The 72,089-nt window shown below is 42.5% G+C and overlaps 2 non-coding genes across 2 annotated transcripts; one reads left to right on the forward strand and one right to left on the reverse strand.

The window, feature by feature from the left end:
- The first annotated feature begins 34,482 nt into the window (after positions 1 to 34,482).
- On the forward strand, positions 34,483 to 34,589 carry LOC136765454 (U6 spliceosomal RNA). The gene has a single exon (XR_010821646.1). It is a non-coding gene; the product is annotated as a U6 spliceosomal RNA (small nuclear RNA).
- A 32,558-nt stretch (positions 34,590 to 67,147) lies between these two features.
- trnai-aau (transfer RNA isoleucine (anticodon AAU)) lies at positions 67,148 to 67,221 on the reverse strand. The gene has a single exon. It is a non-coding gene; the product is annotated as a tRNA-Ile (tRNA).
- Positions 67,222 to 72,089: the final 4,868 nt, after the last annotated feature.

Below are 72,089 nucleotides of genomic sequence, written 5' to 3' on the forward strand. Positions count from 1 at the left end.
TCATCACAGCTCTTCCAAACCTCTGGAGTAGCGCGCTGTCCCAGTCATGACTTTCAAATTTCATAGCCTTAGGCGGGATATCATGTCTCTTTTCCTGTATTTCAGTGCTTCTAGAGTCTTATCCATATAGCTGCTGTCTCTCCACTCAACCACATGCTGCCAATCCTCGTAAGGGTATTCAATTCTGGGTAAAAAAGGTGTAGACATATCATCATCATCTCCTAGTCCATAAAGCTCCACACCAATATATCCCTTGTCCCTTTTAAAGCGATAACCCCGTCTTGCACCACCAGTCAACTCCCAGATCTGTTCGAGCTTCAAATCGCAGAGCGAAGGACCCCTAGCCCGGGTTTTCTTCCCACAGGTTCTCTCGAAGATACCTTTGAACATGGTGGACAATCAGGATGGTTTGACTCGTTGAGAGAAAAAGCTGTGATACCTAACAAAGACCAGAGGTATAACTTAGAAGAGGGCGTGCCCGTACACGTCCACACGCTGCCAATGGCAAGAGCCTCCTTGGTCTTTGTTCATTAACTGAATTGTCCTGAATTCAAGGTAACCATTAAGATGCTACTTATTCTTACAGTTACTAATCTGTTAAATCTCAATCATTTAATTTTAAACCCCTCTTAGATGCAATCTTTACACTTTCAAGTTAGTGTATTTTTAATGACACTATTTGGAAAGTTTAATTTGTCTTTAGTGCGCTCACAGACAGGCGGTGGTGGGTGGTCAGTTTAGTTATTATTGAAGTTATTTGTAATACAAATCAATACAAATGTAAAGTGAAATTAATCTTTTAAAGCACAAAATTTCATTTTATTTTCCTTTAGTTTACTGATCCTGTCTGGAAATGATAATACCTTAGTAAGGAAAAATAAAAACATCAAGACCTTGCAGTTCTCATGCGTTTCTGTACAGCCTTAACAGTATCAATGCTGAGAATTCATACAACTATCTAACTAACTAGACAGACACCCTGCATTGGCGCCGCTGTAATGTGACATTGTGCTGTCCGGTCGGCTCTGGACGATCTGTGTCAGGGGGTTCAGATCAGAGAGGGGCTGTGAATGTACGGGCCAAATTCCTCGCAGCTTTTCAGGCTGCTCTCCACAGAGGCCGGAGCTTTTTTTTTTTTTTTTCTTAGCTGGACTCTCCTCCCCCACCACTTTCTCCCCAGTGCGGTCAGATCCGATCTATTTTATGAAATGCTTCTTTATTGTTAATAACATACACAAGGTGGGAAGGAAGGAAATGATGCTACATCAGCGCAATGTATAGAATATTAATCTGAATTGCGCTGGTCCTGTTTCTATTGGCCGGGTATATGAGAATCTGCAATGCTGTTTTAAACCCTAGATGCTTAAGCTATATGCTGTTAGGTCCTAGCTGTTGATTTGACAGATCTGTTCAGGGTGATGCTGTGTCTGTCTGTCACCATGTCACCATGTGTAAACATAAAAAACAGCTTTATGTTATCACCAGACTACATACAGTTAAAAGGAATGCCACATGGCTAAACTTGAAACAGAGCAGGACATTAAGGCTTCTGGATATGCGTGAGCTCAGACCCCCCACCCCAACCCATACAGCGCCGCTTAAACTCCTCTTGAGGAGCCCTATGTGTAATAAAAAATAATAAAATCGATATATGCAGTAAGCCCACAAAGTATTTTGAATATAAAGTATTGGCTATTTCTGTTTGCTATGTGTGATTTGTTACAACCGGAATTGACTATGATATAGAAAATACATTTTATATTGCACTGATGTTGAAAGTTGCCCTGGATAAGGGCGTCTGCCGAAAAAATAAAAAATAATAATAATAAAAAAAATAAATAATAATAATTATAATAAAGCATTTCCCAAATTTCAACGTTTGTAGCGAAATAGTAAATTCTATCACATCAGTATGTCATGTATTTCAGTACACTGTGCATGTTTCAACACAATTGTACATTACTTCGATACAGACAATGAGTCTCATAAAGCAGTTTGCAAAACTAGTGAAATACATCTGGTGTCTCATATATCTGTACAATATCACTTAATTGCAAAAATGGTTTAAAACCATAAAAAGGAAGACTTAAAATCAGACACCCAGATAAGAACTACATAAAATTAATACAGAATATAATTTAGAGATGTTACTGAATCACGTTACTCAGACAGGGTAGAAATGCCTGACCGCTGGATTTGTACAGGTTTTCTGGTGATAAATTCTCAGTCATTAGGGGGTCTGTTTTGTGTTGTTGCCGCTCCTGCAAACCCCCACCGCGGTGCTGAGAGCAGGACGTGCTGCTTGTGAAGCCCCTCCACTGCAGTGTGATCCTGTCAGGGCATCAGTGGGATGACTGTGTGAACTGTTTCGGTGAAGCAAGTTCTTAATAAAACGTTCAAATATTCAACTGTGTCAGTTTGGTCTTTATAACTCACCCTGTTATTATGGTTATTTATTTATGTATGTATGTATTTTCTATTTATTTTTCATCGGTTTTCTCTATTTCTAGCCAATTTCTTTTTCTGTGCCTGATTGTTTTGTGTTAACCCTATCTCACTACAGACCTGCTGGATTCACGCATGATCCGGTGTGACTCTAGTGTGACTGTGTCTCCCTGCGCTTGTCTTTCGCTGTCGTCTCTAAGGTTGCTGCTCCCTCTGGCCTCTGTCTTTATTCTGTTTATGTGCTGCTGGGTCGATCTCACTCCCTGAGATGCTGAGACTGGAGACTATTTTTCTAGAAAAAGTATAAATCTACTGTTTTAATAGACACATACTTAATGAATGATACATATTTAATATGTCTAAAGTTACTTTAGTATTTATTTATTTTTATTTTTTTTTCTTAACATCATGGGGTGCATTTTTTATTTCTGTAAGAAAGTTACTACTATAAGGCTTCTCTTTGACCGTGGAGAGTTATCTAACTAGCAAAGAGAGCTGTGCTCAGTTAAATGTCAGTTATATACTGTATTTCTTAAGTTAAATAAGTGTGGTTTAGTTTCATTTACTTACTATCGTTATTAAATTGTGTTTTCGTTCTTTATGTCTGTACATAAGTTACTAGTTAGTTGTACTGAAGTCTGTTCAAATGTCTTACTGTCAATACAACCAAGACCATTAAGGTCTTCAGACTGCACCCCCAAGCTATTATAATGTGTAAATTATATAAATATACATACACACATAGATTCATATTGTGTATTTACTTAATCTTATTGCATGAATGGATTACATTAGATATTTATTTAAAATAATTTGATGTTTTGTTACTAATATTATTACAAATGCTGCTTTTATTGAGTTTTATTGAAATTTCACAGTTTCTACATATATGTATTCTATGGTTCTTCTAAGGATTTCTTAAGTTAACTTAGTAACGTTACATTTCATTTACATCACCGGGTGTTGTGAATACACACACACACACACACACAAACATTTAAAACATTATATTTGTATTTATTCAAGCTTTACATTTACCTTTTCTTTAAATAACACCTTTGATATATTCTACAATACAGGAAAATATAGGTCTTGGGTAGGAGTGGTATTTGCTGATATTATGTTGATTACTGAAAGTTCCAATTACATTTTCTGTACTACATTTCTTTTACTTTTGTGCATATTCAGGATTTTCTAAAGTTTAGACCATTTACCTGACTTATCATTCTTTAGCTCTGTACGTAAAAGTTGCAATCTAGTACAAATCTGTGCAAAGTGGAGGAAGGGCTGAATCTTATTAGGATCTGAAAAAGAAAAAGAAAAGAAACCTGGGGCCGTGATCTCCAGCTTGCACTCGGTATATATGTAAACACACACACACACACGCACACACACACACACAGACACCCCTCTGTAAGAATGATACTACTTAAATGTACTGAAGGCTGTTCAAACTTGATATTGTCAAGCTATTCTAATGTGTAAATTATATAAATATACATACATACACACACACACACACACACACATAGGATGTGCTGAGATCGTATTGAGTGTATTTACTTAATCTTAATGCATGAATGGATTATATTACATATTTATTTAAAATAATTTGATGTTTAGTTACTAATATTATTACAAATGCTGATTTTATTGAGTTGTATTGAAATTTCCCAGTTTCTACATATATAGTCTATGCTTCTTACCATACCACTTAGGTATTCCAGCCACTGTATGGAGACAGTCGAAAAGTTCTTTTGTCTAGCACGATAGTTGTCAGAAGTGGTGACCGCTATAGTGTTTTTCTGCAAGAAATTGGACCGATACATTTTCATGCAGAGAGACGCTATGGTCACACTTTGCAAAGGGTCGAGACCCGAGGTGTTGATAACCTCAGCGCGTAAACGCACACAGGCTTCTTTAAGGATCACCACATCATTTTTACAATAAGCGGCCATCTCTTCTCGGAAATCAAAAACACCTCCCTTAACCGTATTGTACCATTTAAAGAATTCCTCCCTCTCATGAGACATCATAGTATCAACCCCATAATAAGAGGCGGCCGGGTAGGACCCTCGATAATTTTGAGTGTCCTTAGTATTAAAAAAATGGCAGAACCAACCTTTCTTCTGAGCCTCAAAACCCAGAGCTTTAGGCAAAGCGCTCAATTTCATGGGGAGGAAATTTAACGAGTCTATGTAACGTTGGTTGAAAGCTTCGGTGAAACACATGATCTTGCTACCCTGAGCTATTATTTTTGGGGTCACCCCATTTTCCACCAGATACTTCATCAAAATGTAAGAATCATAACCCTTAGCATTGTGGGCAATAAATGTGTAATTTAGGTATTTTGGACCTCGATACCGCGTAAAGAAATCCCTGACACAACTCTCACCGCTAGCTGACCACTCACGATCCAACATGTCAATACAGTGTATATAATTAGCAACGTGGACCCCGTTTTCTTGCCGACATTCAAAATCAAAAAAGACATACCGGTTGTGCGGCGGCTCCTTTTTAACCGGCTGAATAAAGCACTGGTGCTCGGACCCCGGGGTTAAATCAGCATTACAGATCCTGCATCTCGGCTCCAGACATTTGTGTGGTTTAACCTCATGAAAATGGTACTGGAGGAGGAGGAGATACTAAAGGGACTAGCAGAATTAAAATCAAACAAATCACCTGGGCCAGATGGGATATTTCCAACAGTACTTAAAGAAATGAGGGAAATTATGTATAGCCGCTAACTCGATTATTCCAAATGACACTTAGAACAGGGGATGTGCCAACTGACTGGAAGACAGCAAATGTCACACCAATCCACAAGAAAGGGGACAAAACTGAGCCAGGAAATTACAGACCAATCAGTCTCACCTGCATCACCTGTAAAATGTTGGAAAAAATGATTAGACATAAAATAGAGGAGCATCTCAATGAAAACCATATTCTTAGAGATAGTCAACATGGGTTTAGACGAGGCAGATCATGTCTTACTAACTTACTAAATTTTTTTGTACATGCAACTGCAGCTGTAGATCACGTGAAAGCATATGATTTGATATACTTAGATTTCCAAAAAGCTTTTGATAAGGTTCCACACCAAAGACTGATCCTCAAATTGGAAGCTGTAGGCATTCAGGGTAATGTAAGTAGATGGATTATGAACTGGTTGATGTATAGGAAACAGAGGGTGTCAATTAGAGGAGTCACTTCTAACTGGAGTGAGGTTGTTAGTGGAGTTCCACAGGGATCAGTACTAGGGCCTTTGCTTTTTCTAATCTATATTAATGATCTGGACTCTGGGATAGTTAGCAACCTTGTCAAATTTGCAGATAATACTAAAATAGGTGGCTCAGCAGATACAATCCTGGCAGCACATGCTATTCAGAGGGACTTAGATAATATTCAGTTGTGGGCTGACACCTGGCAAATGAAATTCAATGTGGACAAGTGCAAGGTAATACATGCAGGAAACAAAAATGTCCACTATAATTACATTATGGGAGGTACAGATCTAGATGAAGTAACGCATGAGAAAGACCTAGGAATCTATGTGGACTCTTCACTTTCTCCATCCAAACAATGTGGGGAAGCAATAAAAAAGGCAAACAGAATGCTAGGGTATATTGTCAAAAGTGTAGAATTTAAAACAAGGGAAGTAATGTTAAGACTGTACAATGCGCTAGTTAAACATCATCTGGAATACTGTTTACAGTTCTGGGCACCACACTTCAAGAAGGATATTGCTGCTCTAGAGGCAGTTCAGAGGAGAGCAACCAGACTTATGCCAGGTCTGAAGGGAAAGTCCTACTCGGAGAGACTGAGGGAACTGAACCTTTTCACCCTGGAACAGAGGAGACTACGTGGGGACTTGATCCAAGTCTTCAAAATCATGAGAGGCATCGACCACATCAAACCAGAGGAGCTTTTCCAGATCAGCAGGGACACGCACCCGGGGACACAAATGATAATTGGGCTTCAAGGCATTCAAAACGGAAAACAGGAGACACTTCTTTACACAGAGAGTAGTCACAATCTGGAATAAACTACCCAGCGATGTGGTTGAAGCTGTAAGTTTGGGAACATTTAAAAATAGTCTGGATAGGATCCTTGGATCACTTAGATATTAATGAACACCAAACGAGCACGATGGGTCGAATGGCCCCCTCTCTGACTGAGTGGTTGACAGACGGCAAGCAACGGAATGTACGTGCTGTGTGATGTCATAGCAGTAAGCTGAGAGAGGCTCGTGATGTCATCACTGAGCTGGCTGGCTGGCTGGCTGGCTGGCTCTGTGTGTGTGTGTGTGTCTGTCTCTCTGTCTGTCTGTCTCTCTCTCTCTCTCTCTCTCTCTCCCTCTCAATTCAATTCATTTGTATTGTCAAAGCAATTGGACATACATACATATATATATACACTCACCTAAAGGATTATTAGGAACACCTGTTCAATTTCTCATTAATGCAATTATCTAACCAACCAATCACATGCCAGTTGCTTCAATGCATTTAGGGGTGTGGTCCTGGTAAAGACAATCTCCTGATCTCCAAACTGAATGTCTGGATGGCAAAGAAAGGTAATTTAAGCAATTTTGAGTGTGGCATGGTTGTTGGTGCCAGACGGGCCGGTCTGAGTATTTCACAATCTGCTCAGTTACTGGGATTTTCAGCACAACCATTTCTAGGGTTTACAAAGAATGGTGTGAAAAGGGAAAAACATCCAGTATGCGGCAGTCCTGTGGGCGAAAATGCCTTGTTGATGCTAGAGGTCAGAGGAGAATGGGCCGACTGATTCAAGCTGATAGAAGAGCAACTTTGACTGAAATAACCACTCGTTACAACCGAGGTATGCAGCAAAGCATTTGTGAAGCCACAACACGTACAACCTTGAGGCGGATGGGCTACAACAGCAGAAGACCCCACCGGGTACCACTCATCTCCACTACAAATAGGAAAAAGAGGCTACAATTTGCACAAGCTCACCAAAATTGGACAGTTGAAGACTGGAAAAATGTTGCCTGGTCTGATGAGTCTCGATTTCTGTTGAGACATTCAGATGGTAGAGTCAGAATTTGGCGTAAACAGAATGAGAACATGGATCCATCATGCCTTGTTACCACTGTGCAGGCTGCTGGTGGTGGTGTAATGGTGTGGGGGATGTTTTCTTGGCGCACTTTAGGCCCCTTAGTGCCAATTGGGCATCGTTTAAATGCCACGGCCTACCTGAGCATTGTTTCTGACCATGTCCATCCCTTTATGACCACCATGTACCCATCCTCTGATGGCTACTTCCAGCAGGATAATGCACCATGTCACAAAGGTCGAATCATTTCAAATTGGTTTCTTGAACATGACAATGAGTTCACTGTACTAAACTGGCCCCCACAGTCACCAGATCTCAACCCAATAGAGCATCTTTGGGATGTGGTGGAACGGGAGCTTCGTGCCCTGGATGTGCATCCCACAAATCTCCATCAACTGCAAGATGCTATCCTATCAATATGGGTCAACATTTCTAAAGAATGCTTTCAGCACCTTGTTGAATCAATGCCATGTAGAATTAAGGCAGTTCTGAAGGCGAAAGAGGGTCAAACACAGTATTAGTATGGTGTTCCTAATAATCCTTTAGGTGAGTGTACATATACATATACATATACATACATACATACATACATACATGCTAGAAAGTCATTACTATGTTATCTTAAAGGCTAACTAAGCAGAACATAAATCATTATAGAACAGAGTTCATAGGTCTACACATGGTTTTAGGGAACAGGCCGTTTGACATTGTCAGTAGTCTAGATGGCGGCATCACTTACTATTTTGACAGCCGGAAGTCCCGCCCTCCCTACGTACCATAGACCGGAAGGCCCACCTCACCTTCCGGTTACCCCCACCTTTGAACCGGAACTTCTCTCTCCTTCCCATCACCCCCAGGGTTACCCTTTGACCCTCCCTTGTCAGCCATCTTGGATGATATCGGCCATATTGGATGTCAGCCATTTGTAAGGTCATAGGTCATCTGGTAAGATGGTAGCCATTTTGCTAGGGTGACATCCATCATGGTTAGGGTCCGAGGGTACCTCACCCTGCTGGTGTGGAGGTGTAATGTTTAATAGCATAAACTGTGTTTTTTTAAGGTTATATTGTTTTATGATACTGTTTTAGTAAAACATTTTAAATACACACATATATATTAGGTTATAATGTTTTATGAAACTGTTTGTTAAAAGTTTGTTACGCTGTTATATGATAAGCCTCACTATGTCCCCCTGAGCATGGATCAATTCGACACCATCAGCATTGAAATAAAGACTGACCAGAACGAAAATGTCACATTCGCATACGGCAAGGTGATAGTGAAGTTTCATTTCCGACCTGTTAGATACAACCACTTTTAAATCATGGTGATTGTTAAAAACTATGGAGACCCGCACATGTATAGGAACTACTACAAGTATCAGGCGGGTAACGGCCTACCTGGTTTCGCCGGGATGCCGGTACAATACGGTGCAGGGGTAGCGGGTATATTTAGAGCATTATTCAGAAAAGCTATGCCTTTTCTGAGACGCGGATTAGAAATTGTCAAACCACATGTTAGATCGGCTGCCACAAACATAGCTAAAGATGTGGTCAGGCAGGTTACAAGTGCGGTGGCTAGTAGAATAAATGCTCCGAAACAGGAAGGCTCGGGACTAATGTATATCAGGAGAGGCATTAAAAGGAAAAGAACGACACCGTTGGGGCTCACAGGACCCCCGGCCCCTGTTAAAAGAAGGGCTGTACGGAAGAAACACAATCATAAGAGAAACGGGGCCGGTAAGAAGAGGAGCTCCAGGCAACAACATCGCGGGGATATATTTTAAACATGGCTTTCGTTCACTGCAGTTCTGGGGAGTGCACCAAATCTGAACTGGACCTTTTTCAGCTGGCCCCCACACAGACTAGCATCGAAAAGAGCTTCTATGTGGAGGTGCCCCCCCTCACAGCGCTCTCTGACAACGCCCCCCTGGAATTCTACATCACAGGAAACGGTGAAGACTATCTAGACCTGAACAACACAGTGATCTATCTGACTTGTAAAATAACTAGGCACGATGGCACCGATCTGGCCCTGGATGATCGGGTGGGCCTGGTCAATTACCCCGTGGCCTCCCTTTTCAGCCAGGTCGACATCACAATCGGGGACAGACTTATTAGCCAGAGCAACAACTGTTATCCGTACAGGGCTATAATAGAATCCATTCTCAACTACAGTGAATGCACTCTGGACACACAATACTCTGCAGGCCTTTTTGTCAAGGACACAGCCGGCCAGCATGAAGTAACCGCGCTGAACGGGGCAAACCTGGGGTTCAAAAATAGAGCTGCCTATACAGCAGGAAGCCGAAAACTAGAATTGTTGGGTTGTATTCATGCAGACATGTTTTTTCAAGACAAATTAATGCTGAACGGCGTTGATATAAAAATTAAACTCACCCGTAACAGAGAAGCGTTCTGTCTCATGAGCACCCCTGGAGATTTAAACTCTCGGTTCTCTCAGCAGCTCTCAGCCGATGCGCTGCAGGTGGCTAATGTAAAATACCCTGTAGATCGGGTTCAGATGAAAGTGTTCAGTCTGGCCAGAGGAAGCCGGGTCTGCAACCAAGAACATTTGCTTCTGGGCCAATTGCCTAAAATAATAGTAATTGTCTTCGTGGATAACGCAGCATTCAGCGGTGACATTACACAAAACCCCTTCAACTTTAAACATTGTGATATTAATTTCCTGGCCCTGTATGCTGATGGGGAGCAGATCCCTACTAAACTGCTACAACCGGATTTCGCAAATGATAACTGTGTCTGGGAGTACTTTAACCTGGTGGAAACAGCGGGAATGCTCCTCAAAGACAAGCCTCTGGTAGTGGACCGTAAGGAGTTTGCCAGAGGTTACACACTGTTTGCATTCAACCTGAGCCCGGATCAAAAATGCACCGGGCACTATTCACTCATAAAAACAGGGAACCTGAGAGCAGAAATTCGTTTTGCCCAGCCATTACCAACCACCGTGAACATGATAGTGTATGCTGTTTTTGACAACATTGTTGAAATTAACATGAGTCGCCAAGTGCTTTATGACTACAGCTGAAAAGGAAAAAAATTATTGCTTTGTGCCTTTCACTAAACTGGCCATGGATACCAAACGACTTTTTGCCATCATGACTAAGGACATTTACCCAAGAGACTATTTTCTGGGTGTGTTTCCATCTGATAAGCTCCCCAAACGATCACGAGTCCCGAATAGGAGGCCAGTCTGTCTCATCATTAACACCCACCCCCACGACCAACCCGGGGAGCACTGGCTTGCTATCTATCTAGGAGGAGATGGGAAGGCTGAATTCTTTGATTCTTATGGATTCCCTCCCAATGCTCCCTTTTTCCCTAAATCAATCATGCGTTTTTTAAACACAAATGCCTTGTTAACCATGTATAACAGTAACCAGTTGCAAGATGCTTTGTCCACAACATGTGGAAACCATTGTGTGTATTTTTACAACAGCGTTGTAAAGGTTTAGCTTATAATCAGATATTGGATTTGTATTCTGAAGATTTAATTAGTAATGACAACATGGTAATGCAGTTTGTTAAAAGTTATAACAGGAGAACGAGACCTATGTATTTGTTTAAGCTTCATGTAAATGAGAATTGTCAGATGTGTAACCGAATGCATGATTTTAGGATCTGTCATAATTGCTAAACCAGTCATGAACATAAATTAGCAATGTTAGAGCCATGTATGAATAACGATAGATTAGTGCCTGTTAATTAAATTTGTAATTCTCATATATGTAATGCCTGTTAACCAGATAATAAAATATTATATGCACAATAAGTATGGTTTTACCTAGTTAATAAATTCACACATACAAACACCATTGTTTATCATACCTTACTTTTTAATTCATCTCTGTTAAAAATATAAAAAACAACAATTAAACACCACTGACAATTGTTATTTGGTATACAAACACAACAACAACAATAATAATAATAATAATAATAATAATAATAATAATAATAATAATAATAATAATAATAATAATAATAATAATAATAAAAAAACATTTTTTTTATTATCAGAATCACACAAGAATTAAACATTTTATGGATAACAACAACTTATGTATTTCTATAACCTATATATAAGCAAACACCCCACCAAAATAAGAATTAAAAAACGTATTATTTTTTACAGAGATAACCATGGTACTTTCCTAAATAGTCTGCGTCTTTTTACAGGGTGGTCTCTCTGTGGAGTTTCGGGTGGGGCAACAGCCCCCTCCAGTGAGATAAACTCTGGATCAGGAGAAATAGGGTCTCTCTGTATAGACACTGTACTATCCCTAGTAGGGGCCATTTTTAGTTTCTCCAATAACTCCCGGTTAACTCCGTTGGACAAAACAGAACCGGGGATATTAATCTTGGCCATAGCTGTCATAAAACTCCCCCAACCTTTCGGTGTCCTGCCTGAGGCCAGTGTATGCTGCTGTGTGACAGCCCTGACCAGATCTATCACATGAGACCCGCGGATAGGAGCTCCCTTGTACACAAATTCCCCATTCTCGTTCCATGAAGTTACAGCATTGTTGGATACCATTCTCTTAAGTAATATTTCAGCATTTTTCTTTTGCTTCTGTGGTATAGCCTCTAAAATATCATCAAAAACAGGCTCTGTAGGTGTTATTTCACCTGGGGTGTCCGTATCAGGCATCTGCAAAGTTAACATGGCCTTTTCTGATTCCGCCTGATGCATCAGGGTCAAGTACCTCTGCAACACTTGTGCATAGCGTTAAGCTTTTTCATATTCTCCCAAATGAGAGCTTTGCAGAATATCTTTCATTTCCCCATCCAATTTATACGTGGCTATTTTTCGGATGTCGTGCTCAACTGGAAAGTCCTCTTTAATTCTGTCCATCTGTTTCTGCAGAACTAAATACATTTTTTCTGTGAACTGCATTTTTTTTTTTACTTGGCCAGTAAGCTGGTGATGAGGGGGAGGGCGATACTTAGCAAATTACCGATAAACCCCCCAGACTGGTTCAATAGATTTCTCTTTCTCAGACATGGTCTTTTTACTAAGAGTTTTTATAATGTCCCCACTTTTCTTGAGTTTCCGAAATTGTTTAGCGCTCAAGCGGATGTTTCCTTTCAGTGTATTTAGCGCGATTTCTGACGCGGCGGCACCAGGTCGCTCCCCGCGGCGCACAGAATGGCCTTCCTGTGTTGCAGGGTGACTTTAAGCAGCAGCTGCAGGACAACCAGGTTTCTCTTCATGCGCGGTGACAGACTGACAGCCAGAGTCACAGACCGCAAATGCGCTCAAAGCTGGAAAACCAGAGTCTTTTACTTTCTTTGTTTTTTATACACATAAACCACCGGGGTGTCAGGGGGAAAAAGACCCGTCCTTAAACGGTATTCATCAGGGGTCTTTGACATGAGATCGACAAATAAGTATCTGAAAGACTTCTTGGTGGCATCTTCAAAAGCTTCCAAAAAACATTGAGATTTGCCTGGATAAATCCGTCGCGCTAATGTGGTGATCTGTAATTTATCTCTCGGTTTTTTTAAATGAACCATATATTTGGTGTTTAAAGTAATAGTTCTACTTTTACGTCCCTGACAAAACACATTTTGTACAATATATAAAATACTGAGGTTTCTGTGGTGCACGTATTTAGTGAAGACTTTTTCAAGCTCATCGCTTTCACATGCCCTTTCGATAAGATCATCAATGATCAACATGTTTACTTTATCACAGGGCAGTAATTCATCGTCATTAAATGTTTCAGGCAACCCCTCTATAAATTTAATAAAAGAGTATTTTAACTTCAGTTCTTTATATAGTGGCTGCATGCAACTAACTAATAATATATGGCTAGCATTGTCTAATAACTGTCTTATAAAAAACTCTTGCCACAGTTTGAGGGCCATGACAGAATACATGAAAACGGGTGCTGCAGTCTAAAATCCATTGTTCAATACCCGTAGGGCAAGGATGTAAGGTCTGGTCCCAGGACACGTTTATCATACACAACTTTCAGTTTCTTTTGCAGTGTTCTCATTTCTATTTGCCAGTCTCGCTTAATACGTACTATCCCCGGTTGCCGCAGTGTAATGTCTTTTATTTCACCATTTGCACCAGCCTCCTTATCCGTATAGTCGAGTATCAAATCTTTTAGGCTATCGAAATTAATTTTCTCACTATTAGCCGCGTTTAATGTGATACCCTTTACCTTGATACAGGCTTTCCCTCCTGAGAGCTTATATCCATAGGATTTAGGTCCTGTAGCAACAAACTCTGTAATGTGCTGGTCTGGAGGCAGCTCATTTGTCAATTGACCCAGATAATCTCCTAACTCGGGATTCCACTGTCCTGGCCTGCTTACATAAATGATTGAATCAGTGTCATAATACAAACAGCGATCTTGTAATGCATCCAGAAGAGAGTACAGTTCTAACCTAACATAAGCGGTGGTGAAATTGGCGATAAAAATATTTACATTTGAAAGCTGTGTGTAGTGCTCTATTGCCTGTTTCCAGGTGACACAGGCGCAGTCATCGTCAATAAAATCACAAGACGAGACCTCGGGGTATGGGGAAATCACGTATTGAAATAATTCGTTGGGGTCTCGCACAATACTGGTGTTTTGTAAATCAGTTCGTTGTCCAAATTTTCCCCATAAAGAATTCAAAAGCAGTTTTGAAATCTGTTTTTTGGCCGGATTCTTAGTGATGTTGAAATAATGTAAGTGTACCCCCTTTCTGTCATAATACTCTCTGATGTAGCGTTCACGTTCTGTGTCATTTTTGCACCACTCTGGATAGCCTGAGGCCTCTTGTTTGCCTTTTAAATGCGTTTTAATATAGTCACTAAATAACGTGTTGGCCGAGTGCTTAAAGTGCCAGATGTCGTATATTTCTGCTATTCTGTAGCCCTTATGTACAGCAGCCAGCAGCTCGGGCGCGCACCAGACACCGGTAAGCGCTCTCTCCTCCTCGCTGTGTGTGCAGGGGGAGCCCTGCTGGGTGTCCGCACACGTCCCACAGAGTGTAAAGAACCGTTTTTTACCAACTCGGGTCGGTAACACCGGGAAAAACAACCTTCTAGGATGGTAAACTTTGACTTTTGCGAGCCCAAAGTAATTTTGTAAATCTTCAAAGCTCTCGCATATTATATCTGGGTGACCAACAGGGTACAATTTGGTTTTATTCACGAAAGGGTAGAGACTGGTAAAATCATAGTATCGGACCTCCTCACCAGGCTTTGGTTGATAATACAGGGTTACGGCATTAGTCCTACCACCTCTCTCTGGGGTCTAAAGGTGCCGGTAACCGGACTTCAGAAATAAAAGCGCTAACATCCAGATTTTCATTCTGCATTGCCAACCAATCGTGTTCCCATATCACTTTGACATCAAACCCGTGTAATTTTAAGAATTCGGTTTTACACATTGTCTTTTGATATAACCAACCAAATGTTGTGTGTGTGATGCTGTTAAAGTCATTTTCACTATAACATCTATCACAGCCATGAAAAAAACAACTGTGGTACTCAACTGCCGTGTTCACTCCATTTATTACTGCGAAACCGTCTAGATAGTACGGGCCATATTTACAGTCACCAGCCGGCTTTAGTGCGTGTTGTATACTGATGTTGTCCTTGTGCTCTGAATACATGAGCCACTGAATAGCGGGGGTCGAGAAGCGCTTTTTTTGGCGGTGATAATTCTTGTGCGGGACTAATGCTATGGTCTGCGGTCTGAGAAACATGTACCGGTACATCGTCATACACACTGAAGCTATGGTGATGTACTGAAACGGGTCAAGGTTGACTTTAATCAGGTCTGAATCGGGGTCTGCTGGACACATCGGACGTATCTGTTCAGTCATACTTAAGATCTCATCCCTAAATATCGTGCAAGCTTGTCTCAGTATGGCCACATCCTGTCTACAGTAGCGTTTCAATTCATCTTGGAAATTAAATTCAGAGTGTTTGTGCCCGTCATACCATTCCTGAAACTCTGCTTTATCAGCACCCATCATGTAGTCTACCCCGTAAAATTGTTCAGCAGGTAAGGGGCCTACATAATTTTGGTTTGTAACAGTATTAAAAAAGTGTGGGAAATGTCCTTTCGCACCCTCAAATCCCATTGCTTTTGGCATATTGCTCAGTTTCATAGGCAGGAAATGTAATGAATCAATTAACCTAATGTTCAGAGCGGTCACTGTCATACACATAATTTTACCACCTTGTGTGATTAAGTTTATATCTATCTTTTCATGTATGAGCTCTCTAACGACCAAGTAGTTATCATAGCCTTTACCATTGTGTGAAATAAAAGTGTAGTTTTTAAAACGCATGTCGATGAAACATTTCACAAAGTCAGATAAGCAAGAATCCCCATAAAACTCCCATGTGCGTTCGTTGTTTATGTGTGAGGCATAAACATAATTTGGGATGTGTGTCCCTGTTTCTTGCATGCATTCAAAATCAAAGAAAATGTATTTTTTTGATTGTTTGGGGATGTTTATTACATTCATATAGCATAAATGAATGTCCGGTGTCTGGATAACAGTTTTACAGCGCGGACACAGCTTTTCTTCACAAGTATGTGTTATTGGGAGAAAAGTCCAGCACTCTGTACAGTAAAAGTGTTGAACACAAGTGATCTCTTTGGTCGCTGCTTTAGCCTTGTGTCTCCTGAGGCACGTACTGCCCCTGCAGAATATTTTACATACACTGCATCTGGTGATGGTCTCTTTAACCTCAAAACAGTGGGGGTCTAAGCACGCTCTGCACCGGCTCCGGCAGCTGTGACTATTTTTATGCCCATATACCGCATGGCAATAATCACAGAAATAGCTAGCACCTATAAATGTTCTGATGTTTAAAATCCCATAGTAATGCTGCTCGTGAAGTAACACAAACAGGACTTTAGAATTTATAGGTGTAGGCCCTGTAGTAAAATATTCCCACCCGTTTTCATTGTACAATACTTTGATAATGACCCCCAATAGTCTTTCAAATGCCTGAATATCTGAAAAACATTTTTTTTTCTGAATTGACAGCCCTAGTTGACTATGCATTCGTTTGGCACCATCTAACATTTCGGAATCTGTGCATTCTTTACCCTTCCACAGACGGTACACACTGGCAGCAAAACATAAATTGTTACCTTGGTTTTTGTCTATTATTTCACTAAATAAAATACCTTTTATGCGCCTCCGCGCACCACCACCACCTTGCATATTTCTAATCACAGTGACCGTTATTCGCAAACTCCCATGTGTTAGAATTTCGGTGTGACTTTGTAGTAAATTAGCTATGCTCTCTAAGAAATCTGCAGCGTCCAGCTCCTCCAAATTTCACCTCCTCGAATAGAAAGGATTATTTAATGACCCCGAGCTCAGTCTAAGCTGTACAAAATCATTAGGACCCACATTGTGTGATATTTCATTTAGCAATCCTTGCACAGCTCCATGCACAATACGGACAGCATCCGTATAAGATTCTACCAGATCCAGGTTCACAAACCTGAATTCTTCATAAAACTCCATACCCCGAAACCTATTAAATTCTCGGTCATAGCGACGAATAATCTCCAAAAATACCCGAGGAGGGTCCCCGCCAACGCCACCCTCAGCCATTTGTTCATCATTTTCATTATTCATCTCTAACATTGCAGCATCACCACCCCCCATTTGATTATCATTGTTATTAGCTACCGATGCTAGTTCGTTAGATACATCCTGATCTATATATTCCTGAATTTCCAAGTTTACTGGATGGCCTCCCATCTGGAGAGTGTGCAACAGTGTCTGTGACCGTGCTAATTGTGACACATTTGTTCTAAATTTAAGCCTACGCAGCATTCTTTTCGCAGCATTAATTTTATTTCTCATTACCCCCCCTAATTACACAAGCAGACTGACAGTTTTTGTGCTTCTCCTTTTTCATTGTTTGTCAATTGTTGTTTTCAGAATTGGTTGTTTTTTGTAACAACCCTTCTAGATCTTGCAGAGAGACTGATTGATTCACAGTGTGAATTACAGATTCATCAAACTCTCATCAGAAACGGGGCAATACCCTATTTGTTTTAACAAATTTGTCAAAACATGTATTTTGCACTGAGCGGTGTTTAACGCCTCCACAAGCTGACTGCATATCTTGCTAAACACCAGGGCCCTAGAATCACCAGGGGTCTGTATGTCAACACAGGGTGATAGATCACATTTAATCTCTGTATCCCCACTAGTGGTGGCTTTAACTGTGTTTTTACCCCGTTTACCTCTTTTTACAGTAGCGGAGCTCGGTCGGTCCACTTTCACACATTGCACCCCCACATCGGTGGTGTCGTGTGCCACCCGGTTTGTCTTACTCAGGGCTTTTCTGGGCGCTGTGTTCCCTTTGTGTGACTGGTGGCTGTCTCCCCCGCTGTAGAACGGACCTCCCTTTATCAGCACGATCGGATCTCTTCAGCTGTTTACCACTTGACACGCCTCTCAAGCAGGGCAATGCAGGGTGTGCAGCATTTTTAGCTATAATAAAACAAACATGTCAATTACACTTTATACAGTGACTATTCACTACAATTCGAACAAATACAAAATATAATAATAATAATAATAATAATAATAATAATAATAACATTGGTAAAAACGGTGAATGTTACACACCTCCATTCAAAGTTTGCTCTGTGACTTGGGGTGGGTGGGGGAGTGCGTAGTTATGTGGGTTAAACAACTGTCAAATCAAAAAACAAACATTGGTCCCGTAAATTTACACATTATTATGTTTTAGAAGATGTAATTAATTCATAATATGTAACAACTTGTTCTATGGCATACCATGAAATCTGAATAAAACTGGCCATTAAACACATTGCTTTGGCCCACCTTCAGAACACGTGTCTCCTGCGGTTTGGAAGGTGCTGTTCGGGACGTAGGCGTTGGGGGTTGTGAGTTCCACTCTCCGTGGTGCCCCGCGGGGTGCTCGGCCCACAGTCTCGGGTCTGTTATTCTGTGCTGTAGTATCTCGGTTCTCTCTCACCTTAAATTATACAAACCATGAACTATGCATGATATACTAACACTTTTAAACCCAACTCTATTACTATAAAAAAACATTCTTACATCAATACATGATAACGCATTTACTAGCTCTTCCTCATCAAATGTACCTCAGTCAGATGCCATTATGAAGAGTGTGTCCCTTCATATATTATATCGGATGTGTAAAATTAACTGCTTGGAGTGGCTTATTTATGGGGGAGCAAAATGGTATTTCATATTTATTCTAAGAATCAAAAAAAGGAAACTGCCAAAAATGTTGTTCTCATTACAGAATTCAGTTGGGGCGGTATGTTGGGGTGTCTATTTCACTCCGATAAAGTTTATCTCCCACAGACATCTGTATCTATGCGTGCTATGGTCATGGTCTCACGTTCAAAACAACGTGTACACACTGGGTGAGGTGACCATTTTGAGAGATAAATTGTTATCACATATTTGTTATGGACACGAGCCTAATGGGTACAAATGCTGACTGTACCCACGTGGCACCCATACACGCACCCAACTCCGCCCACACTCCTCCTCCTCTGTAGAGCCACTGCCCCCCATTTACCCATGTGTCCCCAGTACACGCCCCCCAACCCCGCCCACACCCCGCCCACCATTTACAGTATAAAGAGCACGCTGGTAAACACAGAAAACATGTCACCCGTTCGGTGGAAACCCCCATAGCGCACTATGGCTACACCAGCTAAGAAGACACCCCCTAGCGACCACGCTGCTGATGAAGATGTATGTTCTTTGTATGTTTATCAAAAGAGTGGTGTCAGCGCTCCTCCTCCGAGCCCCAGGGATGCTCTCCCAATGTCTGATGAAGACAAAGGTGTCAACACCGGTGATGAGTCTGAAGATGATGACAAGGACCATGAACATGGCAGTGAGGATAAAACATCAGAGACTGATGGCGGAGTTGGACCATCAGCGGAAAGATAGGTAAATATAGAGGTCCTACAACTGTGTATAGTCGTGTACTTCTTTACTTACCAACACTCATTACAGTTTTAAGTGTTATTTTCTTTTCTCTTCATTAGAATAATGGAGTACCTGACACCAGTGATATTGATTCCTCTGTCAGTTCTTTAAGACCCCGAACAAGAAAGAATTGAAATCTTTTTTGCATAGCTTAGAAACATGCACTCTACCTTCAAGATGGTTTAGTGACTTGTTGGAAAGTGTAGATGAGCAAGTGATACAATTAGTTGAGAAGGTTATAAATATCAAACCTTATAAGATGTTTTACAAACATGAATAAAATACTGTTTGTGTATGCTGTATATTTTTTGTGCAATAAGACATTATATATTTTTTTTTAAGCGAAAGAAAACTTCTGCTGCCGTGGGTTTACGTATATGTATGTTTGAGGAATCTCTGCTTGAAGATGTCATCCTCACTCTAATCGCTCACAAGTTTGGTGATTTGTATGATACTGGTAATCCTAATGTGACATCGCTAGTTGAGGATATTGTGAAAACAGTGGATGCCTTTCCCAGTATGCTCAAGAGAATGCTATATAAAGATTCACGGCCTGGTGTACCTGCTTTTACAGCTGTTCAAAGAGTTCTCCAGAGTTCTTTTGGAAACACTATCCCTATAATGACCAAGTCCAATTTCTACACTGTGCTAGACAAAATAGCAATGATCTGTGTCGCTGCTCTAAACAGGTTGAGGGCGTTGCTTGTGCAGTGCAGTTCAGCTGTTTCTTCCTGTCTGCTGTAGGAGTTGGGCATGGGAGATCATTGTCTACTTCTGACCTGATACCATGTTGTCATGTTTAGATTGGTCACAATAAAAGACTGACATTGACACATATTTTACTGAGTCTTGTTTTTATTGTTTTATTTACTTAAACAGTATCATAAAACATTATAACCTTAAAAAACACAGTTTATGCTATTAAACATTACACCTCCACACCAGCAGGGTGAGGTGCCCTTGGACCCTCACCATGATGGATGTCACCCTAAAATGGCTACCATCTTACCAGATGACCTATGACCTTACAAATGGCCACTATCATCCAAGATGGCCAATATCACCCAAGATGGCTGACATCCAAAATGGCTGACAAGGGAGGGTCAAAGGGTAACTCAGGAGGTACTGGGAAGGAGAGAGAAGTTCCGGTTCAAAGGAACAGTATGTCCTTTTAGTATGTCACAAAGGTTCCCTAATTCGTTTTACAAATGTTCCCTGTATGTTTTACGAATGTTCCCTTAGCATGTTACGAATGTTCCCTAATTTATGTTACAAATATGCCCTAGCACCCCTCTCTCTCTCTCTCTCTCTCTCTCTCTCAATTCAGTGCATTTGTATTGTCAGAGCAATTGGACATGCATACATACATACACTTTCACACACACAAACACACACACACACTTTCACAGACAGACAGACAGACAGACACACACACACACACACTTTCACAGACAGATAGACACACACAGACACAGACTCACTTTCACAGACAAACATACACACACACACTTTCACACACAGACAGACAGACAGACACACAGACACACACAGACACACACACACATACTTTGACAGACAGACAGACAGACAGACACACGCATATTATGGGTCTTTGTTGGGTAGTGAAATGGGTAGCATCAGTCGCAGTGTGGGTAATGTCAGGGAGCCAATCATAGTCCCTGTTATTTGCATATCATTCTGGGAAAAGCAACTAAACACGTTTAGTCATGTATTTATCCATAGTTTACACATGAGATGAAAGAGACAGTATGACGTATTGAGCACCTAGGATTCCATGTGTGAATGTGAGGGGCAGAGGACAGACAGCGGCAGCAACAGCAAATAGTGTCCAGTGAAATCCGAGCAATAGTTGTAGAGCATGTTGTAAATCATGGCATGACAATGACTGAGGCAGCTACAATGATTCAATCAAACCTCAGAATCAACTCAGGATCAACTGTGGCCTCAATCATCAGAACTTTCCGTACTGAGAAGCGTCAAGTCTTCAGCATGCACTAAACATTAGGCTACTCTCAATTGTCAAATGACTGTATACTGCATACCAATGTGTAGCACAGAGTATAGTGTGCCTTTTGAAAGAAATGCAGACAGAGTGAAGCAGCTGATGACTGAGTATGTTCAGGTATGTTCAGTTTCAAGATGCCTCTTCAGAAAAATGGTTGTGAGAACCTGAACCTGAAGACAGGGCTGATGGAAATTTAGAAGTACAGTAATCAATCCTTTGTTTTGCTTTTTACACTAAGCCAGGTGAGGAACACTGCAGTTGACATTTTACTTTTTGTAGCGAATTATTTTTGCTTTGATTCAAATAAACCTATGGTGTGATTTGATTGTATTGCATCATTACATTTCAGATTTTGTTCAATGATTCCACTGTGTCTGTAGTATTCTCTCTACTAGTCCTTTTACAGTGATGTATTTACGTGTAGTACCATAATGAAACATGTATCACATATTTTGTACTACAATATTTAATGATTGTATGAACAACTACACAGTGAAACTATCGGTATCTTTTGTGTGGGTGATCTAAATAAATGTTACTATGCTATTTCATGATAAATGAGTTATTTAAACCAACAAGTCTGCAAGTGCAAGGTTTCTTTAAAGATATGAATGCACAATGCAATGTTTTGAACATTGGACAGCCTGTGTTACAAGTGATGACCGTTTTGAGTTTTGTGTCTAGAGTTTTGAAAAATGACATCAAGGTTCTGAAATTAGTGACAAAGTGATTGTAAAAAAATATATATTCATCCTATTTAATGTGCTCTTTTAAAATGTACTTTTCTTTTTTATGTTGCCATTTCTGTTCTACCAATGTTTCAGTTGTTAGCCAAAGATTGACAGAGTACATCTCATACACACAGGCCAGACAGCAAGGATTTCTTTTTGAAATTCAATTACAAATGCTGCATGAATTCATCAATACGATTAGAGCTCCTGAATGCAATATAACTAACTCAATCTACAGCATCTCATTAGCAGTGAGGAAATCAAATGTTTCTAGTTGATCACTGTTTTCACGAAATACTGTTCGGTTGACCTTTGTTTTCATTGAATCGGTTTCGACACAAGAATGGTAGGGAAAGCCTTCTGATATTTTATAGGTACATATTATACAACCCCAATTCCCAAAAAGTTGGGACAGTTTTTAAAATGCAAAAAACCACACAAAAAGAGCCTTACCTAACCTACCCCAGCTTTACTACTGTGCCCACCAGTTCTTTTACTGCCACTATTTACCCCAACACCGTCCGTGCTCCGCTTTTTCGCAGCTACCCCTCCCAGCACCTTCTTAGTGCATTTTTTCCTCTGAGTTTTAAATTCCACCTCAGGATTATCCACTTCCACTTCCATCTCCACGGCCCCCAACACTCTCTCCGCTTTTATTTTGCCAGCAGCCTGAGATCATTCGGCCTCTGCGCCATGGATAACACCAGGCCGCACTCGTGGGATCCCCCGCCGTTCTACAGGGCGCTCCGAGCCTTTGCGCTCGAAGTAGGCCTCCATAAAGTCGTGCTGGCCTCCTGGGATTATAAGACCATCTGTAGTCAGATGAGATCTACCCAGGAGACCAGCCGGATAGAAGATTTCCCTCCCGAAACCTGCCGGTTTATCTGGGCTAACGCTACGCACGTTTGCCTCACGAACACGCAGAAAGATGTCTCCTGGATGGCTGTGAGTCGGTGTCTCCCCACCCGAGTGTTCATGCACAGAAGGGGCATAGCTCCTTATGACACCTGCCCCTATAAGGGTTGCCTGGGGAAGGAGACGGAGGCTCACATCTTTAGAGAGTGCCCCTCCGCCTACAGGGTCTGGCTCCTGTTTTCTCCGTTCCTCCACAGGTTTGCCGTTCCTGCGCGGGCGACCGCCCAGCAGATCTTATACGGTCTTGCCAGGGGATTAACATCTTCCACCCTGAGGTGCTGGTGGCGTGTCGTCTGCGCAGTGAAGCAGGCCCTGTGGGAGGGACGGAATATCTGTCTATTCAATAAGCAGGAGCTGGACCCGATTGTCATCACGCGGAGGGGCATGGTGCTCGTGAGGGACTACGTCAATCTGGAGGTCCATCAGAGGGGCAATGAGGAAGCCTATAAGAACTGGCATATACAAGATCTGGGGGAGCTCAGGATCCCATGATGGGACCCACCTCCGGGGACGGTCAGTTCCCCCTGCTGGAGCCCGAGTCCAAGATCTTTTAACCATTTTATGAATGATTGCTTTTAAAATTATTTTTAAGAATGAATTTTTAACTGTTTTTAAAGATTTAGTTGGTTTTAAAACACAAATTGTTTAGGGTTTTTTTGGTTTAGTTTTGTTATATTTTTTTGTCAAATACATTGTCCGTTTTGGATTTAATTTTAAATGCATTGGACCTTTTTTGTTTGTTTTTTATTTTTACCTTTTTAATTGTTTTTTTATTTTTTCCAATGCATTTTCAGTTATTTTCAATGTATTTGACTTTTATGTTGCTTTAATCACGTTTGTTTTGTTGTTTTGTGCACGTTTATTTAAAGTTACGTTTTTTTTTCGGTTTTGTTCAATCACAAAGATTTTAAAAATTTTAAGTGATTTTAAGAATTGATTTTAAAAAAAAGTTTTTAATCATAAGTATTAAAAATCTGAATTGTTTTTATATGTAATGTAAAATACTACAAACAATAAAACAGTATTTACCCCAACACCGTCCGTGCTCCGCTTTTTCGCAGCTACCCCTCCCAGCACCTTCTTAGTGCATTTTTTCCTCTGAGTTTTAAATTCCACCTCAGGATTATCCACTTCCACTTCCATCTCCACGGCCCCCCACACTCTCTCCACTACCTCCCCTGGAGCCGGAGCGCCACCCGGTGCCTCGGCTTGTACCGCCGAGCCTGGCCCTGCCTCCTCCTCGGCTATACCCTGTGTGTCTGTCCGCCCATCTGCTGGCTGCTGAGGTTGTTCCTCGTCACTATCCCCCGCTGCCTCATCCCCGTCCCCCAGCTGTGCGTCATCGCCTCCGGGCAGCTCTTCCCCTGTCACGGCATCAGTGGTACCATCAGTCCGATCGGCGACTGTCTCCTCCGCCGGGGCTTGATCTCTGTCTGCCCGCTGCCGCTGTGGCTGCGGCCCGGTGTCTCTATTCCTCCCCGCGTCGCCCCGCTCCTCCTCCCGCTCCCTGTCCTGCTCGGGACAGTTCCTCACGACATGCCCCTCGCTCCCACACCTGAAACACTTCATGGACTCCGAAGTAGCGAACACGACGTAGTCGGTATTGTCGATCTTAAATTTAAAAATGACATTAAGATCCTCATTGATGTTATTGAGGATCATATACAGCTGCCTTCGGAAGGACACGACGTGTTTCAGTTGCGGGGCTTTGCAGCCCAGCGGGACCCTCTTAATGCCGGACATCAGCTGCCCGTTCCCGCCCCAGCTCTCTCTCCAGCTGCTCGGTGCGGATGAACGGAGGGACGTTAGACAGCGTTACCTTCCGGGCAGGAGCAGCGAGCGGCAACACCGGGGTGAAAGTGTCGTCTAACACTATGCCATTAGCCACTAGCTGATTGACCAGATCAGTGGTTTTTAAGAAAATAACAATGGCACCACTCATCCGGGAGGCAGACTTGATATTTTCACACCCTGCTACCTCCCCAACCGCTAACACACACTGCTCTAGGGGGCAGAACTGCACCGGAGCGATCTTGACTCCATGGCGTCGGGTCAGTTTTTCAAAAGACGCATTCAGGAAGTCCGACCCCCCCGACCCGGGAAGAACTACCGGTACTCCCCCATTCAGTAGCGTTCATGTTACAGATGTGCCCTATGCAGTGGTAGGGTCAATAAAATGTCAGTAAAACTTTATTTTAGCAATTATGGAGGGGAAGAACTGCAAATAGAGGGTCCCCACTAATTATCTAACTTACCAAACAACGTTTAAAATTAGGTCTTGCGAAGCTGCCAAATAATGCCATATAATCATGTGTCTTCATACACCGGCTGCTAAAGTCTGATTATATATTTTCTTGTGAACCACAAATGCTATTTGATTGATTTTTACAGAGTATGTTATAAATACCATTCTTATGAAGCCTGCCAAATTGTATGATGTAATATTGAATATTTTCAAAGTTACATCATTTGTTTGTTTTTCTTAACATGTCACAAATGTTCCCTATGTGAAAGATGCATTATATCTTAATAACGTCTAAACAATTAAAGATATACGGATTATTATTTTCGGTAAAGTTATAACACATTGCTATTAACTATGTGTGTCAGTAAAAGTTTAAAAAATCCTAACAGTTTTTGATTGATCCTGCAAAATAAGTGTGCAAAAAGAGGGCCGGTTCACAAAAAGATCAGCTGGATCCCAGGCCGAGCAGCAGCTCTGGCTCCAGCACCGGCACCATGTCGGTGGAAAAGCGCTAAGTGAGCTCACAGTGAGCTCAGTGTAACGTCTGCTCTGGTGAGCTCACAGTGTGACCTAGTCGTGAGTTCACGTCTTCACTGGGTAATCCTTGACAACTTAATATACTCAATTCTTGGGCATAATTGGTCAAAATTACCATTGGTTGAAGGTACTCAGGGACTGATGTGTAGAGAGACTTATTAAACCTGCAGGATTGTGGTTTTCCCAGAACAGAATTAACCAGTGTAGCGTTATGTTGGGTGTATTATGATAAGAGCATTTTAGCTCTGAGCTGAAGCACTGATCTAAAGAAGACCTCTCCCCCCAAAGTTATCAGATTTCCTTAACTCATCAGCATGTGAACTGGTTTACATCAAAGTGACAGTCTTGGGAAGATGGCACCGAGAATGGGCCAAATAGCTTGGAATCCCTGCTGTGAGATGTCTGGGGAAGGGGGCCTGTAGGAAATAAAAGCTCTTTGAAATGGACGAGAGCCGAAATCCCCACACAGAGCTACGAACCCGTGCCAACCGGCATTTCCAAAAGATGGCATGGATTGACATCAGTCATCAATCAAGCCCCCCTCCAATAGGACACTGTGGGCTGAAACCGAAATCCAATCTCACAAACTCAAGAACCAATCATCTATTGATCTGACAGGCGTATAAAGGGTAGTGCACGGCATCTCTCTCTCTCTCTCACCTGAACCAGTAACTCGCTGCCACAGCTCAACTTGTATCTCTGTTTCCAGAACCGGAACCAGAAACCAACTAAGTCTTTACCGGCAACAGAAGAGTTAAACTGGGAGAAGGAGATTGAGCCGTACGAAGAATTCTTTAAAGAACTTTATTAAATAAAGAACTTTAGAAACCGCGCCTGCCCACCTGTGCCCAGCCATCCAGCTGGACAATTGACTAAGTCGACTGAATACGAAAGTCATTTAAATAGCTATTGAGTCTTAAGAAACTTGACCCTTGGAAATGAACAGGGCCCTGCTTTCCTCAAAGACTTTGTCTTCAAGTAACTACGGTGGAAAAACCCTGCTTGCAAAGATTTTGTGCACAACCTTGGAACCTTCAAACCAGTGGAAAATCTGTTTGGAAAAGACTCTACTTTCGCGAAACCCCAACTTCCAAGTGCATCGACTGAGTGGAAGTTCTTGGACAAAGCCGAACCGGACTGCCTTTGTTTCAAACCACACGGACCTCGTGCCGTGTGCTGTTATCTGAGCCCGAAGCCAGAGAGGCCTATCATTAATTAATCATTCATGACACTTGAGAAATCAATTAGAAATGTTAATCTGCGATTCATAACTCTAGAATGTGTAATATCATTTAGTTTTGCTTAAATATAAATGAGTGTTGCATTAAACAGTTTTGTTGATAATTTTAGAAATAAAATCTGTCAACGCCGAGAAATATCTTCTCATTCCTGTTTAACTGTTTAGTCTGAAATTGACACACGTTAATAGACATTAGATTATTGGTGGCCCTGTCTATCCTTAATCATTGAATAATAATCAGTTAAGGGAAATTGTGGTAACAAGTAATGACAGGATCTTTCTCGGCACCTAAACGTAAATGAGACTGATATATATATATAACGAGAAGTTACCTGACATAAATACTAACCTGCGTAGTTATTTGATGTACAACTAACAATACTAATGAGAGACTCACCTTTGTCTTACTAACTGGTATTGTAGTCAATGTGTTTATAACCTTTTTTTGTTTAACGATTTGTGTGTTATCATATGCAATCCCATGGTCTTTTATTTGGTCACGGAAGTGATTTGTCTTTGATTTGTTGATCTAGAGTTGAATATTAATTAGTTTTTGCCTTTTGTATAATTAGTGTAGTGCTACATTTAGTCTTTGTTTTTAATAAATGTGACAATTTATATCTTTGGAATTGGTGTCTGCGTCAAATTATTACGGAAATTGAGTTCTACAAGATTCCAGGATTCATGATAAGGTGATACTATAAATTCATTTCTTTAATTGAAATGTATAAGTGTACCTTACGCTACACCAGCTCACCACAAAGGAACATGGTAGGTGCTATTGCAACATGGATTACACAAATACATTGAAATCCAAGTTTGCAGTGGTCCTTGGGCCATTGTGTGGTGATCCAGATCACTTCAGCATGAATTTTGCAGTGGTCTGGACTACAACTCCAGGGACTACTGTGCAGTGGTCCGGACCTTAGAAACTGTATGCATATGAACACTGAAGTAGGCAACATAACTGTAGCCAATACTTTGTGGTTAAAATACTTAATTTAATCCCTGTATTTTATGGAATAATAATAATAACTGTAAAACATAAGAGAAGGATCTAATAATAAATACAATACACAATAGACTAGAACCCTTAGAATATAATAATACGAACATCTTCATGATTAGTATGATTGTACTTTGGATAATATATTAATGCAAGTTGATAACATATTTTACAGAAAATGGGTTTTAGGAATTGTGACCAAAAAACTAAAATAATTGCTTCAGGGACCACTACTCCTTTTATCCAGACCAATGTATAGCCCACTTTTCTTTTAAATTATGTTTAAAACAAAATTGAAGAAGCAGTGGTTAGTTCTGAATCAAACATATTGACCCCCTCACTCAATCTGTAAGTCCTGCAGCAAACATTGGAATATGCATAGATATTTGCACAGACTGGTATAAATGTCCCTTATAACTAACCAAATGCCATTTTTGTTGTTTCAAAAGTGCCCAACATCTTACCAGTATGTCCTTTTAGTATGTCACAAAGGTTCCCTAATTTGTTTTACAAATGTTCCCTGTATCTTACGAATGTTCCCTAAGCATGTTACGAATGTTCCCTAATTTATATTACAAATGTGCCCTAGCACCTCTCTCTCTCTCTCTTTCACAAAGCAGTAATGCAGAGATTTCAACAATGTTCATATTAAAAGTAAGACAATTAATATAACCATATGCACTTACATAGATTTCTGAATATATCACACTCAATATAAGTTCATCATTTATCATCACGTCATTAGTTACTCAGCTAATGTAATCCATAGAATAGCTTGACTTTATTTTAATGTCACGACATACACTTTTATTAGTTGTTTAAAGACAGAAAACTTAATCTGGTTTAGCTCCACTTTGCAGTCTTAGTTATTCACATTTGACAATGATCATCCCACCTCACATCAGTGATGTACACTTCAGTACATTTCAGCGTCCAACCTACAACATCGAATTTGGGATAATTCCATTCAAATTAATGCTTGTTAACATTTTTTAAAGGCACAGAAACTTAGAATACAGAGCAAACACAAGTTTCAACCATTGAAATACTTACTAATTTTATTGTTTCATGGACATCAATATCTGGACAATCATAAATATCAAGAAGGGCCGTTTCTGGTGCACCTCCAAGCAGCACATGGATCATTGCAGGACTTCCGATATGGAGGGAATTAAGTGGTCAGGGTCTCCTTCAAATAACAATGTTTTATCAGTGATTCCTGAAGAAGGAGGAAGTCAAATAACAATACACATCAAATCACCTTGTATATATATATATATATATATATATATATATATATATATATATATATATATATATATATATACTATTGAACACTGAGGATTTCAAAACATGCACAGCTCATTAATACAATCTACTGTCTAATAACAGTATGATTAATATTAAATCATACTGTCTAATAAGGGAAACAATCACTTCTGTAGGACTCTTAGAATAACCTGACCATTGATGTTCTTGTGCGCTTAATAAACTTAGGCCATTGTGAATGGGATGCCTCCACTCTACAGTGCATCGATATTCTGTTACATTGGTGATGTATACAAAGTTCGAATATGACCGATAAAATATGTATAGGTATTCCACAAGCATATGACGAATGTTACAAATACATTGTGATGTAATTAATATAATTGACATTTCTAAATAACAATTTAAAAACCCTGTTTCTATAGAAAGTAATATGCACACCAAAGTTAAAATGAAAACCAAACTGAAGCTTTGATATAATTGTAGAGAAAAAGAACCTTGTCACTGCTTCACCTACAGCTGCATCACCTATGGAAATAAAACTCAGAATATAAAAAATTAAACCATAATCAAAATCTTAAAAACAAAAAGAGTATGTAAAATTCCAATTCAAATACCTTCAAGCGTGCATTTTAAAGGACAGGCCCATTCAACTTTGGACATTTTATAAAATGACAAAATGTCCCTCTCTTTATTCTCCATGCGGTCTCTTAAATCCAGTCTCAGATGCAGTGGTTTACCAGTTTCATGCTGCTTCAACACAGCCTCCCTGAACAAACCAGCTGCCACTACCGAATTTCCAACTAATTTCCATTCTTAAAAGAAAAAAACAAAAAGGTCTGCGCTTATTTCATTCAACACATAAAATTGAGTACAATTATTGATTTCACAAACCTTCCCCACCCTCTCTACTGTCAACGAAGACTACAGTAGTGTCTACTGCTGCATCCCTATTGCGGCCTATTATTTCAGCTGCTCTATCCGGAATAGACTCCTGAGGTTGTATCGGCTGATCAGAATTCAGCTGCACACAAGTTACCATTGCACTGGGCACCTCTAACCTCTGAGTCTCATCTACTCCTTCCACTACACTAGTGTCTGTGCTCTGAAATGAAGGCCTTGAAGACAATACATTTGAAATCATACATTTTACAGGTGATTAACTAAGACACAGAAAAACAAGGACAATTAAAGACATATGATCACAAGCATATGCAAGACCAACACATTATCTGAAAACTGTGACAATGGTCATCAGAAATGACCACTGGTATATCACAACAGCTAATAGCTACTTCATCCAGGAAGTGCAGCAAAACAGTGACCATATAATCACAGTTTAAATGATATTAAATCAAAACACAGCCAATCAGCTTTTCTTCATTTTGAAATCATTTAACGAGAGCATTAGATTTATTTTGGTAAGACTAAATTAGAATACATATTTCCTGTAACCAACTAAACACATTTATACATTTTGCTACAAGTAAGGCTTAAAAAATAGATCATGTAGTACTGTATTTAAAATGGTCCAATTACATAAAAAAACATCTATACCCGCTGCTACAGCCATCACTGTGATTCTCTCTCCGTCACAAAAGAGGCACGTCATCAGGGGCCATTACATGTCACTCATATAGCTGTTTTGTTTTCCCAATGAAATGTGTATACTTATGTTTATTGTGCTGTGCAGTATATGTACTACTAAATAACCCGTTTTCATTTTGACAACATCTTTGCATAAACGTACCTTGAAAGGTTATTCTTCTCTCCCGAGTGCTGCTAGACTCAGCTCATCCTTTTGTTGTCTATAAGGACCATGGCCTCGTTTTTCCCTCTTACAGCAGCAGTTGTGCGTGTCAGTAACAGCGCGGCGCTGGAGCGGGAAAGTGCGCTTCTTTTTGCACATCCTCTACATGGGCGAAAAGCCTTGAAACTTGGGCTAAAAAAGAGACAAAAATAGAAAGTGTGAAATATGAACGTTAATATTGTAGCGCATACATTGGGCTTCGAGCCACGTGTAACAGACAGTGCGATTCAGAACAAAGTCAAAAATAGCTTCTGCACAACAATACAACTCTTAGCTAGTAAATATATGTGGAAAATGGACGCCCCGTCTACAGGGCTGCGGCAAGTCGTGGCCTATTTGTTGGGGAAGGATGTTGAGCTCGGTTTTCCAAACGAGCCGCTGCATATTGACCTATGTCTATTGTCTAAATGTCTATTTATTTATTTATTTCAATATGTATTAATTTATTCATTTATGATTTTCTCTGTGTATTCATTTTTAATTCTGGCATGGATTATCCTGCATACAAAATCAAAGGCCCAGGACAGTGCGAGCATGACTTATACAGCGCAGTGCAATCATGGTCGCTGCTTGAGATCGTCCTGCAAATAAAAACACATCGGCTGGATGTCAAGTCACACATTGCCGGACCAGACCTCGAATCCGGATCCTCCGGATCGTCACCCTGCTGCTCTCCAGCTGAGCTACTCCGGCAGCGCAAGATGAGCGCGGAAGGGCGCTATTAACTGTGCGCTGTTTCTGCCGTCACTCATCTCCTGCAATGCCGTGTTTATGTGAGAGCTGTGACGCGCTGTAGCAACAACTACATGTTTACTACATCTCATCTCTAATGTCATACAATAAATACATTAATGTGCAAATAGTCCTTCATGTTCAATGAATCGCTAACATTGGAATCGGCAGGGACTTGTGTCTATTTATTTCAATTACGTCATACAAACCCGCTCTGTCAATCACAGCCAGTGGGCGGTGTCCAGTGCGCTTATTGGCCGACATTATACTTCAGCGTTTAGTGTAATCGTCTCACAAACACTGAAACCCACACAAGATGAGAATGGCATGGAAAACAAGCGGAAATCAGACTTTGGTGTTCAGTTTCATTGCGTTCATTTTATTCACTGCATATCGTTCTGGTACCAATAATAATCACAATTTAAAGATACTCAGTCGAGTATATGGCGCTGCGGGTTAAACGCCCACAGTATTGAAGCGGGGGCATCGGAACAGCACTGGGTCCCCAAATAGTGCGGCTTGAAACCTGTATAGAGCCAATCATTTTAACTTTTTGACTTGTCCATTATAACCCCAATTAAATCATTAATATAATATATAACTCTTTTAATAATCATTATTGTAATTATCGCTTCACTGCACCGGCTCATTTCATGTTGTATTACAGCTCGGGCAGTGCTCTGTTTACACAATCTCAATCTCTCTCTCTCTCTCTCTCTCTCTCAATTCAATTCAATTCAAGTGTGCTTTATTGGCATGACAAACATTTTCGTAGTGTTGCCAAAGCAGTTGATATTATATACATACATTGAAAAATAATCTATAAATAAAATCTTAATAGACATGTACATTTATTTTATTTATAGTTAACAAGTTTACAGCTGGTGCTCCTGTATGTTTTCACAGTGAGCCCCTCAGGCTGTGGCAGGCGGCTACATATTGGGCGGCCAGGGGGGCAGTGTCTCCCTCCCCCAGGAGGATAGCTATTTTTTTTTCATGTATCAATTCAGAAAATGATTTTATAATATTTATGAATTTATTAAAGAATGTGTCCCTTATTTTGGCATATTTATTGCAGTGGAGGAGGAAGTGCATCTCTGTCTGGACCTCTCCTGTCTCGCAGTGACCAGAGCACCGCTCCTCTCTGGGCAGCCAGCTCTGCCTGTGTCGGCCCGTCTCTATGGCCAGGCTGTGGTCACTGAGCCTGTACTTGGTCAGGATGCGTGTCTGCTTTGAATCTCTGATAGTGAAGAGATACTCTGCCAGGGTGTATTCTCTGTTTAGGGCCCGATAGCAATCCAGTTTACTTTGGGATTTGGTTTCATTGTTCCAATGTTCCAGATAGGAGGTTTTGGTTATCTTTATGATTTGGTTGACTCTAATTGGGGGCAGGTAAGCAGTGCTGACCTGAAGCTGGTCTCTCTTTGCAGTATTAGTGGGGGTCAGTGCCATGAGCTTCAGGGCCAGCTGACTCAGGGGACTGTTTTCAGGGCTGAGCTCTTGGGTTTGGAGGGCCTTGTACTGGAGTGAGTCTGACTCACTTTTCTTCAGGTGCATCCAGAATTGCAGTGCTCTTTTCTTTATATTAATGAGAGTTAGGAAACGGCCTAATTCTGCCCCGCATGCGTGGTTTGGTGTGTTCCTGTGCACCTGCAGTATGTTTTTATAGAATTCAGCTTGCAGGGTCTCTATTGGATGTTTGTCCCACCTAGTGTAGTTCTGTGGAACCCATACTTCACTACCGTACAGCGCAATGGGCTGGATCACACTGTCAATTTTTTTTTGGGGGGAGGCGTGCAGACGACCGATTGTCATTTCTCACAAGAGATTTTTATAATGGTGCAATTCGGTATCAAATTACCCACCAAGGCTTAGTACCAGTGACGTGTTCAAGACAGGTGCAGAGGAGAAATCTACAGTTCACGCACGTCCTGCAGCCCACATTGTGAGCTAATCACTGCAGACCAGTTATGCAGTCATCGTTAATGGCTCAGGGGAGGGGGCCGTAAGGGAACATCAAGATACACCACACCACACCACACCACAGCACACCACACCAGCGCAGCCCCGGCCGCTCCGCCTGGCGGCTGGCAGGGGGAAGCATCTCTGCCCACTACTTCGGCGTCTCGGGGAATGTAGTGGATTTCTGCTCCGTTTTCCAATGACACTCGGGATTCCGGTTGATTGATTGCCGCTCCGGATTTGCACATTCCCCCAGCATGCCTCTGCCCGGCATGGGGATGGGGTGAGGTGTCCCTGTCTGCCATGGTGGCACGGACGATTGGCATAAGAGAGGCGCTAGAGTCTCTCCAGGGGAGGCCCCCGGCCTCACCACCAACGGGCAGGGAGAGGGACAGGCTTCCCGGCCCCAAACCGCGAGTCGCCTGGCTCCCCCTTCCCGCCCGGGTACAAAGGCGGGTGCTCTCCACCCCAGCCCTTGTGTTCGCTACGGCAACATGTATAATAAAATTGGAACGATACAGAGAAGATTAGCATGGCCCCTGCGCAAGGATGACACGCAATTTCGTGAAGCATTCCATATTTTGGTCAGGTTCTCCGCAGCGCGCCAGTTTCCCTTGGCCTCGCGGGCATCTGGTGCTTGCGTCGCAGGCGGTGTCTCCCTCTCGCGCCCGTGCTCGGTGGCGTCGAGTCCTCTCGCACTCCTGCGTCGCAGCGGATCTCTCGACCCCTTTCGGCGTCGGCGGATTTTCCCCGCCGTTTTTGTTCTTTTTTTTTGGGGGGGGGGGGAGGCGTGCAGACGACCGATTGTCATTTCTCACAAGAGATTTTTATAATGGTGCAATTCGGTATCAAATTACCCACCAAGGCTTAGTACCAGTGACGTGTTCAAGACAAATACTTCCCCTCACAGTCAAGTCAACATGAGTCGCATTATCTAAAAGAAGAACAATTAATTTCCTTTCGTCTCAATATCAGCGAGACAGGGATTAAAAAAACACATCTATAAATGCTACTTGTACAAGCACGCTGAGATGCCCCGTCATCAGTAGGCGTGCAGAACAGTATCGTGACAAATGTCTTTTGTGGCGCAATGGATAGCGCGTTGGACTTCTAGTGAAAAGGGCAGTGGTCATTCAAAGGTTGTGGGTTCGAGTCCCGCCAGAGTCAGTGCTCACTTCATGAAACTTGGAGCTTGCTGGGCTTCCTCGTGACAGCCAGAGGTATCTTGCAGTCAAGTGCCTCGCTGACGCCTTCACTTCTTACTTTTCTGGAATGCCAACTTTGTCCCAAATCCTTGCTTGACTATCAAGACCTCATACGCTGCTTCTTTTCCTAGCCACTGTCACTGTACCAGTCCCCCTCCGTGTCAGTTGCATCTCCGGGAACAGCTGGATCAGGTGGCCTTGTACTTAAGGCCATGGACTACTAAGCCGTTGTGTTTTGCACACGTGGCTTTCTATCCCACCTTCGTTATGGGCATTCCTTGTTCGACATTTCTTGACGATTGACGCCGTGTACGTCCAATGGACAGTTCCAAGATTCGCAAGACAGAGCTACTTGTGCATTATTGCCCGCTTAACCTGGCTGCCTCTCGAGTGAGCAAAGCATGGAAAGTGGCTGCAACAGAAATCAAGACGGTGGAATCGGACAGAGTATACACCATGCTCGTCGGGAGGGATGGGCCTGCAAGATCTTGCCTAACCCTGCTGGCACGGTCTGGAAAGCATACCCATTGCACTTGCTTGCAAGCTGAAGACTCAAGTCAACATGAGCCGCTTTTACCAGAGGTATCTTGCAGTCAAGTGCCTCACTGACACCTTCACTTCTTACTTTTCTGGAATGCCAACTTTGTCCCAAATCCTTGCCTGACTCTCAAGACCTCATATGCTGCTTCTTTTCCTAGCCACTGTCACTGTACCATTCACTGTACCAGTCCCCCTCCCTGTCATTTGCGTCTCCTGGATCAGGTAGCCTAGTGATTAAGGCCATGGATGAGTGTCTTCACCGGACAGTTTAGTCGTTCTGTGTCACAATGGATAGTGTGCTGGACTTCTAGTGACACAGACACACAGAGACACAGACACTACAATTCAATATTCAATGTGCAAACAAGTTTAGCCAGAATAAACAGAACTCTTTCAATCAAGAAATCATGAATATACATTACAATTCAATTCAGATTATGCATAATACAATTGTATATTTGCTGCGTTCCCTTCCCTACACTCTGTGACATCACGGAACTCTCTCACCTGACAGCAAAGACATCACAGAGTGCAGAAACACAGACAGACACATGCACAGATAGCCTAACCCTCACGCACAGATTAGAGATGCACCGAATGTTCGGTAACCTTAATTATTCAGCCGAAAATAGCAAGAAAAGCTCTTTCCGTGTTCTGCCGAATAAGTGAAAAGACCGAACAATGACGTTTTTGATGACGCGATCAAATAGCAGCCAGCTATTGCTGTTTATTCTGTATTCACTGTAACGAATGCATAGGTGTGTTTCCGAACGCAGAGCAGCAGTCTGACTGTGGTGTGCAGATGAAAAGCCAATCGTTTTGTCAAGTAGACTGTATAAATTAGCTAGCTAGATAGTTCTTATACATTTTGTATTTCTCTGTTGTGACTGGAAAACATTGCCACAAGGAAGCTAATGTAAGGCATTTTCGTTGCAGCTCACATTGCTAAACTGGCAATTGAATGAAAATGTATAAAAAAACAACAACATATTGTTCGGTCAATTACAGCTTGCAAAATATTCCTTTATAAAACAAATAGTCACAACCTTTATAGTTAATTTGAAATTGTGACAATAAAAAGTTGTGATAATGTCGGGACAATAATACAAGAGTCTGACACGACATGCATGAGAGTTGAAAGGTCTGCTATTATTATGCCATTTCCATACGTCTTCTAATGTAATTTTACATACATATTTATTAATAAAAGTTGTTGTGTTAGATAAGTATTCATCAATTGCATCAATTACAACGTATTAATTTGTGTTGAAATGATTTGCGTCCTGCATTTTTTGCTGCGTAGCAGAGATTCTGCTGAAAAGAAGCGTGCGTTTTGTTTGCATCGCGTCTTCGTTGGCATGCATCGTATTGAACAATGGAAGGACGTTACTGTCTGACATCATTCCTAGAGTTGATGTATTTTTTAACCAACCACAGTCTGTGACCGTGAATATCTTGCCAATCCAATGAAATCCTTTTAATGACGTACAGAAACCCAGAAAAGGGAGTAGCACTGAAGAGGAAGAGGGGTATGAAGAGCAATAATGTGTCACCATACAACACCCCTTCTCATGTGTCAGTGTATTTATACAGATCCCCCTCAGCTGCCATGTTATTGCATATGTGATTGATAGATTTGAAGACGCCTCTATTAGCAAGTGTTATAATTCAATAGAATGCAATGTTTTGATCAAAGACCTTATAAAACTTATAAGTAGAAACTGTGTGGGAGCATGTTTTTTCTATCCAGATCCTTTTCCCTCATACACACCTATCTAGTCTATACAGGTGTGCAATTATCTTTTGTTATAGTGATTGATTCATTACCTGAATAATTGCCACTTTTTAACATGTTCACCACAAATTTATGCACCCTCAGTCAGTTATAGGCCTAATGTAGGTGTGACAGCCCACTGTCTGTAACGGCACGGCTGCTGCTGACGTTCGCTGATGAGGTGCTCATGTGCCGCAGCTGTGTTGTCTGCTCCCTCGCTAACAGGCTGCGCACTCACTGCTGTAGCCGCAGCGACTCCGGCTTGGGCTGACCTGAGGATTCCGAAGATGGGGCCAGAGGATGACCCAGAGGCTTTTCTTACCATCTTCAAGCACACCGCCCGGTGTTGCTGCTGGCCGGAGTCGGAGTGGGCGGTATGCCTGGCTCCCCTGTTCACCGGGGAGGCGCAGTCTGCCACCCCGAGTGCTCCGTCCCGAGGATGCCCTAGACTACAAAAGACTGAGGAACAGTGTCCTGGACCGGGTCGGTCTGACGTCGGACGGCCAGCGCCGAAAGCTCAGAAGCCTCTGGTTCGAACCCGGCTCCCGGTGCCTGCCACCGCTGGCTCAAGCCGGAGGAGCACTCCGCCACGGAAGTTGCCGACCTGGTGGCCTTGGAGCAGTTCATCTGCCGTCTCACACGTCCCCCCGCAGAGTGGGTGCAAGCCCACCAACCCGAAGACCTGGAGGAGGCCACCAAGATGGCAGAGAACAAGCTCACTGCCCGGGACGATGCCACCTTCCGATGCCCGATGGCGGGCACCCTCCCTTCCGTTCCCAAGACCCCCTCTGACCCGACTGTCCTGGATACCAGCATGTTGCCAAACACCACACCTAAACATGTTTCTCCCCGACCCACTTCCCCTTCTCGCCTTGCCCGTCCCAAAAACAAATCTGTCTCCTTAGCTCCTTCTTTTTCTCTCTCTCCCGGCAGTGTGCGGTCCCCTGGAAAAACCACGGTGATGTGCCGGCGTTGCGGGCAGCCTGGACATCGCCCGGCCAGGTGCTCGCTAGTGAAAACTGATTGCTCCACGGTTTGTGCTGCTCGCCCCTCCTCTCACCCCGGTTCAGCAAAAGACTTCATGGTACCGGTAAGAATTTGGGGACGTGAAGTCAAGGCCCTCCTGGACTCCCGTTGTAGCAACGCTGGTCCAGGATGGCCTGGCTCCTCGGGGCACCGGCAGGCGAGGTACTAAAGTAGCTATAAGGTGTATTCACGGGGACATACACTGGTATCCCACGGCCCAGGTGAATATAATGATTGGTGGGGAGACCTATAAGATGGACGTGGGGCTCGCCCCTCGTTTGCCATTCCCGGTGGTCCTAGGGCGGGATTGGTCTGAATTTCTATCTAATATTAAGGATCATAGGCTCTCATATGATTTGGCTGGGGCACGCGTGGGACGTGGCTCTGGGGGCCGATCACCCTTAGTGGCTGCCGGTGATGAGCGGGGTGAGGACAGCCTTCCCACCGACCCCAGTCGCACAGCAGCTGACAGTACTCTGTCGGACCCGGGGGAGGGAACAACTTCTGGGACTCGCCAGCTATCTCCTTCCTTCACTAGGAGGGCTGACACCTCCGGCGTAACCCCGGATCCCGTCTTCTCCCGGGCTTCCGATTTCGCTCTGCGCCAGTCCCGCGATGATGCCCTGGGTCAGTTATATGACCAGGTCTCAGTTGTGGACGGTCGCATAGTGAACACACAGAGGGCGCGCTCGTATCCCCAGTTCCACATTGACAAAGATTTATTATATAGAGTAACCAAAAACCGAGGGGGGGACCCGGTCACAAAACAATTACTGGTACCACGTTTGCACAGGCGCTTTGTGTTTCTCTCTGCACACAAAGTACCTATGGCAGGTCACCTGGGTCGTGACAAGACCTTAAGCCGGATGATGGACCGATTCTTCTGGCCAGGCATCAAAAAGGAGGTAGAAAGATGGTGTGCTGCCTGTCCAGAGTGCCAGAAGACCAATGCCAATGCAGTACTGCGGAGATACCATTTGAGTGCATTGGGATGGATTTGATCGGTCCGTTGGAGAAAAGCTCCGTGGGGTATCAATTTGTGCTGGTCATAGTAGACTATGCCACTCGGTACCTGGAGGCAATTCGTCTACGGACAATGTCAGCGACTAGGATCGCCCAGGAGCTGTTTAAGGTCTTCACTCGGGTGGGGATCCCAAAGGAAATCCTGACAGATCAGGGCTCTACATTCATGTCACGCGTGATGCGAGACCTCTGTAGGCTGCTGGGGATAAAGTCCATCAGGACCTCAATCTATCATCCCCAGACAGACGGCCTAGTGGAGCGCTTTAATAAAACCCTAAAGAACATGATCTGTAAGTTTGTGAGCACAGACGCTCGGTACTGGGACAAGTAATTGCCACCCCTGCTGTTCGCTGTACGTGAGGTGTCCCAGGCGTCCACCAGCTTCTCTCCCTTCGAGCTGCTGTACGGGAGGTGGCTGAGGGGCATCCTCGACTTAATAAAGGAGGACTGGGAGGCGACCGCCCCCTCCCAGACCTCTATGGTACAGCACATCCTGGACCTGAGAGATCGGCTATCGGCACCGGGGAAACTTGCACAGTCGCATCTCTTACAGGCCCAGGAGCGACAACAGCGCTTGTACAACAGAGAGCTCGGTTACGATCGTTCACCCAAGGACAAGGTACTGGTGTTATTCCCAACTTCAACATCTAAACTGCTGGCTAAGTGGCAGGGACCCTTTTTGGTCACACGCCACTTAGGGGATGTTGATTATGAGGTGTGTCGCCCGGATCGTCAGAGGGAAAAGCAGATCTATCATCTGAACATGCTGAAGAAGTGGCGAGAGGAGGAAGCATTGGGTGCTTCTAGTTCCCCCCACAATAAAGAGTCTTAAGCCGCTGTTTCTGAGGTTCGCACTGAACTCAATTTAACCAACGCCCATTTAACAAACGCCCAGAAACAGCAGGTTCGCTCTTTATTGTGCCGCTTCCAGCATGTCCTTTCTCACCAACCCGGGCTCACACCTCTCATTGAACATCACATCCACACGACACTGGACACCTGCGTGCATGTCAAACCCTATCGCACCCCCTATTACAAAAAGTAGGCTGTCAACGAAGAGGTGCAGAAGATGTTGGAGCTGGGAGTCATTGAAAAGTCACAATCGGAATGGTGTAGCCCTATAGTCTTGGTGCCAAAGCCTGACGGCAGCACTAGATTCTGCGTTGATTATAGGGAGCTCAATGCAGTGTCTAGGTTTGATGCCTATCCGATGCCCCGTGTGGATGAGTTGCTGGATCGGCTGGGCGCTGCTCACGGAAAACCCGGGCAAGTGAACAGTTGGGAGGAGGGATACCAAGTATCTGGGGTACCTCTTAGGAGGGGGGCAGGTACGGCCAGTCGTTGACAAGGTGACCGCTATTGCCTCCTGTCCGCCTCCTAAGTCCAAAAAGGAAGTTCGGTGGTTTTTGGGGTTTTCCGGGTATTATCGCCAGTTTCTGCCGGACTTTGCCACCCTGGCTTACCCCCTGACCGAACTGACGCGAAAAGGTGCTCCAGATACGGTCCAGTGGACGGAGCAGTGCCAGGTGGCTTTCCAGGCGATTAAGGACCGCCTCTGCCAACACCCTTTTTTTAAATGCCTTTTGACTTCTCTCTCCCTTTCATTCTACAGACCGACGCCTGAGAAGTTGGAGTGGTCCTGTCCCAGAGTGTTGGGGGTCAGGAACACCCCGTCCTCTATCTAAGCAAACAATTATCGCCCAGGAGCATAAATATAGCACCATTGAAAAGGAGTGTCTCGCTATAAAGTGGGATGTGCCCTGTTTATTTAATCCCTCTACCTCCCCGACGGAAGCAGCTAACCGACAAGAAGGTGGACTGAGTCTATTACCCCTGTCTGCCCGGAGCACCCCGATTGTGGACACTTTTTGCTTTTGCTTTTTTGTTTTTGTTTTGTATCTCCCCCCTTTTTTGACATACCTGAACTAAATAAAGCCCGGACACAACCGGAACTGGAGACTCTCCCTCTCTCTCTCCCCGTTATTTGTGTCCGGCTTTCACAGTAGGCTATTCAAGAAGGGGGGCTCAAAGATGGCAAGATATACATTTATCTATTTTATTTAATTTATTTATTGTGCTTTGTTGGCACAGTGTTTAATGTTCAGTCTTAAATACATATTTTTTAATTGTAGTTTTGTAATTGATTTTGTCTTTGAAAAGCAAGACAAAATAATAAAAAGCACATTTTAGACTATTTAATTTATGCAATGGTGACAAAATTTTCAAAATAACTGAAATGTAAAAAACAACAAACAAAAAAAAACTATCGAAACAATCTGATGCATTTAAAAGAACAATAACGGTCAATGCATTTGACAAATAAAAAACCCATCAAAACATTCAAAAACAGTGAAACCAGTGCTATTTAGAAATAATTAATACAATCATTTCCATAATTTCTTTACGTACTGTTGGAAATATACCATCTGGCCCGGGTGATTTGTTTGTTTTTAATTCTGCTAGTCCCTTTACTACCTCCTCCTCATTTATCCTGATCTCTCTTAGGGTTTGACTGGACTGGTTGTTAACCTGTGGCATGTTATCTGTTTTTTCTTTAGTAAAAACCTCAATATCGTCAGCTCAGCATACCTTAGTATAACTTAATATAAGCAACAGAGACGCTGCTGTGAGGGAGCGCAATAGTCTCTATAGCCGCTCTGTCACAGCCACCTCAATAAATACATCAATTCATTAATCATTGTATTGACTTCAACCATTTAAACACATGTAATGTTTTGCTTTATGCTAGGGGTGGCTAACCCTGGTCCTGGATTTTAGCCCCCACCTCCCCAGGGATCTGTATTAGCAAACTGCTGAGCTGATGATATTGACTGCAAAGGGGAATCTCTCTGGAATGGTCCATTATACAGGGGAGCTAAAGACCTCCAGGAAAGCACTAACCTGTGGCCCTGGGGCCCTGGGGTTTGTCTGCCTAACGCTCGTCCTCTGTTCTTTGGGTCTGCACTGGTTCTGGTCTTATCTGACCAACCTGTTCTGAATAGGGCAGTGGTTCTCGACCTGCGGCCCGTCACACATGGAAGTGCGGCCCACGATATGACACCCACATTTAACACTACAAGCGCAGAGCCGCATACCCATTCGTGACTATTCCTAACTATATGTATTAAACATGCCTACAGCGTTTTAGCTACATAAACACGAAAATAAATAAGTTATAAACACATTAACCTAGAATAGCCAAAATCGGGTTATTTTGACTGGTCATTTAAATACATAATAAATCAAATATAACACATTATCCTGTCTTCCCCTTTACAATAGAGTCAGTCTGGCACTCAAGTGGCGATCTCTACCTGTCTACAATCTTTCATGTGCTTGAAAAACACATGCATTGTACAGCATTACAGGTGTTTTCTTACAACTGTAGTAAGATTGAGTGGATACAGTGATTACCCGCAAATCAACATGGATTTGAAACGGAGATTGAAGAGAGCTCGTTTTGGAAATTGGACAAGTAAAATCATGTTCTGTGAAATTGCAGTGTCTCACCACACAATGAGTTACAACAACCTCAACTTGAACAGAATTGTAAAACTTTAAATAATGTGTTCAGGTAACCACAAAACATATGTTCTATCAACGTTTTGTGTAATGCGCATGTGCCAAAACCATCACGTCATGATGACATACTACTTTACCAGAGTTGAGACATTTTTTGTATTAATTAGCATGGGATAAAGTTGCTGAACATGCAAGAAAAGATGAAGTAGCCCGCGTTTGAATGATTATAGATGGACTTTGTGGATTGCAAATAATGAAATTAATAAGTACAGTGGGGGAAAAAAGTATTTGATCCCCTGCTGATTTTGTACGTTTGCCCACTGACAAATAAATGATCAGTCTATAGTTTTAATGGTAGGTGTATTTTAGCAGTGAGAGACAGAATAACAACAAAAAAATCCAGAAAAACACATTTCAAAAAAGTTATCAATTGATTTGCATGTTAATGAGGGAAATAAGTATTTGACCCCTTCGACTTAGTAATTGGTGGCAAAACCCTTGTTGGCAATCACAGAGGTCAGACGTTTCTTGTAGTTGGCCACCAGGTTTGCACACATCTCAGGAGGGATATTGTCCCACTCCTCTTTGCAGATCCTCTCTAAGTCATTAAGGTTTCGAGGCTGACGTTTGGCAACTCGAACCTTCAGCTCCCTCCACAGATTTTCTATGGGATTAAGGTCTGGAGACTGGCTAGGCCACTCCTGGACCTTAATGTGCTTCTTTTTGAGCCACTCCTGTGTGTTTTGGGTCATTGTCGTGCTGGAATACCCATCCACAACCCATTTTCAATGCCCTGGGTGAGGGAAGGAGGTTCTCACCCAAGATTTGACGGTACATGGCCCCGTCCATCATCCCTTTGATGCGGTGCAGTTGTCCTGTCCCCTTAGCAGAAAAACACCCCCAAAGCATAATGTTTCCACCTCCATGTTTGATGGTGGGGATGGTGTTCTTGGGGTCATAGGCAGCATTCCTCCTCCTCCAAACACGGCGAGTTGAGTTGATGCCAAAGAGCTCGATTTTGGTCTCATCTGACCACAACACTTTCACCCAGTTCTCCTCTGAATCATTCAGATGTTCATTGGCAAACTTTAGACGGGCCTGTACATGTGCTTTCTTGAGAAGGGGGACCTTGCGGGTGCTGCAGATTTCAGTCCTTCACGGCGTAGTGTGTTACCAATTATTTTCTTGGTAACTATGGTCCCAGCTGCCTTGAGATCATTAACAAGATCCTCTTGTGTAGTTCTGGGCTGATTCCTCACCGTTCTCATGATCATTGAAACTCCACGAGGTGAGATCTTGCATGGAGCCCCAGACCGAGGGAGACTGACAGTTATTTTGTGTTTCTTCCATTTGCGAATAATCGCACCAACTGTTGTCACCTTCTCACCAAGCTGCTTGGCGATGGTCTTGTAGCCCATTCCAGCCTTGTGTAGGTCTACAATCTTGTCCCTGACATCCTTGGACAGCTCTTTGGTCTTGGCCATGGTGGAGAGTTTGGAATCTGATTGATTGATTGCTTCTGTGGACAGGTGTCTTTTATACAGGTAACGAACTGAGATTAGGAGCACTCTCTTAAAGGGAGCCAGAAATCTTGCTGATTGATAGGAGATCAAATACTTATTTCCCTCATTAACATGCAAATCAATTTATAACTTTTTTGAAATGTGTTTTTCTGGATTTTTTTGTTATTATTCTGTCTGTCACTGTTAAAATACACCTACCATTAAAATTATAGACTGATCATTTCTTTGTCAGTGGGCAAACGTACAAAATCAGCAGGGGATCAAATACTTTTTTCCCTCACTGTAAGTAATGAAAGTTGAGGAAGAATGACTATTTTGTCAATTAGACTTGGTTTATAGTTGTGAAAACTTGAAAAATTAAGTTCAATTAATATGTTTTTCAGTTGACTTAACTAAAAATTCTAAATGCTTATTAATTGATAGAGTATATTGGCTCAATTTACTGCATGTTATTTCAACAGTGAGTGAACTTAACACTTCATGTTTGCTAAACTGAGTCCAAGCAACAAGATGACTTGACTAAGTCACGTTGTGTCAACAAATAATTTTTACAGTGTAGCGGTTACATTTATGATTTGAAGAAATGTGGCTTCATTTTTAGTAAGTAACTGAGTGTAGGTCCTTGTTTTGTGAAAGTATGCCTCAAAGCTAACTATATTGTGACCGCAGTTCACCATTGGTCATTTGAAAATATCTAATAGCATGTGCTCTCTCTGGTTGGTTCCCTGACTAATTGAGGTAGAAAGCAGTCGTTTGCCCTCTAAAGCATTTCTACTTCTGCTTCTGTAGTCTCAACTGGGCTTTCCCAGTCAATGTTAGGAAATCTAAAACCCCATTATAACAGCCACTATAGCCCAATTCAGAAATCGTTTAAAGTGGTAATGTTTTCTCTGAATAACTAGTTGTGTGCAAGTTTCTATCAGCTACTTTCAGAGAACAAAAGTAGTGAGGGAGTTCAAGGGTGACGATCTCGAGTCATTGTACATTTTCCCTGCATGCTTTGAAGACATGCGATACTTATACTACACAATACTTCAGGTCCAAGTTCAGAATCGGACAGCCGTCTTTAGACTCTTTAATAAAGGCAACAATTCCACTGTATCCCCAGATGGGGGAGCTACAATGCTAACCTAAATTAATCAGTGGGCTGTAAGTCTGGGTGTCAAATAAGCACCTGGGTCACAACAGGAGCGTAGCCATGGGTGGGCCTGGGTGGGCCTGGGTGGGCCATGGCCCACCTACTTACCTCTCAGGTCCACCCAATCAGAGAGTGTAAAATTTCTCCCGCTAGTTAAAAAAACATTATAAATGTGTTTCGGCAAATCACAGGCTTTATTCCAAAGCTTGTGGGCTGGTTCTTTTCAAGTCTAATGGTTACATTTTGGCTAAGTTATGCACAAGCAGGTTATAACTGGCTGTGGTAAATGTTTTTTTACGTAGTGCATCACACCATCACAACTGAACAAATGTAGTTGTGAACGGAGTTCCTACAAATGGTGAAACAAAATTATTTCTTGAATTATTTCAAAAGACGAGAAGAGAACTATCAGAACAGCACATTACACAACCTGATAAATCACCAACTGCATCGGAAGAAACCAATATAAGCACTGCTTTGCATCCACAGGCCAGTGTTGAATTCAGTAAGGAAACATTTAACTGTCCCTCGGATTTATAAGGAATAGATGAGTCACTTACATGGCCAGAATTGCAGGCATTTGCATTAATTTGTGTTAAATCCTGAAGTTTTTCATAACAGCGGTGGTATGAGAATTATCGCTGGATGGAATACAGCATAGCCAGAAATGCAATTATCTGTAGATATGCAGGCATTTGTTCTGATTCCCACACTGAAGAAACATTCACTAAAAATGGTTTTAAAGATTGGAAGCATTTGAATCAGAGCCGTTCAAAACATGAAGCAAGCAATTGGTACTGTCCATCCGAAGGTTACAGACAAAGCCACACAGAAACATTTTTAATCGGTTAAATCGGGATTCCAGGAAGGCTTATTTGAGAGGAATTGAGATTAAAGCTATGACTGACATTCTGATGTACTGCACAAAGCAGTGAATTCCAATCAGGGGTCTCAGAGAAGCTCTAAATAAAGGACATTTCTCTGAGCTATTTAAAGTAAACATGATAGTGAAATACAAACCTGTCTTGAAGAACTCCGCAAAAATGCAACACTATGAGCCCTGATACTCCAAAAGAGCTACTGCTTTACCATCACACACACCTCATCACGGGGTACATTTCATGACCAGCATCAGTTCAGTATAGACCAGTGTCTCTATGGTTACCTTGTCCCAGTACAGACCAGTGTGTCTCTATGGCTATTATTATTATTATTATTATTATTATTATTATTATTATTATTATTATTATTATTATTATTATTATTTATTGGCAGATGCCCTTATCCAGGGCGACTTATAACATAAGTGCTATACAAATTGCAAGAATACAGTTAAGTACAAGGCATCAAATATTACAAATACAAATTTACATTGTACAAAGCAATTCAAACTATAATACATTTTACAACTTCCAATTTACACAGGTAAGTACAGTAAGTGAGGTCATACATCCAGGAACGTAAAAGCTAAGTGCTGTCAAGATGAAAGGTCACAGTCAAGGGTTACGGGAAAGGGAGCAAGGGGGAAATCAATCAATAATACAAGTATTAGTAACTCAAGAAGCATGATAAAATGCTGTGAAGTGCTATCTTCCAGGGAATAAAAGGACTAATACGTAATATTACTAATGGTTACCTATGTAGAAGCCCCAGTATAGAACAGTGTGCCTCCATGGTTACCTATGTAGTAGCCCCAGTATAGAGCAGTGTGTCTCTATGGTTACCTGTATGTATGTAGTACAGGGGTAGATCTTAACTATTTTTCCCACTAGCCAACAGGACTAGTGGCTCTCAAGTTGCATTAGCCCGCCAATTTGGATCCAGTCCTGATTTTAAATTATTGTCAGGAAAAGAAAATTGTTGAAAATATTGTCAATTTGTATTATTTAAAACTGTAACAAACTTTGTTATTTCTTATTTAATTTGCACTCACTGTCACTCAATGTTTTGTCAATTTGCTGCATCATTCAGGCTTCTAAATGTGCTGTATTTGAACAATACCACTTAAAACACATGAAATACAGAGTACTCAAATTCCAGCTGCTATTTGGCCTGAACTGTAATACTTATAATAAAGAAGTCACACGCATTGAGTGACATTGCCTTCAAGAATCAAAACATTTCATAAACATGGAACCATCGATCTTCATCGATTTTTACCAATCATTGTTTCATTATCAATTCACATCTGATTCATATACTCCTGAGCATTCTGAGGCACAACGTGAAAAGTAAATTTTAAAATCAAAAGTCTGAGAGTAGAACATCAACTGGACTAGAATCTGAGCCCTCATTAAAACAACAATCCATTCAACAATAGACTAGTCATAGGCAGGACCATACTGGACTAGACCCAAAGAGAAACAGTTCCCACTGACTAGTGACTGACTAATGCAAGCCAGCTTGACTACTGTATAATTAACAGACTTCTCACTACGCTTGACACAACATTTGGCACAATGTGACAATTATAAGTCTAACTCTATAATACAGTCAATCTAATAGACCAGAGACACACTGGTCTATACTGGGGCCTCTACATAGGTAACCATAGAGACACACTGTTCTACTACAGGGGTCGATCTTAACGCGAGCCCGCTTGCCAGTAGCTAGTGCAGATCGCTGCGGGCCAGTACAGATTCTCTAGAACTAGTCCGTGTGGCTAGTGCATATTATCTTACGTTTTACAGCTGTTACGATTTAAATCTACAGATTTTTCCTCGGTGCGCTATTCGGTGCGCTATTCGGTTCACTAGTTTCGCGCATGCGAGCAACTGACAATGTGCCAGCGGTTGCGTTCGGTTTGTGTCCTCCAGCCTTACTCCGGTAGTATTTTATATAGAAATGTACTGGAAACGTATAGAGTGATATTGTGCAGTTAGGGATGGGCCATTTGGTATTGGGGGGGGGTACTGGATTAAACTGAAGAAACCTTGTACATAAATCCTTTAACACAGTTGCATACACCATAAATAAGCAACACCGTATTTAAGTCAATATATAAGCAAACATATATGATATAGATAGTGATATTATGGAGCTAGGGATGGGCCATTTGGTTTGTTGGGCGCTCACTATGGGTCGACCCTGGAGAGCTGTGATGCAGGTGAGCGTTTCTCTCTCCTTATTTCCCTTTCTTCCTTTTCACTCTCGTCCTTTCTTGTGTTTGGTTTCAGCGCAGGGCACACACCCTGATTTCCAGTAACCATTCTGAACCGTTTTATTTTATTTCTCCAGGTATGGTGAGGACAATGACGCATTTCAAGTGGAGAGTTTCCCCAGCAGCGGCGATGATGACAATAACTAAGGAAGTGACGAGTGCCACAGAGAAGGTGACGTCAGACTACCACTCGGGCTCCACCTCGGTCTAAGACAGCAGCACCTGGGATGCCCAGCACGCCCCCCCCGCCACCCCCCCCCCACACACACACACACACACACACACACACACAGTGTACCGGTACTGAGCCAGCACTGTCCCCAGTCCCCTGGATCCAGCGATAATATAGAGAGCACAGAATTAAAGCGAGAAAAGTAAATTCGGATAATTGTGAAAGTCTACAGAAGCCCCCGCACTGCGACTGTCTGTTTACTCTGATGGTGCTCAATTCATGTTGCCGTTCTAGACAAGCGGCCTGTGTCATTAATGCTGGCTGAACACGGCTGATCGTGGCACAGAGCGCCAGCAATTGTGAAAAGGCACATTAAATGGTTATGGTTCCTTTCATCACTTAGCTGGCTTGCTCTGTGTGATAAATGTCTGAGCTTTTATCGAGATCATGTATTCTACAATTTATGACAGTTGAGCAATAACATATAAACTGTTTTGCAGGCGCCTGATTTTGTGTGCCAGCCTGTTCCAGCTTGGCAGCAGCTACCCAGGAATAAGTGTGTTCTGTACTTAGCATAGAGCTTAGCCAAACATAGTGCATTGTTTCTCTGACAGCAGATGGTGAAAGTTATCTAATATGTAAACATTGGTACAGGATTAAGTTAGTAACTCAAAGGTGTTGCCCTTTGGGTCAGATTGCAACACAAGTGGAGGAGACGCACTAAATTGCAGCCTAGTATATAATTTCCTGGGGGATTGTACGCACCTGCGGCTTAAACCAATCAATTAGCAACAAACAAATGATCCGGAGGTCCGATATAGAGCAGAGGAACAGCTTTCCAAAGCCCAGTGGGTCATAGGGAACATGTTGCCTTTGTGATTGAAAGATGCTTCTTAAATAATGCTCAATTTGCTCTGCTTGTGCAACCAATGCATATATTGTTAGAAAGTGAAATTGATAAGCGGGATACTCATTTTGCTGCCCTTATCCTTGTAGAATTTGTAATTCGTGTTCAGATCCTTTATGGAGAAAAAAATATGACATTCAATGTGCATCAATTTACTCCTCTGGCCTCAAATGTCAATAATTGGGGAGCCCTGTGAGCACATTCTGCTTCTTATTTTGAAAATGGAAATGGAAAGCTTGTTAAGCTGTTGAGGTGCACCACTACACAGTTAATATGTTTATGCTGTCAAAGACTCTCCATTTAGCAATCTACACATTACTGAGAGGGTATCGAATTTCTGTAGCAAATTAACTGAACCACCAGTTTTTTTTTAAAAAAGAAAATTAATATAATCGTCTTGAATGTACTGTACTCCTTGGTTAAGTACATTTGAAGAAAGTACTAAGAGCAACAGGTGACCAAGTCTTGGATGGATATCATATGTATAATTACGAAATATGTATTATCAATAAACAAATGGTTCTTTCATTAGAATATAAAAACGTGACTCTTCAGAGCACCGGTCGGGCTGCAGCCTCGCAGTCCTACACTGCAGTCTGCCTGTAACTTCCAGCATAACCTGACCCCGATCGTAGATCCATGCCTGGGGGCATCGAATAAATCACATAATCCTGAAATTAAATCTTATACAAACAAAATGAATAGTTATCCTATTAAAACAGTAATTTTTCATTGGCTTGGAGAGACCTGGTTAAGACCAGACGACACTATTCCATTAGTAGAAGCCTCCCCTATTGACTTCTCTTAATGCCAGAAGGCCCGTACAACAGGCCGTGGGGGGGGCCTAGCCACCATCTACCGCACAGACCTGCGCCTATCTACTAAGCCATTTGACAGCTTCACATCTTTTGAAATTCACCAGGTTTAGGCTTAATCCACCTTCAGCTTATAGCTGTTTATAGGCCATCAGGCCCCTATTCCTTTATTATGACCGAATTTAGCGATCTCTTATCTGACTTAGCCATACACCATGGTAAACTCATTATTTTGGGGGACTTTAACATACATATTGACATTAAAGACGACCCCCTCAGTGTTAGTTTCTTGTCCCTATTGGAGTCTGTAGGCTTCACTCAGCATGTGTCAGGACCCACACATCATCACAATCACACACTGGATCTAGTTATTACCCATGGGGTACAGATTCACAACTTAATAATATCACCCCAGAACCAGATGATTTCTGACCACTGCCTAATTACATTTGAGCTGCCTGGAGTAGAATCAGACACACAGGAGAGGAACATAGAAACTTGCTGCCTAAATCCTACTGCTATTCATAAGTGTACTACTCTGTTGTCAAATGCTAGCTTTATCAAAACAGGATCTGTAGATGAATTATTAAATAATTTCAACAATACACTAAGCACTGCTTTAGATACAGTAGCTCCATTAAGGACACGACAGATTAAAGCAACAAACCACTCACCATGGTTTAACGAACACACTCGCTCACTTTAAACAGGATGCCGTAGATATGAACGTAAATGGAGAGCAACAAAACTTCCATATGGTCTTCCATATGGCATTATAAAAAGATACAAGCAAGCCCTGTCCTCTGCTAGGTCTGCCTACTACTCTAATTGAATAGAGACGCATAAGAATAACCCGCGTTTTCTTTTTAATACAATATCGACACTTACTAATCAGCATTTAAAGCCTTCAGAGGTTATCCCCCCCAATATTACCTGCAATGACTTCATGGATCATTTCAATAGCAAAGTTAACGGCATTAGAAAACAGACAGAAGTGGAAACACACACAAATACTATAGCCGATGTCTGCAGTCCTTCACAGCCCCTGCCTACCTTGGACTCATTGAATGCAGTAAATCACCAGGAATTGGTCTCCTTAATTACTAAAATGAATACTACAACCTGCGCACTAGACCCTATATCCACTAAACTGCTAAAACAATCTCTGCCATTCATTATTCACATAATACACAATATTATTAATTAATGATTAGTTTTTAGTTTTTCTCTCCTCCGTGCCTAAATGGTTTATTTATTTAAATGTTCACTTTTTTATTTTAGATCATGTAAACTGTTTACAGGTCTATATTTATTTTACTTTATTGTATTTATGTATTATTTTATTTTGCTGTACATTTGTTGTGTTTACCACTCTGTAAAGCGCTCTGTGGCTACCCTGTGATTATTGATTGAATAAACTAAACCAAAAGAAGTCCAATGACACTGGTGCTTTAGTATAGGATGGCACAATTGGTGAAGTCAGCATATGTTTGCTTCGAACGTGTCCAGTGCAGAGAGTTTCTTTTACAGACTTTACTATATTTTCTGGATTGTCTGTTACATAACCAAGCTATACATATGGCTTGTTTTTGTTTTCCCTTGCCTTGCCTTATACCATTTCCTAATATTTTGGTTAGGTACTGTGTTATTTTATGAGGGGTAAAAAATACATTACATTTCCTATTAAAAGTAAGATAAGACAGAGTTGAGAAAATAAAGTAAAATTAAATGTAATTTGTATATTTTGTTTAATTGTGAATGTATTGTATACAAATTACAGATTGTTTTGTTGAATTTTGTAACTTTCGGTGACAATCATGTTACACAGTTAATTTGTTTTATTTAAACTATTTGAATTCTTCTGATTAAAATATAAAAATGTAATTCTAGTAGTCCCACAGTTGGTTAGTACAATTCCTAACAGAAACTACATCATTAAATCAAATCCGGAATAAGGTTCTTTAAAAGCACCAATCAGGGGTAGGAAATAAGAACGTTTCCAAGGCATTGAATATCCCCTGGAACACAGTAAAGGCCATTATTAAGAAATGGAGATAAAATGTCAAGACTGTGAATCTGCCTAGATCAGGTCATCCTCAAAAACTGAGTATCTGGGCGAGAAGGGCACTAGTCACAGAGGCCACCAAGAGTTACAGTCTTCCACGGCTGAGCTGGGAGACAGAGTGCAGACTGCAGCAATAGCCTGGGTGCTTCACAAAAGTGGCCTTCATGGGAGAGTGGCAAAACTAAAGCCATTGTTGAAACAAACTCACATCAAATCTCGGCTAGATGAGTCTGATAAGACCAAAATAGAGATGTTTGGCCTCAACGCCAAGCACTATGTTTAGCGCAAGCCTAACACTGCACATCATCCTGAGAACACCATCCCTACCGTGAAGCATGGTGCTGGCAGCATCATGCTATGGGGATGCTCTGCATCAGGACAAATAGAGGGCAAAATGGATGCAGCAAAGTACAGAGAAACCCTGGAAGAAAACCTGCTGGAGTCTGCAAGAGACCTGGGACTTGGGAGAAGATTCACCTTCCAGCAGGACAATGACCCCAAACATACAGTCAAAGCCACACTGGAGTGACTTAAAAACAAAAAGGTGAATGTCCTGGAGTGGCCCAGTCAAAGCCAGGGCCTCAATCCAATTGAGAATATGTGGAAAGATTTGAACATTGCTGTTCACCAAAGGTCCCCATCCAACTTGATGGAGCTTGAGCAATTTTACAAACAATGGGCAAACATTGCTGTTTCCAGATGTGCAAAGCTGGTAGAGACTTATCCACATAGACTCATGGCTGTAATTGCTGCCAAAGGCGCCTCTACCAAATATTGACTGAAGTGGGTGATTACTTATGCATTCAATTATTTTCTGTTTTGTATTTGTAATTCATTTAGAACAATTTGCAGTTTTCACTTTGACATTATGGACATTTTCTGTGTTGATCAGTGGCAAAAACTACAAAAACTGATTTCCTGTTGTAACACAAGGAAATGTGGAAAAGTCCAAGGGGAGTGAATACTTTTGAGAGCCACTGTATACAGTGTATATATATGTGTGTGTGTGTTTGTGTGAATATATATATATATATATATATATATATATATATATATATATATATATATATATATATATATATATATATATATATATATACACACACACACACACACACGTTAAATATAAAAACATTAGCACTAGTCAGCAACTTATAACCTAATTTTATTTTTCTATTTGCAGGGTTCACACATATATATATATATATACACTCACCTAAAGGATTATTAGGAACACCATACTAATACTGTGTTTGACCCCCTTTCGCCTTCAGAACTGCCTTAATTCTAGGTGGCATTGATTCAACAAGGTGCTGAAAGCATTCTTTAGAAATGTTGGCCCATATTGATAGGATAGCATCTTGCAGTTGATGGAGATTTGTGGGATGCACATCCAGGGCACGAAGTTCCCATTCCACCACATCCCAAAGATGCTCTATTGGGTTGAGATCTGGTGACTGTGGGGGCCAGTTTAGTACAGTGAACTCATTGTCATGTTCAAGAAACCAATTTGAAATGATTCGACCTTTGTGACATGGTGCATTATCCTGCTGGAAGTAGCCATTAGAGGATGGGTACATGGTGGTCATAAAGGGATGGACATGGTCAGAAACAATGCTCAGGTAGGCCGTGGCATTTAAACGATGCCCAATTGGCACTAAGGGGCCTAAAGTGTGCCAAGAAAACATCCCCCACACCATTACACCACCACCACCAGCCTGCACAGTGGTAACAAGGCATGATGGATCCATGTTCTCATTCTGTTTACGCCAAATTCTGACTCTACCATCTGAATGTCTCAACAGGAATCGAGACTCATCAGACCAGGCAACATTTTTCCAGTCTTCAACTGTCCAATTTTGGTGAGCTTGTGCAAATTGTAGCCTCTTTTTCCTATTTGTAGTGGAGATGAGTGGTACCCGGTGGGGTCTTCTGCTGTTGTAGCCCATCCGCCTCAAGGTTGTACGTGTTGTGGCTTCACAAATGCTTTGCTGCATACCTCGGTTGTAACAAGTGGTTATTTCAGTCAAAGTTGCTCTTCTATCAGCTTGAATCAGTCGGCCCATTCTCCTCTGACCTCTAGCATCAACAAGGCATTTTCACCCACAGGACTGCCGCATACTGGATATTTTTCCCTTTTCACACCATTCTTTGTAAACCCTAGAAATGGTTGTGGGTGAAAATCCCAGTAACTGAGCAGATTGTGAAATTCTCATACTGGCCCGTCTGGCACCAACAACCATGCCACGCTCAAAATTGCTTAAATCACCTTTCTTTCCCATTCAGACATTCAGTTTGTAGTTCAGGAGATTGTCTTGACCAGGACCACACCCCTAAATGCATTGAAGCAACTGCCATGTGATTGGTTGATTAGATAATTGCTTTAATGAGAAATTGAACAGGTGTTCCTAATAATCCTTTAGGTGAGCTCCTTCTCTGTCAGAGGGCAGCCTGAGACATGTCTTGGAATCCAGCATGACTTCACTATTGACAAATAGTACACAGATTAAAAAAAAAAAGTTTCTACCTACTTTAGTCAGCTAATGTGTCACCTCACCCTTTTCTAGAAAATAAAATGATATTTGTTACATCAGTAATACTTGCATATCATATGAAAGAGGGAGACTGGGACACAGATTAATCTGATTAGACATTAGTATTAAACTGGGACCTCTGACAGGGGTAAAACTAGAAGAAAACCAGGAAAGTGTCCCACCCCTATCAAGTCCCACCTGTGTTCACAGCTCCCAACTCATCTAACTGTCTGTGACAGGATTTGGATGAAGGAAGCTGCTCTGCATACCTGTCCTCCCCGAGGTAACTGTATTTAAACTGCATTTTAGGTAACTTTTGTTTAATCATGCTGACAATGGATTTTATGTATTTTTTGCTTTGTTTGTATCCATCTTTAAACTACTGTTATATTATCATTTGTAACGTACAATAGTTTTAAAAGTCATCTGTCTAATTGCCACTTGGTGAACGGGTAGTTGGGGTTTCTTATTTGAATGGTTTCTTTTTTGGAGTTGAGTTGTTACAATGATCACGATTTGTTTTCACATTTAGTGTTTGGTTTGTAGTGTGGTTTATTTGTTTATTTTACTTCACTAACCCCAGTTCGCCTGTGGCATTTAAGATGAATAATTATTGAATCGTTTATTGCATATCCTGCTTTATTCTTGGATTTCCAATGACACCGACACGTTCAAAAGAACCGTAACGTCGGAGCTCATCAATACTACAGTCTTTAATCATTTAGCACCGGGGCCCGTTTAATACCGGGTTGGTACACAGCCCTTCTCATGGCCAGTGAAGCAGTGTTTTTTTTTTTTTCTTATCTAGTGAAGTGAATGTGCTAACGTTACTTAAAGCTGACGTTACTTGACGTTTTATTTGCGAGTCTACCAGCTCCTCACTTTTGCCATGTTCAGCTTCGCCTATCATACCTGGTGTTCATGCTTTGCAAGAAATGTGGCCATTGCCTCTCTGCTTCTTTCGATTCCTTTTCCTCTCTGTCCCCTGATTTTTGCCTTTGGTGAGGCATTTTGACTCGCTAGTCAGTTTCCGCTTTGCTGAGCTGCAAAATGCACATCAGTGTGTTCCGCACATCTGACTGGCCAAGTGTTTCGACCGCACCATTTTCACAATAACAGCGGGGGAGTGGGGTATCAGATGTCCCACTGCGTGAGGCTTCCTCTAGTTCAACTGCGTGTTGAGCTTTCTTTTCATACTTTCCCTACCATGGACGATACTCTCAAAAAGTGGATACAAAATATTTGGTGTGAGCAGTTCAGCATAACCCCTCATACTAGCGTCTGCAGTCGCCACTTTCAAGAGGAAGATTTGAGTGAGCCTAAACTCCAGCCTAAACGGTCCCGAATTAATAAATTGGACAGTTTACTGTACAACCATGATAATAAGAAATCAATTCTGTACAACATGAAAAACAGGACAAAAATCATTTCACTGATGAACAGGGGTGATTTCTAGGATTTTGAAAATGGGGCGGGGGCCATAAGGAGGCCATGATTATTACAGAGAGGTCTGCTAGGGGGGTCTGGGGGCATGCTTTTAAAATTGGTTTTAAAACCTCAGTTTGTAAGTCAAGATTGAAGCAAATTACAAGGATAAGCTGGGCTATTCATAACAATCCAGCATTAATGTACCACCATATTTGCTACCATTTGCTAGTGACAAATGTATTTTAAAATGAACACAATAGACAACGGTGATGCCTTCTTGCCATGAACACAAGACAATACAGACAACTTTTCCACCCACCTCACCCCCAAAAGTGCTTCAATATGGACACATTCCTTGAGCATGTGTTCAGTGCAAGAGGGAATGGTATTAGTGAACAAAATAGGGTCCCCTTAATATGCAAAAATAAAGAAAATGCCTGACTGGAGAGAATGGGTACATAACTCCCCCCAACATCACTAGAATGCATCTTTAACACTGTATGTTAAGAAGTACCTTTTACAACAAAGTGTTATGACCTCAAACAAGTATTTACATGCAAAACAAAATCTATGTATTAATGTCTGAACAATAAGTTATGAGTGTAACATTCAATCCCTGGACCCTTATGTAACATTATATACTGTGCAAATATATACAAATAGGTCAAATAAAAAACAGCACTTATTTGTTCAATACATGGCAAAAAGGTGCTAAAATGCTTTACCAAGAAAAGAACACAAAAACTTGTGAGCTAAAACATATTTTTTTAACAATCAATAACAAACAATAAATAACATTAACGATTAGTATTATTTTTACTAAAAAGAATATCATATTTGTTTTAGTTAATATGATTACTGTATATAAAAAGTATTTACTTTGAAAAACCACACTATTAAATGAAAATACATTTTAACACTATAACAAGGTAATATAGTACAAATATAACTGAAGAAACAGTAACAGCTAAACACTCAAAGATAGAGGAGGAGCAACCTCCTCTGCCTCTGTGGACCTCCTCTACCATCCTCTGATGTATGGTAACCCTAAACTAGCTATCACCATTCATCAAATTGTCAGTGTCATAGCAGAAAAAAAATCCAGCACAGCAAGAGTATTTCCATGGTCAACTTACTGCGCACTGTCTGGTCCTGAGACTGACCTGCAGTGCACATTGGAGAGCAGAGCGCAGCAGCAGGTGTGTTTGATCCAGAACTCTCTCACCTCTATGCACCAGCCTCCTCTGGTATGTAGGTAGGTAGCAGTGGCCACACTGAACACAGGGCCCGATCTGTAATCAATGTATACCAGTGATGGCACCAGTGACTTTTCTAGTCTTAAACCCCCCCCAACAAGAATTGGGTCTGAGTTCATGGTCATTGTGCTTGTACATTAGTGTATGCGTACAGTTACAATGTTACAGTATCCTTGTATGTGCTCGCTTTGCTTTGTGGAATGATGTTCTTTGCTTTATTGTTGTGTGTTTCAGATGATCATTTTATCATTTTCAGAGTTAGCATAACTAAAGATTCAGCAATAGTTTGGTGTTAATATGTGTGTAGTGTTATCGCTTTTCAATATAGTGTGCCCAGTGTGCATAATGAGAAACATGTTCAGCTCATCTGCTCTGATGTTACGGATATCAAAAATGTCAACCCTCCACAGACACACACACACAGAGACACAGACACAGACGCACTGATAGGGACAAATTTTACTCCCTCAATAAACAGGCGGACAAGGAATAATCAGGACCTGATTTAACTGAAATAATACCAAAAAAGTTTATTGAGCTACAACGAAGCGCTCCGGAGATGGTCACTGGGCAAGACACATCTAAAGTTTTTCTAAAGAACTTGCTATCATACACAAGAGGACTCCCTTTGGTTTCTGGGCAACTAGATGATGGTAATGAGGTACCTCAAACTTTAACACACACGTCTCCTGTGTCTTACATTATGTTCTTTCTATGTCCTTGGATGAAAATGTTTTTCTAAAAATCACCTGCACAGAACTACTGTACCTGTCCTCTCCGGAGCCATACACAAAGCTTAAATTCATATATGGGTTACACAATCTTGCTGCAACAATGGTGGGAATATAATATATTTGGCACTCAGACAGGGCACTGTCACACATCACACACAGAGACACACACACACAAGCACAGACACACACAGACAGCCACAGATAGACAGACAGACACACAGACAGTGTGCTTGACAAATACTTCCCCTCACAGTCAAGTCAACATGAGCCGCATTATCTAAAAGAAGAACCCATCATTTCCTTTTGTGTCAATATCAGCGAGACAGGGATTAAAAAACACATCTGAAAATGCTACTTGTACAAGCACGCTGAGATGCCCCGTCATCAGTAGGCGTGCAGAAGAGCATCATCACAAGTTGTTCATGTGGCTCTGTGGTGCAATGTATAGTGTGTTGGACTTCTAGTGAAAAGGACAGTGGTCATTCAAAGGCTGTGGATTTGAGTCCCTCCAGGGTCTGTACGTATTCCCTTAAACTTAGTGCTTGCTAGTCTGCCTCATGACAGCCAGAGTTATCTTGCAGTCAAGTGCCTCGCTGAGACCTTCACTTCTTACTTTTCTGGAATGCTGACTTTGTCCCAGATCCTTGCCTGACTATCAAGACCTCATACGCTGCTTCTTTTCCTAGCCACTGTCACTGCACCAGTCCCCCTCCGTGTCAGTTGCATCTCTGGGAACAGCTGGATCAGGTGGCCTTGTACTTAAGGCCATGGACTACTAAGCCGTTGTGTTTTGCACACGTGGCTTTCTATCCCACCTTCGTCGTGGGCATTCCTTGTTTGACATTTCTTGACGAGTGACGCCGTGTACGTCCAATGGACATTTCCAAGATTCGCAAGACAGAGCTACTTGTGCATTATTGCCCGCTTAACCTGGCTGCCTCTCGAGTGAGCAAAGCATGGAAAGTGGCTGCAACAGAAATCAAGACGGTGGAATCGGACAGAGTAAACACCACGCTCGTCGGGAGGGATGGGCCTGCAACATCTTGCCTAACCCTGCTGGCACGGGCTGGAAAGCATACCCATTGCACTTGCTTGCAAGCTAAAGACTCAAGTCAACATGAGCCGCTTTTACCAAATAGAAGAACCCATCATTTCCATCCGTCTCAATATCAGCGAGACAGGGATTTAAAAAACACAGCTGTAAATGCTACTTGTCAAATCACGCTGAGACGCCCGGTCATCTGCAGGCATGCAGAAAAGAATCTTCGTCGTACAGTTTTGTGGTTCTGTGTCACAATGGATAGTGTGCTGGACTTCTAGTGACACACACACACACACACACACACACACACACACACACACACACAGACACTACAATTCAATATTCAATGTGCAAACAAGTTTAGCCAGAAGAAACAGAACTCTTTCAATCAATAAATCATAATTACACATTACAAATCGATTCAGAATATGCATAATACAATGTAAAAGCCAGACACAGGAAAGGATTCCGTTGGTGTCCGGGCTTTATTGTGGTTCACAGGGTAAACGGGACAAAATACAAGGGGTAAAAACAACCAAAACGAAACGTCCACACAAAACAGGGTGCTCCGGGCAGTCAGGGTTGGGAGTGTCAGTCCTCCTTCTCAGCGGGTTAGCTGCCTCCGTCTGGGAAGGAGAGGGATTAAATAGAGAAGGCACAGCTGCCACTGACGTCACAATCGCCTCGGTGCTCATTGCCCGCAACTGTGAGTCCACAGCCTGTTAGCGAGGGAGCGACAACACAGCTGTGGCACATGAGCACCTCATCAGCAGACGTCAGCAGCAGCCGTGCCGTGACAGACAGCGGCCTGTCACATACAATTGTATATTTCCTGCGTTCCGTTCCTGCACTCTCTCATTCACCCATTCTAGCTGAGGCAGCCAGTGAGCCCACACACGTGCTATCCCTTCCTCTTCCTCTCACTTCACTGCTATATCAGCGATGACATCATAGAAATCTCTCACCTGACAGCAATGACATTACAGAGCACATACATTATGTCTCTCGCCACACTGTCAGTGTTGACTTTCTCGCTCAGTATGCCAGCTCTCCCGGAAACACTGCAATACGTGGATGAGTTTGTACCATTTTTGGATGCTCTACCCTGCTGGGGCGGAGCTGTGATCCAGCTGAAAAGCAGGTCAGGCATGTGGGCACCTGGGCAGCGAAAGATGTATTCGTAATGAAGAGAAACCCAGGTCCAACCCTCCGGTCCAGCCACAGACAGCCACAGAAGTAGTATAGATGGCGGCATCACTTATTTTGACAGCTGGAAGTCCCGTCCTCCCTATGTACCTTTGAACCGGAACTCCTCTCTCCTTCCCAGCACCCACCTTGGGTTACCATTTGACCCTCCCGTGTCTGCCATCTTGGATGATATCGGCTATTTTGGATGTCAGCCATCTTGGCTGATATCGGCCATTTGTAAGGTCATCTGGTAAGATGGTAGCCATTTTGTTAGGGTGACATCCTTCATGGTGAGTGTCCAAGTGCACCTCACCCTGCTGGTGTGGAGATGTAATGTTTAATAGCGTAAACTGTGTTTTTAAGGTTATATTGTTTTATGATACTGTGTTGGAAAATTAAGAAATAAGAAAATAAGTTTTATATATTTTAGGTTATAATGTTTTATGATACTGTTTAAGTAAATAAAAAGAATAAGAAAAGTTATATATATATTAGGTTATATTGTTTTATGAAACTGTTTTGGTAAATTAAAAAATAAGAAACATTTTAAATATATATATATATATATATTTATATATATATATATTTAAGGTTATATAGAGAATAAGAAAATAAAAGTTTTAAATACATATGTATATAAGGTTATATTGTTTTATGATACTGTTTTAGTAAATAAAAAGAATAAGAAATGTTATATATATATATACACACTCACCTAAAGGATTATTAGGAACACCATACTAATACTGTGTTTGACCCCCTTTCGCCGTCAGAACTGCCTTAATTCTACGTGGCATTGATTCAACAAGGTGCTGAAAGCATTCTTTAGAAATGTTGGCCCATATTGATAGGATAGCATCTTGCAGTTGATGGAGATTTGTGGGATGCACATCCAGGGCACGAAGCTCCCGTTCCACCACATCCCAAAGATGCTCGGGTTGAGATCTGGTGACTGTGGGTGCCAGTTTAGTACAGTGAACTCATTGTCATGTTCAAGAAACCAATTTGAAATTATTCGACCTTTGTGACATGGTGCATTATCCTGCTGGATGTAGCCATCAGAGGATGGGTACATGGTGGTCATAAAGGGATGGACATGGTCAGAAACAATGCTCAGGTAGGCCGTGGCATTTAAACGATGCCCAATTGGCACTAAGGGGCCTAAAGTGTGCCAGGAAAACATCCCCCACACCATTACACCACCACCACCAGCCTGCACAGAGGTAACAAGGCATAATGGATCCATGTTCTCATTCTGTTAACGCCAAATTCTGACTCTACCATCTGAATGTCTCAACAGAAATCGAGACTCATCAGACCAGGCAACATTTTTCCAGTCTTCAACTGTCCAATTTTGGTGAGCTTGTGAAAATTGTAGCCTCTTTTTCCTATTTGTAGTGGAGATGAGTGGTACCCGGTGGGGTCTTCTGCTGTTGTAGCCCATCCGCCTCAAGGTTGTACGTGTTGTGGCTTCACAAATGCTTTGCTGCATACCTCGGTTGTAACGAGTGGTTATTTCAGTCAAAGTTGCTCTTCTATCAGCTTGAATCAGTCGGCCCATTCTCCTCTGACCTCTAGCATCAACAAGGCATTTTCGGCCACAGGACTGCCGCATACTGGATGTTTTTCCCTTTTCACACCATTCTTTGTAAACCCTAGAAATGGTTGTGCGTGAAAATCCCAGTAACTGAGCAGATTGTGAAATACTCAGACCGGCCCGTCTTGCACCAAGAACCATGCCACGCTCAAAATTGCTTAAATCACCTTTCTTTCCCATTCAGACATTCAGTTTGGAGTTCAGGAGATTGTCTTGACCAGGACCACACCCCTAAATGCATTGAAGCAACTGCCATGTGATTGGTTGGTTAGATAATTGCATTAATGAGAAATTGAACAGGTGTTCCTAATAATCCTTTAGGTGAGTGTAAATATATATATATATATATATATATATATCTGTATTTAAAACTTGTATTCTCTTTATATTTACTTAAACAGTATCATAAAACAATATAACATAAAATATATTAAACTTTTATTTTCTTATTTTTTAATTTACCAACACAGTATCATAAAACAATATAACCTTAAAAACACAGTTTATGCTATTAAACATTACACCAGCAGGGTGAGGTGCCCTTGGACACTCACCATGATGGATGTCACCCTAACAAAATGGCTACCATCTTACCAGATGACCTATGACCTTACAAATGGCCGATTTCAGCCAAGATGGCTGACAAGGGAGGGTCAAATGGTAACCCAGGGGGGTGCTGGGAAGGAGAGATGAGTTCCAGTTCAAAGGTACATGGGGAGGGCGGGACTTCCGGCTGTCAAAATAAGTGATGCTGCCATCTATACTACTCACAGACACAGTTAGCCACAGCCACGGCTTCTTCCAATTCTCGTCAGTGTTCCAGATTCGATGTTTTTTTTCTTCAGTGACGTTGTAAACACGCACGTGGGGAGCACATCAAAACCCAGTTTTGTGATTCAGTTACAGAAACAACTGACACAGCGGAGCAGTAGGGGTTGTAGCATTTTTTGGTCCAAGGTCTGGACCACAGCGACTGAGTGGTCCGGACCTCGGCACTGTGGTCCACGGAGTGGTCCCGATCACGTAACGCAAATTGGGATGGGTTTTTGTTTAGTTTTTTTGGACACACCATATAAAACCCATTTACTGTCAAATATATTATCGACATATCCAAACTACAAACATAATGATCATAAATGTACAATATTAATAGTATAATTCTCATTTGTAACATAGCCGATAGCTGATTTCTTTTTTAATCTTATCTATCAGACAATTTGTAGGAAGCTGTGCTAACGTTACTCTGAAAAATGCGCTTACATTGAGCAACTTTGTCATTCTGAATGAAATTATTCAAGTTATCAATTTTTCCTCATCATGACTGAAGAGAAAAGATAGCTTATTTAGAATCTTATCTTTAATTTAATGTCAGCCTATTTACATGTCCTCTGTTTGCGCTCTGCCAAGAAATGTTTTATCAACTTTTTTGGTTAAACCATATCTTCCTTATTTTATCACTGTGAGATCTAGCAACATTAAAAACAAAAGCATAGGTTGTTTTGTTTATGTATGGTTAACATTGTAATAGTTGGTATTTTAAAGAGAGATTATAAGAGATGTATTAACGTATTGATCATCTGATGCCCTTTGTCTTTTCTTGAAGGATAATGTCATTATGAAGAAGATAAAACTTTTTTTTTTTAAACACCTCCCCCCACCAGGATTAGGGTCGCCTCCGCACTGTTTCTACAGAAACAAAAAAACAAGTGTCAATCTCTGCAGGAATCTACTCCGGCTCCCCCTTCTGGTGATGAAGAGGAACCCGAGTCCAAGATGCTTCCAACCAGCCCTCAGGCTCCCTTCGGCTGTAGGTCACGCTCCAGGGGGCCGGGGGAGTTAAGAGGAAGTCACTGGACGGGGACGACAAATGCCTCCAGTGACAGACGGACGCACACAGAGAGAGAAAGAGACAGAGAGAGAGAGTTGCACTTCCTCCTGCAATGCAATAAATATGCCCAAAATAAGGGACACATTCCTTAACAAAATAATGAATGCCACCCTACCTTTGACAAAACTGAGAAAAAATAAAAATGGTCAGTCCTCCTGGAGGAGGGACACACAGCCTCCCTGGCTGCCGAATATGTCACCGCCTGCCACAGCCTGAGGGGCAAAGTGACACATGAGCACCAGCTGTAAATAAAATGTAAATACTCATTTGTAACTCACATGTCATTGTATTTCTAAAAAGGAATCTGTAAACACTAAACCTATTTTCTTTAGTTCTATGTATTAAAGATCATTTATAGTTTATTACATTTTGTTTTTCTGTGCTTTTATACATCTTATTGTGATTTTGGCAGGACGCTGTCTGTCACGGCATGGCTGCTGCTGACGCACACTAATTAGGTGCTCATGTGTTGCAGCCGTGTTGTCCGCTGCTTCGCAGACAGCTTGTGAGCTCACGGCTGCAGGCAATGAGCACTGAGGCGACTGTGACGTCATTGGCAGGTGTGCTTCATCTATTTAATCCCTCTCCTTCCCCGAGGGAGACAGCTAACCATTGAGAAGGAGGACTGGTGATCCTACCTCTGACTGCCCGGAGCACCCTGTTTGTGTGGATGTTTTGTGTGCTGGTTTTGCCTTGTTTTCCCCTTTTTGTGTTTTTTTCTGTTGGACTATTGTGAACCCGAATAAAGCTCGGACACCGCCGGAACCCGAGACTCTCTCCGTTTATTGTGTCCGGCATTTACATTTGGTGGCCAATGTGGGGAAGCTTTGTGACATACTTACCCTGAACTCTGTACCCGGAAGGACAGCTATGGAGGCGTCTCCAGTGGAACAGTTGTTGGCCCCAGTGGTGAAGCTGCAGGCTCAAAAACAACAAACTCTCGAGACGCTTGTCCAGCAACTTCAAGTACCAGCTCCTGCACCTAACCCTGCTGTGGCCGCAGCAAACCCGGCTTGGGCAGGTCTGTAGATTCCATAGATGGGACCGGAGGATGACCCAGAGGCTTTCTTCATCATCTTTGAACGTACTGCCCGGTGTTGCGGCTGCTCTGAATTTCTGTCCAATATTAAAGATCCTAGGCTCTCATTGTCTGATTTGGCTGGGGCACAATTGGGACATGTCTCTGGGGACCGATCACCATTAGTGACTGCAGGTGATGAGCGGGGCAGGGACAGCCTTCCCTCTGACTCCAGTCGTGTAGCAGCCAACAGTACCCTGTTGGACCCAGGGGAAAGAACGAGTTCTGGGACTCACCTCCTCTCTCCTTCTTCCACTGGAAGGCCCGACACTGGATTCCGCCTTCAACCGGGTTTCCGATTTCGCTATGGACCAGACACAGGATGATGCCCTAGGACGTATATATAAGACCAGGTCAGAGTTGTTGATGGTTGCATAGTGAATACACAGAGGGCACTTTGTGTTTCTCTCCAAACCAGCAGCCAAACCGGTCATGCTGGATGATGTTGCAGGCAGAATAACGTTCACCACGGTGCCTCCAGGCTCTTTCACGAATACCAATCGAGCTGCACGGTGCTGGGCTGTGAACACAGGTCCCACTAGAGGATGACGGGCCCTCATGCCACCCTCATAGAGTCTGTTTCTGACAGTTTGGTCAGAAACATGCACACCAGTAGACCGCTGGAGGACATTTTGGAGGGCTCAGGCAATGCTCCTCCTGTTCCTCCTCGCACAAAGAAGCAGATACTGGTCCTTCTGGTTCTTCTGATAGCACGTATGGATGTGACATCCTGGAGGAGCTGGACTTCCTATTCTACCTGAATGGGCTGCAGGGAGCGCCTCATAATACCAGTAGTGACAAGGACACTAGCAAAAGGCAAAACTAGAGAAGAATCAGTCAGGAAGAATAAGGAGAGAGCAATCGTCTGTGGCCACCACCTGCAAAACCATTCCCTTTTTGGGGTTGTCTTGCTGTTGCCTCTCTCCGGTGCACCTGCTGTCACTTTCATTTGCACCAAAAAAGGAGACAGTGATTCACAACCACTTAGGCTTCCTAAGTGTACAGATTGATATGCCTGAAGTGTACTTGACTTGGTGTTATGCTGTGATGATTACGTGTTCCCTTATTTTCTTGAGAGGTGTATTATAGAAGATAGCCTTGAGAATGCGGCTACAGAATTGCGGGATTCCGTGACTTTCAACACTTATGCAACCGAGTCGAGGTGACCAACAGCTCAATGTCTGGTTGGCACCATGGCTTAGATGTGCCATTCATGAAACTTGCGTTGATTCTTGAAGCCACTGGCAATGCTGCCCTCTCCAAGTCTGTGTAATAAGGAATTGGCAGGAGCCCACGAGTTGAAACTATCAGAGGACAGAATGCAAATGAAGTGTTCTGAGAAAAGCAAAGCGGCGAAAGGACATTTTCCCGTGTGCATGTAGATGGCCGACTTTGACACGGCTTGATGAAGTCTTGTGGATCCTACCACTGCTTAAGTGCACTACTACGCTTGCCTTCAGGGAGTTTCATGTCAAACTTTCAAAAAACAGGACTCGTACTAGACGGATGAGCACCTTGGATCGGTCTTGGCCGATGTGGGGATCGAACCCAAGACCTTGGCGTTATTAGCATCATGCTCTAACCAACTGAGCTAACCAGCCATCAAAAGGAGTCTCTCTGCCAGGCATTTGCTCATGTTTATGTAATTCGGTTGCAGAATGCATTACACACAAGTGTGAAAAGAACACTTTTGCAATTCCTAGCATTGGTGATGCTATAAATCAATCTTTCAGAAGTGGGATTTGAACCCACGCCTCCATCAGGAGACCAGAAAACCCTTCTACACTCTTCAAGGGAACAACACCTTAAGTCTGGCAAATTAGACCACTCGGCCATTCTGAGAGGATGTATACATCCACCGCGAGATTATATACTGATCAAGAAAACTGCGGGAACACTTAAATCACACATCGGATCTCCATGATCGAAGTCTAGGAAACCTCAAGATCTTCACCGTACATTGCATAATTCGTAACTCTCCCACCTCCATGCTTTTTTGACTGTACTGGGAGACACAGCAAACTTTCTTCAGATGGCACGTATGGATGTGCCATACTGGAGGAGCTGGACTACCTGTGCAACCTGAATGGGCTGCAGGGAGCACCTCATAATTCCAGTAGTGACAAGGACACTAGCAAAAGGCAAAACTAGAGAAGCATAAGTCAGGAAGGATAAGGAGAGAGCTATCGTCTGTGGTCACCACCTGCAAAACCATTCCCTTTTTGGGGTTGTCTTGCTGTTGCCTCTCTCCGGTGCACCTGCTGTCACTTTCATTTGCACCAAAACAAGAGACAGTGATTCACAACCGCTTAGGCTTCCTAACTGTACAGATTGATATGCCTGAAGTGTAACTGACTTGGTGTTATGCTGTGATGATTACGTGTTCCCTTATTTTTTTGAGAGGTGTATTATAGAAGATAGCCTTGAGAATGCGGCCACAGAATTGCGGGAATCCGTGACTTTCAACACTTATGCAACCGAGTCGAGGTGACCAACAGCTTAATGTCAGAAAATAAAAGAACACTTTTGCAATTCCTAGCATTGGTGATGCTATAAATCAGTCTGTCAGAAGTGGGATTTGAACCCACGCCTCCATCAGGAGACCAGAAAACCCTTCTACACTCTTCAAGGGAACAACACCTTAAGTCTGGCAAATTAGACCACTCGGCCATTCTGAGAGGATGTATACATCCACCGGGAGATTATATACTGATCAAGAAAACTGCGGGAACACTTAAATCACACATCGGATCTCCATGATCGAAGTCTAGGAAACCTCAAGATCTTCACCGTACATTGCATAATTCGTAACTCTCCCACCTCCATGCTTTTTTGACTGTACTGGGAGACACAGCAAACTTTCTTCAGATGGCACGTATGGATGTGCCATACTGGAGGAGCTGGACTACCTGTGCAACCTGAATGGGCTGCAGGGAGCACCTCATAATTCCAGTAGTGACAAGGACACTAGCAAAAGGCAAAACTAGAGAAGCATAAGTCAGGAAGGATAAGGAGAGAGCTATCGTCTGTGGTCACCACCTGCAAAACCATTCCCTTTTTGGGGTTGTCTTGCTGTTGCCTCTCTCCGGTGCACCTGCTGTCACTTTCATTTGCACCAAAACAAGAGACAGTGATTCACAACCGCTTAGGCTTCCTAACTGTACAGATTGATATGCCTGAAGTGTAACTGACTTGGTGTTATGCTGTGATGATTACGTGTTCCCTTATTTTTTTGAGAGGTGTATTATAGAAGATAGCCTTGAGAATGCGGCCACAGAATTGCGGGAATCCGTGACTTTCAACACTTATGCAACCGAGTCGAGGTGACCAACAGCTTAATGTCAGAAAATAAAAGAACACTTTTGCAATTCCTAGCATTGGTGATGCTATAAATCAGTCTGTCAGAAGTGGGATTTGAACCCACGCCTCCATCAGGAGACCAGAAAACTCTTCTACACTCTTCGAGGGAACAACTGCATTAACATCCTTGCACTCTCTCATTAATCCAATCTTGCCCAGTCAGCGAGAGAAGCCATGTACATGCTTTGCCTTCCTCTCTCTCTCCCTTCACTGCCAGTTCAGCGATGACATCTCAGAACTCTCTCACAGCTGACTTCTATGACATCACAGAGTGCATCAATTCCGTGGCTTCCCGTCTGTCGCCACACTGTCGGGTTTGACTTTCTCACTCACTATGCCAAGCTTTCTCGGAAACACTGCAATACGTGGATGAGTTTGTACCACTTTTGGAGGTTTTGCCCACCTGGGGCGAGGCTGTGATCCAGCTGAAAAGCAATTCGGGCATGTGGGCAGGGAAAGATGTATTTGTGATGAAGAGAAACCCAGGTCGATGATGTTTCCAACCAGCCCCATCGGTCCAGCCACAGACACACACACAGACAGCCACAAGCACAGACTGCCACAGACACACAGACAGCCACAGATAGACAGACAAACACACAGACAGTGTGCCTGACAAAAACTTCCCCTCACAGTCAAGTCAACATGAGTCGTATTATCTAAGAGAAGAACCCATCATTTCCTTTCGTCTCTATATCAGAGACAGCGATTAAAAAAACACATCTGTAAATGCTACTTGTACAAGCACGCTGAGATGCCCCATCATCAGTAGGCATGCAAAAGAGTATGGTGACCAATGTCTTGTGTGGCTCTGTGGCGCAATGGATAGCGCGTTGGACTTTTAGTGAAAAGGGCAGTGGTCATTCAAAGGTTGTGGGATTGAGTACCACCGGAGTCAGTGCTCACTTCATGACCCGGAGGCTTTTCTTACCATCTTCAAGCGCACTGCCCGGTGTTGCGACTGGCCGGAGTCGGAGTGGGCGGTACGCCTGGCTCCCCTGCCACCCGAGTGCTTCGTCCCGAGGATGCCCTAGACTACAAAAGACTGAGGGACAGTGTCCTGGACCGGGTCGGTCTGACGTCGGACGGCCAGCGCCGAAAGCTCAGAAGCCTCCGGTTCGAACCTGGCTCCCGGTGCCTGCCACCGCTGGCTCAAGCCACGGAAGTTGCCGACCTGGTGGCCTTGGAGCAGTTCATCTGCCATCTCCCACGTCCAACCCGAAGGCTGGCACCAGGCTGGCAGAGAACCATCATTGCCCGGGACGATGCCACCTTCTGATGCCCGACGGCGGGCACCCTCCCTTCCGTTCCCAAGACCCCCTCTGACCCGACTGTCCTGGATACCAGCATGTTGCCAAACACCACACCTAAACATGTTTCTCCCCGACCCACTTCCCCTTCTCGCCTTGCCTGTCCCAAAAACAAATCTGCCTCCTTAGCTCCTTCTTTTTCTCTCTCCCCCGGCAGTGTGCGGTCCCCTGGAAAAACCACGGTGACGTTGCGGGCAGCCTGGACATCGCCCGGCCGGGTGCTCGCTAGTGAAAACTATCTATCTAATATTAAGGATCATAGGCTCTCATCTGATTTGGCTGGGACAGGTCACCTGTGTCGTGACAAGACCTTAAGCCGGATAATGGACCGATTCTTCTGGCCAGGCATCAAAAAGGAGGTAGAAAGATGGTGTGCTGCCTGTCCGGAGTGCCAGAAGACCAATGCCAGTGCAGTACCGTGGGCTACGCTGGTACCGCTGCCTCTAATGGAGATACCATTTGAGCGCATTGGGATGGATTTGATCAGTCCATTGGAGAAAAGTTCCGCGGGGTATCAATTTGTGCTGGTCATAGTAGACTATGCCACTCGGTACCTGGAGGCAATTCGTCTACGGACAATGTCAGCGACTAGGATCGCCGAGGAGCTGTATAAGGTCTTCACTCGGGTGGGGATCCCAAAGGAAATCCTGACAGATCAGGGCTCTCCATTCATGTCACGCGTGATGCGAGACCTCTGTAGGCTGCTGGGGATAAAGTCCATCAGGACCTCAATCTATCCCCAGACAGACGCCCTAGTGGAGCTCTTTAATAAAACCCTAAAGAACATGATCTGTAAGTTTGTGAGCACAGACGCTTGGGACTGGGACAAGTTATTGCCACCCCTGCTGTACGCGAGGTGCCCCAGACGTCCACTGGCTTCTCTCCCTTCGAGCTGCTGTACGGGAGGTGGCTGAGGGGCATCCTCGACTTAATAAAGGAGGACTGGGAGGCGACCGCCCTAGTGACTGAGTCTATTACCCCTGTCTGCCCGGAGCACCCCGATTGTGGACACTTTTTGCTTTTGCTTTTGATTTTGTTTTTGTTTTGTATCTCCGCCCTTTTTTGACATACCTGAACTAAATAAAGCCCGGACACAACCGAAACCGGAGACTCTCCCTCTCTCTCTCCCCGTTATTTGCGTCCGGCTTTCACAGTAGGCTATTCAAGAAGGGGGGCTCAAAGATGGCCAGATATAAATTTATCTATTTTATTTTATTTTATTTATTGTGCTTTGTTGGCACAGTGTTTAATGTTCAGTCTTAAATACATATTTTTTAATTGTAGTTTTGTAATTGATTTTGTCTTTGAAAAGCAAGACAAAATAATAAAAAGCACATTTTAGACTATTTAATTTATGCAATGGTGAAAAAATTTTCAAAATAACTGAAATGTAAAAAACAACAAACAAAAAAAAACTATCAAAACAATCTGATGCATTTAAAAGAACAATAACGGTCAATGCATTTGACAAATAAAAAAACCAGCAAAACATTCAAAAACAGTGAAACCAGTGCTATTTAGAAATAATTAATACAATCATTTCCATAATTTCTTTACGTACTGTTGGAAATATACCATCTGGCCCAGGTGATTTGTTTGTTTTTAATTCTGCTAGTCCCTTTACTACCTCCTCCTCATTTATCCTGATCTCTCTTAGGGTTTGACTGGACTGGTTGTTAACCTGTGGCATGTTATCTGTTTTTTCTTTAGTAAAAACCTCAATATCGTCAGCTCAGAATACCTTAGTATAACTTAATATAAGCAACAGAGACGCTGCTGTGAAGGAGCGCAATAGTCTC

Source organism: Amia ocellicauda, chromosome 12 (assembly GCF_036373705.1).
Source record: "Amia ocellicauda isolate fAmiCal2 chromosome 12, fAmiCal2.hap1, whole genome shotgun sequence".
Lineage (NCBI taxonomy): Eukaryota > Metazoa > Chordata > Actinopteri > Amiiformes > Amiidae > Amia > Amia ocellicauda.